Source organism: Camelus dromedarius, chromosome 14 (genome assembly GCF_036321535.1).
Source record: "Camelus dromedarius isolate mCamDro1 chromosome 14, mCamDro1.pat, whole genome shotgun sequence".
Taxonomy (NCBI): domain Eukaryota; kingdom Metazoa; phylum Chordata; class Mammalia; order Artiodactyla; family Camelidae; genus Camelus; species Camelus dromedarius.
Genome location: NC_087449.1, coordinates 8,637,002 through 8,709,090, shown reverse-complemented (window position 1 = coordinate 8,709,090; position 72,089 = coordinate 8,637,002).

Here is a 72,089-nt window from a genome sequence, read left to right as displayed (position 1 = left end):
AAATATGCATTTCTTTCATTTAAAGCATGGTATATCTATCCAATTTCTCAATTATGTTTTAATTCTCTATTTGATACCTTTCTTCAAATATACACTACACATGTTTCACTGAGGTTACCCCTGAGCATTTGTTACTGCAAATGGGAATGAAATTATAGGCCAAGCAGGCAGAAATAGTCTACTTTGATAAATCCCTCAGTATCAACATTGCCAATTCACCACATTGATAGGCCTACAAAAGTTTAAAACCTTATATTTTATTTGATCACATTTTTCCTTTCAAGCTTTGTAGCTAGCATTCTGGCTAGTTACTGATATAAAAGAATTCCTCACAGATGGCACCGGATCAAGAAAAAATTTCCTTCCTAAATCCCAGTAGGGTAGACTGAGAAATGGAAGGAAACTTGAGTTAATTAATGATGTTCATAATTCTATAGAGGAGGTAAAGGAAAAGAGGGAAAGAATTCTGTTACTGGGTCCATGTTCAATCTCTAAGTTTTCCCTTCCTCATCTCATTCTCACCCAGAGCACCAGCTCTCTTATGAATGTAGGTGACATCCAAATATGAATTTCTAGTCCAGGTCTTCTGTTAAACTACTAATCAATCAATCTATTTGTCTGTCTGTCTGTCTGTCTGTCTATCTATCTATCTATCTATCTATCTATCTATCTATCTAGTCTTCACCTAGACAAGCTCGATTTGTCCAAAACTGAACTCAATAATTTTTGCTCAGGTAGACTACTTTTTCTGCATTCCATATCTGACAATGGCACTACCACCAGCTGCTTATACCTAAAGGAGACCATCTTCATCTTGATTTGCCTGTTAATATTGTCTCTTTTTATTTCCCAAAGAATGTGTAGTTTCCATGTCTCCTTGATATCTCTTCAGTGTAAACTCCCTCCCCATCCTTTCTTACACTGCCTTCATTTTGGACCTTATCTTCTCTCTCTGGGCTGCGCAGTAGATTCCTCACATTTCCTCTCCTCTAACCTGGCTCTACTACCATCCACTCTTTACGCTTTAGGCAAAGGAAACTTTCTAAGAAGCAAATCACTGTTGTCATTTTTGTTTGTTTGTTTTTTATTTTTTGTTTTTCCTTTAAATACATCAATAGTTCATCATTAGCCTCAGGATAAAAGGCATTCCATGAACTAGGATTTCTATATAATAATCTGCATATTAATCATTATGATTTTTTTCAGCCTGTTAAGTAATTTACTCTTACTTATGTAAAAGCATTTGCCTTGCTATGGTAGTAAGATGAAAACAGAGTGAAAGAAAATAGTAGAAAATTAGGGACTGAAAATCATCTTGGGAAACCTGAAGGAATCAGAGTTTACACTGCAATTTAGCTTCCATTCCTGGAGAGACAGGGGAAGCATATCACCAAGGCTGAGGACAGTGTGGAAGATGAGAAGAAGTGACCTTCTAGAATTTTGGTAACCTGGGGAAGAGGGAGAGAGCAGTGGCTGAGAACACTGGGAGACAGCCAGCATTGAGAGAACTCAGGGGACACTTCTGGTGCCAGTCCAGCAGCTTTTAGGGGTCATTGGATGGGTCACTTGCCAAAGGTGGAAGCCAAGCCAGTGTCTGATTTGGAGTTTACTACCATACTGCCTGCTCCTTCGCCCTGTCTGCCCCTCCATCAACAACATGCCTCCTGCAATGTATTCAGGAAGATGGCACTCATGTCCCAGAACTGTGCTTATTTTTCATATAGACCACTTGGTATGTTTATTCTCCAGTCATTCTCAATGGTCCAACACATTTAGAAGATGAAGAGACAGAAAGGGGTATATCCTAACTTCTGAAAGAGCCTCACGTACCAGGGAAAGCCAAAACACTCATACTTGGAGGCACAGCACTGTGATTAAATCTCTTCTCTGACATGTGCACATACTTAGCTGTCCAGTGTTACCTATTCCTGTAACCTCCCCCACACGCTTCAACCATGGCAATCCTCTGCAGTTACTCCCAGATATGCTAAATTATGTCAAGCTTCCATGACTTCACCAATGTTTTTCCTTCTACAGAGAAACAACCATCTCTAAACTATGTAATTTCCCAGCGTACATGTGACTCTTGCAAGATCACATCCTTTAAAAAGTACCTTTCTCTTACCTTGTCATACACATGTCAATACAAAAATGCAACAAAATGTTTGGGTATTGTCTCTGCTCTATCCCCATCTCAACCAATCCCTGGCTTTCAGCCTCTAGAGAATTGAAATCAGTTTACCTATCTTTCTATTGCCAACCACTAGCAGGATGCCTAACATTTAGCAAATGCTGAATGAATGAACAAATGAGTGAACAAATCTACTCTCAAAATACTTAATAGCCAACTCAAGACATACATTCAGAGAACTTAAATTGGCCTTGAAATAATCACTGTGTTCTTTACTACCCCAGAAAATTCCCTGTTCCTGTTAACCTTTCTCTAACTAAATGTGTAAATTTTATTTCCAACTAGTGTTTCAGTTATGTGAAGCCACCCCTTTATCTTGCCAGCGAGGCTCATAAACCTCAAAGAAACCTGATACTGCTAAGGATGGAAAGACTGGTAAGCTGGTTAGTGTGGCTGGTGCCAGGTTAAGTAAGTGGGCACAGTGGAGCCAGACATCCACCTACATTCCAATAAGATCAAATTCTCTCTCACACACACATACACACACACACAAGTTAATGTTTTAAGCTTTAGAAATATTTTAGACTTTTGATGAAATTCAGATTCTTCAAAATCTGTAAGAAGGCTGGCTATGACTCCTGTTGTCTGCCAGATATTTCCCCAGCAAAGATGGGTTTGTTTGGAATTAGCAGAGAATTGCAATTGGGGGCTTGCGACCATGGTAAGCCACACACAGCAAGCGACAGAGAACTCTTTCACAGAAGTAGAAAGGAAGTGGAGAAGGCAGTAGCAAACAAAGAATCTTGGGCTTTTCGTTGGCTGAGTCCTTGCCAGGAAAGAAGTCTTTCTTCTTCCTGTTGGGCTCTGCAGTGATCCGAGAGCATAAGAGCTCCCCCTTCTGGTATCCCAGCTCTGTTTAATTGAGGTTTCTGTTTATTAATTTTCTACACTTCTAATAAGCTGGATTAAACACAGCTCCAGTTGGAATGACAATTCTGCTTCCCTTCTTTATGAACCATCCAAACCCAAGTCCCCAGTCCCTGAATGCTTTAAATTATCTGCTGAGAGTCATTGTTCTGTTTCTAGGGCTTCTCATAACTTTACGCCATTTTACATTTGCATTTCTGGTGGACAGCACTCAAAGGCTTTAGCAAATCAGCCTCAGCCCCACTTTTTTTTTTTTTTCATCATGGAGTGGCTCATTACAAAGATAGACATATTTTAAAATCAGATACTTTCCAAATTGCAACTTTCAATAAATGTAAGGAGTGGAAAACATCTGGTTAACAAATACCTAAACGATAACTTCTCATTTCTGTGATTTTCTAGATTTAATTATTTTTATCCCAAATTTGTGTTTTGGGTTAATTATTATGACATTGTTAGTGAAAAGCTTTTAATCATTGAACCCAGAAAATCTCTTAGACCAACTCAGCTTAAGTTTATTGACCTATAAAGCATAATCAACAACAAGTTTTAGTCACCCAAGTCTATATATTTTCATAGATCGAGTCTTTTGGGAAAAAGTAGGTAAATATTCAGAGTGAATCATTTTCCAGTGACTGTAGTTATTGTTCCAAGATAAGCATATATCCCTACCCTTTAAAAAATGACATGAAGAAGTAACATAGTTTGAGTAGATTATGTCTGTAAACCATTAAACTCTACAAACCCAGGGCAACTCTAAGACTCAGTAAAGTAAAATTCATTTTTACACTGGCCATTATAACATAACTTCTTGCACAATAAGAAGTAAATAAATATCATCTTTTAAATTCTTAATGTTCTATTGACTTTGAATTAGGGGAGGGAAACTATAGACATTGATATAATCAAATATCTAGGATAGGTCTGGTCTGTACATCCTGTGTATTTTATTTTATTTTATGTTTTATTCATTTTAGATTTTTAAATTTTGTACTCATTTATTTATTTATGGTGGGGTAGGTAGTTAGTCTTTTTTGGTGTTTTTTTTTAATGGAGGTACTGGGGATTGAACCCAGGACCTTGTGCATACTAAGCGCTCACTCTACCACTGAGCTCTACCCTTCCCCATTTTTTTGATATTTAAAATTTTTTTTTCTATCAGCAGATCGTATCTCATTTTCCTGGGCTGAGCATTAGGACTGTGTTTTGTAATAGGGTCAACCAAAACTACTTCAGTGGCAACTACTTCCAGAGTTTATAGCAGAAAAGAAATTGCTGCCTGCCTCTTGTTACAGCTCTCACTATTTTTAAGATAGCTTATATGGCAGCCTTAGGGAAAGGGCTGAAGATCCAGGAAAAAGTGATGAGACTTCAGGTGATAGAGAAAAAGAGTTACAAGAATGTTCTGAGGAATACAGTCCTAAGGCTACAGAGCAACACAATAATATTTCATCCTGAATTAAAGTGGAATGAATTAGGGGGTTTTATGAGACAGATCTTCAAACGATGCTTTTAGAGATTTTTGTTAGTCTAATTATGTAAAAGAGTGAGAGTTCATGAGAAAGTACAATATTATCTCTTCAGTTATATACTTAACAAAGTTAAGAAGTTGTGAGGTTGAACATTTATCATCCTACTAAAAGCCCTTAGGAAAAGTAAGTCCATGGCATGTATAATCCTACCTTCCATGGGCAAAATACAATAGGAATAAGAAGAATGGATGGACTGTCTCACTTTGCCTAAGAGATTCAGGTGAAGTCTGTGCAGAGACGTGAAAGAAATGTACAATTTCCTGGGGTGGGTGGGAGGCAGGAAGGGCTTGAATCTGAGACAAATTGACATGTGCACAGGTGCCCTGGTGTGAGACAGACAGTATGGTGACTTAAAAAAAAAAGAAACTTTTAAAGCAGTATTCCAGTAGCATTTAGTTTAACTTCAGCTTTTATGTGATTCAGCCAGTTTTCTTACATAAAAACCATATTAAGGCAAAAATTGGCAATAAGTATGAACCATAAAATCTCAAAGGCAATACATACAGGAGATTTGATACGGGTGTTTTGTACATATTTCAGTTATTAGCACATAGTAAGAAGCAACTCATCACTCAGAGCTGATTGTTTTACTTGTACAGCAGCCCAGTATAACTGTGGTTATCTTTTGAGTCAATTCACGTCCACTTGCCTGCCAGTTCTCACTATACATACATTGTACCCTCCATGAAATTTATTCCCCAACTGTTTAGGAAATTCAAATAGAACTCCTAAATATTTCACACATAGCTTTTGGTAGTAAATTACCCAACATATTTCAGGTCAGGCTCCAGAGCTGTACATTTTAAAGACTGTGAACTAACTCTTGACAAGGAAATTCAAAACTATTCAGAGCCAAAGCCTGTGAATAAGACAAAGGATGGAAGGAAAATAGATGAAGTAACGCAGGAGCCAGCTGAGGCTGAGAGGATGCCAAGCAGTGGTGATACAACAGCGTGAAGCAAAGTGGCTTCATTAATACTCTGCAAAGTACCAGGACGCCCACCAGACAGCACTTAGTTTCCAAACCAAACACGACCAGAGTTTGCCTCTGTTGATTTTAAGTAGCAGCTGCCTAATTGCTAGAAAGCAGATACTCGAGCAGTTGTTGAGATTTGCAAATGTAAATGAGCCTCCTCACAAATGTGCCCCTACCTATCACAGCTACTGTGGCTTGTGGTTGAGTTACACAATGATTGTCATATTAGCCATTATAGTAGCTGAACTTTCTAAAATCGGTGGTAGTAGCAAACAAGTGTATAAACAGCAGTTACTTATGTGATAGCCAAATCGCAGTTAAAAAATTGTAAAGAGCTTCATTATTGTGCTTTAGTTTTCCAATTTAAAAATCAGTTTCATCTAGTCCTAGCAATAATTCATTTTAAAATGACATTTTTTGTCACAAAAATATTTATCTTATGAATATTTATCCAGCACCTTGTATTTATGATGCAAAAAAATAAAACAATTCCCATAGCTACTTTGTTGCTGAGACTAAAATAATTCATAGGATAAAGAGCTTAGGGAGAAATGATAAATGCTCAACCTTGTTAAACATAAATCTGAAGAGACAATATCATATTGTTCACCTCCCACAACTGTAACAATCTAAAAATAGCGGTAGATTCTGGTTAGCTAGCCAAAGTTTTATATTTGACACCCTAACTACTGTGGATCATCAGTTTTCAAAGAATTAAAATGCCAAAAACATGGTACTATCAGCATTCATGATAAACCAAACCAAATCTAAATTTTGCCTCTATGAGTTTGAAAGATATTTCAAGTACATGGTCAGCAAAATCGTCAATTTTTTTATTGAACATCCAATCACATGTAATAAATACATAATTTGATCCTATTATGAAACAGGGACTATACTAGGAGAAGATGTTATTGAGATGGAAACTTGGTTTTCTTGTTTTGGAGAGCACAGTCTAACTCTAACAGGGAGAAGGACAAGTTAGAATACAAAATATATTTCAGTAATTGCTGTGATAGGAGTTCGAAGGACGTGTTCAGAAAACATTTCCTAGAGAACTGGGGTTTTCTTAGTTGAATACCCCCAGAAGCAAGCCTTGGGACAAGTATTTGAGTATAATAAGTTTATTCATTTGTGAGACGATCTCAGGAAACAGAAGGAGAGTGAGGAAATAAGACAGAGGAGGGATAGAGTCAATTAAATGTGTGTTATCAAGCAAGTTCCCACCTGGGTAACTGACGCTTAATCCAACTGGGGGCATCTGGGAAATGGTGTAGGGCACATTTCTGATTTGTCTCACCAAAGGGGAAAGGAAGTTAGAGCATTTATACACCATCCACCATCAGTCTTTGAAGTCTGCTCATGGTGGTGTTAACTTGTCCACACTTCCAGCATGCAGAAAGAGTGTGCTTCAAAAAAAAAAATGCACACTTTCATTTGAAGGTGAAGACAAAGAAATGGTAAGAGAAAGAATAAGGTTTAGCACTGACATTATAGATACTGACTGATCTCTTTGGTGAGGTGTATGTCTGTGAAGTTTATTTTGCTTTATTCCAAAAATTCTTTCACTACAGTGGGACCTTCATTTTTTTTGAGGGGAGGATAGGTCTATCATGTCTCATGTCTTATCTCCCACTTTAGTTAGATTGTGAGGCTAATCACTAAAGCTATTAATTTACACATATCCCTATTGTCTCTCCCTTCTTTCCTATCTTCCTGACCATCTGGAAAGTTCCAACCCTAATTAAAACTAAACTCCCCTCCTACTTTCCATCTAAATCCAGCAGTGGACTGTGGCTGGAGAGAAATCCCCAAACCTGCTGACTGCTCTCAGAGAAATTCCTGACCCCAGACTTCAAGGGGACCGTGAGCCCTGCCCAGCCATCCTCCTCCTGTCCCATTCTCCACTCTCAAACTTGACCATTTCATAATGGCTAGATGGTTAAACTTCAAAATTCATGCCTCAACTGATGCTATTACCTCTTATTTCACTGAGAAAATGGAAGCAATCAGAATATAAAAACTTCATCTTATCACTACCCAAATCTACTGAATTGTCTCCATCTATATCAATAAATTTCACCTTTCCACCTGTTGCAACTAACGAACTTTCATATGGCCAAACTCTCCAATTATACACTGGATCACATCCCCTTTTGCCAATCCAAGAACTCTATTCCTGGAACTATCCATCTTTCCTAGAGCACATTTATATTCCTATCTGTAAAGGATTCATTCCAAGAGCATTTGAACATAGTCTAGGGACTGCCATAGTAGTGTAAACTTTAGTAATTAAATAGCAAGTTAAATAGTATTTCTAAAGCTCAGTTACTTCATCCATCAAAAATAATGATAATAATGTCTATCTCTTTGGTTTATTGTTGACATTAAATGAGATGAAGCCTAAAAAGCACTTTACGATGTTTGACATTAATTAATAATTTATTACCAATTCTCAATCATATAGCTAAATATCATAAGGCTAAAATACCTCCTTCTCTCGAGCATCTCTTGATTTGTGCATTCATTTGGGGACAGAGACTCCTCCTCAAAGTTCACTGTAGCAGAATGTGTTTTCCAAAAATGGCCACAAGAATATTTCTAGACCCAAATGTTCTAGAACCTGGCCTCTCCTCCACCAGGAAGTTGAGTCTACATCTTTTTTCCGGAGCCCGGGTGGTTCCTCTGTCTCAACTAATAAGAGTATGGCAGAAGCAAAGCTATGTGACTTCTAAGACTAGGTGATAAATGGTGATGGAGCACCCACCCGGCTCTCTCTCTGTCTCTTGAAATGGTCACCCTTGAAAGTGAGCCGAGGAGGAAGCCCAGGCCGTGTGGACTGGCCGATGGTGAGGGAGCCTGAGGCTGCAGCCCTCAGTCCTGGCTGAGTTCTCTGGCTGATGGTGAGCGTGCTTGGAAGCAGAACCTCCAGCCTTCAAGTAAGTCACCCTTCTGGTGGTGTATATATGTGGGTTTTGTATAATGGTGAAAACTATATTTTTTAGATTTATACATGGTGTAGTACTGTCAGCATGGGCTTTAAGAGCAGGAACATCATGAAATGAAAAGGGATTTTTGCACCCCAAAACTTATTCAGGCAAGAAGGAGGAGGAGAAAACTACTCAGCTGAAAACACAGGGTGCATACTATGGAAGAGGAAGGATCATTCAGAACGTGGAACCAAAGTTCAGAAGGCAGACCCAAGAGCATCTCATGGACAGTCAGTCCAAGGCAGAAGGAACTGGCAGCATCTTCTCAGCTGTGTGTCCCTTGCTTTCCCCCTTTTTGAATGATAGCAATTATCCTCTGCTTGTCTCCCGACTACAGTATTTTGGATTTATCATGGGAGGTGCAGAACATTTATCTCTTTACTTCATAGGGCATCAGACTGAGCAGAATGGGTTTCAAGGAGCTGTATATCCAACAAACTGTGTCACACCAGACCTGATTTAAATGATGAGACCCTGGACTCAAGCTTGAACTCGATGGTGCACAGCATAATGCTTCAGTCATACATGAATATACGTATGTTTGTTTTCACATTCTTTTTCACCATAAGTTACTACAAGATATCTAATATAGTTCCCTGTGCTGTACAGTATGAACTTGTTTTTGAACTATTTGAGGACTGACGCTCTACTTTTCATTTCTGTGGCCACCATGCATATGGTATGCATCTCACAATTAAAATAGCCCTGGCACATGGTAGGTCTTCAGTGAATGACTGATGATTAAATGAATTCCTTAAAGACCACACCATGTTCCCTCAACATGAATCTCTCATAGAACTTCCCATTGGGATCTATTCCATGATGGAAGGGGCAACGTCACTTTTTCTGGCTAGTGCATCTCAACCTGGTGCTCAAGGTCCCTCAAGGAAACAATTCCAGTTTATCTTCCCTTCCTTATTCCCCACTTCTCTCTGTCACTTGCATTACACCTCAACAAATCTGAATCTTAATGCTCTTTCCTCATCATGTTCCAAACTTTTTCAGCTTTTGGCTATAAATACATAAATGGATGAGTAAGCAGAGGCCTGATCTCTCCTAACAACCCAAGATGGTTTTTGCTTCTGGGAAACACTCTTGCACTGCTTTGTAGTTCAGTGCTCATCCTTTTCTGTAATATAGTTTATTCACATATGAGCCTTTTCTGTTCCAGTTCTGAGGGCTTAAACTGCTCTGGGTAGGAAGTGCTTCATGCTCTTGCTACACTCCCTCAAGTCCTCAGGACAATATTTTGCACATAGTAGATCCTCAAGTATATATTACACTGCATTAAATTGAAGACTAACTTAAGTCTTTTGTCCTTATGGATATTAAGTGTATTAATTTCAAGGGTTTTCTTATGGTACAGCTCCTAGGAGTAAATAGATACAGAAGGAAATGTTTACAAGGACTACAATTAAACATAAAAGTTTCTTTTTGACTTTTGCAAATAAACTAATTTGCGTGTATAGAATTTAGGACTGATTTATTGATACCTTAACTTCAAGATATAAAATTATTTATTTGATTATTTTGACTGTTGTGCAATAGTTATTTCTTCAGATATTCTGTCAGCTATTATGATGCACATTAAGCTTTTTCCAACTTGATTTGTAAAACATGCGTTTTCAATTAGTGCGCCTCTCATCTTCTGAAAGGCACCTCTCATACCTGCTCATCATATATGTCTCTTCAAATTCACTCAAGATTTTAATTCTTCTTATCTCTTCCCAGTCTGTGAGTATTACTTTATTACATTGCGAAAATGTGTAAGAACTCTTCTACACCATCAGAATATATTTTGGCAGTATAGTATTCTCAGGAAAAGCACTACATTAACACTTATAGTGTTGATCTGCATAATATTAAAAAGAGCTAGCTGGAGTATGACATAATCACTTAATTGACTAATTAGCATCAAAGCACATTCTTAAAACAATTTGGGGGATTTCTTTGAATAACACGAACATTTCACGTGATTTAGTGAAATATTCGTTGTATAGAAATACTGGCCACGGAAGAGTGGCTTGGAAATTTTTCAGCAAAATTGTTCTGTCTCTGAACTGTTCGTCTCATGGTTTTTATTATTATATAATTATAATATTGTAAATGTCAGTTCTACACAAATAAATCAAAGATGAGTTATTAAAATCTACACACGCTCTTGGCTGTACCCTGCCCCGTATTGAACGGTTGACTCTACAGAGCTAATCATAGAATAACTAGGTAGAATTTCTTACCCTTCTCTTTACAGAGTGATTAAAACACTTTCTTAAGTAACATCTCCTTTATTAGATGTTAGAAAAATTGCTTTAGAAAAGTTTCTTTCAGTTTCATAATTTAAAAAACAGTTACAAATACATCGTTAGCTAAAAGGATTTTAGCGATACTTTTGTTACAAGTATTTAAAAAGTTTTTACCATTGTTATTGAACGTCAGTTAACTCCCAACTCCTGCATCTTCTGAAAAATGTCACTAAAAAAATCACACATTTCCAATCAACCGTAATTACATGCCTGCCAACCCAAGTAGCATTAGATTAATTAACCTTTAAATTCAAGTATCAGCTCAGAGAAAAATGTTCTTTGAAATCAGTTTTTAAACAAAGTTGAAAGTAAGATTTCAAGCCAATTTTTTTTTGTTAAAATTTTTACAGTGAAATTTAAACAGCAGAGCAAACAATGAATAAAATATGCCCCTAGCTAGCTGTATGCCTAGTACACGGAGTGAGAAACACTGCTTAAATGATTGCCATGCTACACGACCAGGAGTCAAATAAAGTACCCATAAACATAGGAGTTGTTTGGTCTGTCTAATTTAGACTTTTTTAAGTCCCAGAAAGTGTAGAATTCACTTAATTGGCACCCTGATAAATGATTTTCCCATCTAATTGGTATAATTACCAAGAGGCAGGCACAGTGTAATGTATTTAAATGACTCAAGCCAATTGGCTCATAGAATATCTTTCCCATTTAAATGGTGTTATTTATATGCCTATTTACAGTAGTCTGCTAGTACACATCAACATCCAATTCCAAATATTTTCTAGTATACTCTGTCTCCAGATCTATGGCCAAGAAAGAGACTATTATAAGTGCTTTGTACGGTTTTCATTCATTTGGAACAAGACTGAAAACTTAGCAAACCAAGGCAGACTCTTTTCAACTAAAATTTATCAGAGATTTGCCTGAAAATACTTTGTGTTTACAAAGAGTTGGGAAGAGTTGGGTGACAAAACTTGAATAAATGATTATTTTCAGAGCATATCAAATTATCTGAAGCTCCTTTCCTCATCTTTTCTATTATAGTCCCTCTACTCTCTGATGCAAAATATCATGAAGAAGTTAAGAATTGTTAAGAAAGTAGTGTCTCTTTTCTTCCCTTTCTTTAGCAAGAAAGATGGATGTTTTACTCATGAAAGTTATGAGGTGGAAAAAAATAGCTATACCATTTTGTTTTCCACTTTTGACATGATATAAATTTCGATGGAAACCTTAGAGATTCATAAGAAAGAAAATGAGAAACCAAATCCTCAAAGAGAGTTTTTCCTTCAGAAAAGCATCATTATTTTCTCACAAACTTGTCTGTCCTGTCTCCAGCATTTTGATCTCCTGGTAATTTTACAGTAATTGAGAATTCTTTCGAACATAGGTGTTAAAATAACGAAAGAGCAGAGGATTTAAACAAAAGTAGAAGTCACAGAATTAACTGTGGTTTTAAAATATTGGCTTCTGAACAGATTTGCCTGACTGTTGTATGGCTCATCTGATCTCTGAAAGATATTTTGTTTGTTTGAACAGCTTTAAGTCCATTTCTGTGGAAATTAAAATTATATATAATATTCTTAAATATCTGGCATTAATTTCAATTTTTAAATTATTGATTCGTATGTTAACACTGTACCCTCTATCATTATATGGACATTTACCTGTTTAATGTTGATAACCTGTGTACAGTCTGACTTCTTTCTCTGATGACTCTCATTACATTTACTTTGAATTTCATCTTTGGCATTCCAGTCTTCTGGAAGCCTAATTCTATGACAGAAATCTAATTGCAAATAGCCCATGGTATTCCTGCCTGAAATTGCCATTATAGGCTTGTTATTGTTTTAGTTCGATTTGGTTACAGAAGGATATTGTTTTCCAGTTTGTACTTACAGGTGTTAGATCTCTGACATTTTTAAAAAGAAGTCTGGCATGATCAGTTTTGGTTGTGATAATCAAAATTCTGAGCAAGTATTTTGTAACTTTGAAAAGTTAAGCTTTTCTCACCTTTTCTCCCTTAGGAGATACATTTTGTTTATATGTCATTGCATTTAAATTAGATCTGTGTACTAAATGGTTCTTCTTCCAGGTTTTGTATGTTACTTAATAAACTGGAATTGTGTGTGTATATGTTTGTGTGATGGAAAATGCTAGATTACTGGAGAAAATCAAGACTGTTTGAATACCATCACAGTACTCACAGGAAATGTGTATTTGTTTCTGTAAAACAGCAAATAGAAAAATCACAATTTCCATAATACTTAGTCACAAACGAGAAATAAAAAATCTTTTTCATTATGCAGAACCCGCAAATGTTCAACATGCATGGTTCTGTAGAAATAAATCTTTAACTGGCAAGAGACTGACAGTTTTAATCTTTGTATTTGCAACTAAACTTGCAAAACCTTAAGGTTTTCCAAAAAAATCACATGAAGAAAGGGAAATAAAGAGCATAAGAGAATTCACTTTGTCATACCTAAGGAAAAATTTTGAAATTTGACAGAAGTTATGTGCAATATAAATACAAATTCAAAACTGCATTTATCTGGAAATCATTCATAGGCTTTCCTAGAAATTTAATTTTTCAAAAATTCATATTTTGATAGTTGACACTGAAACAATCCAAAACATATATTATCTTGAATGACCTTTTTATGCTGCTGCATTTCCAGAGAGAGCAGGCTGATGAGGACAACGAAGGTAATCATGGTGATCACGATAAGAACAGATAATATTTGTTGAATTCTTACTATTCATCAGGCACTATGTTTAACACATTACCTACATTTTCTCATTGCCTTTATGTAGGTAATATGTTCAGCTGCCTTTAACAGATAAGGAAAATGTAAAAGCACCTCTCTTGGACTTTAACTTTTTTAAGTAGATATCATGGATAAAATAATTATAAAATTCTTTTTCTTTAATGCACATTATTCACCCATAAAATATTTCTTAAATGTTATGGATTTAAATTTTATCTTTTAAAGCTCACCATTAGTTTCAATGTATTCATTAGACCCTAGGGGTTTTGTCAATGAATGCAAACACTTTTTTTAATGCATTTTCTTATGCATTGGTAATATTTCATATTGAGATTCAGCAGACAGGAAGCCTATGATAAAAGTCACTCTTATCCAATCAGTCCTAATAAGGAAGTTAATTGTAGACATTCCTTCAAATCAGCTAATAGGATTGCATTTTCAGCAGACACGGTTAACTCAATTAAACAGAAAAGATATAAACTAAATTATTATGTCCTAATTATACAAAAAATAGATAAACTCAAGCAATAAAACTATCTCTATAATTCACTTAGAAATTAAGATGTTCAAATCGCCAACAATTTGGATCAAAGCAAAAGTAATAAGTAAAATGACTAATTGCAACAAGTACCTCCTAAATTTCCATAACTCAACCTCATTTAAATTTAAATTAATACAAAATTAATATTACAACATATAGGAAGCAGAACAACTCTAAGATATAATATTTTGCCAATTGGGCTTCTTGCACAAATTTTTAAACTTTATGAAGTCCCCATATGCATATATGTATATGTATGTAAAATCTCATGTGTGTATGTTGCTTTTAGAGACTATGTCCCTGTGATGGACGTGTTGGTTTAAATTGCCCGTCATATTTAATTCTAACATTCTAACATAATTTATTTTCTTCAAACTCTTAGAAGAGACATCCAGCCTACCAGGTGACCCCACCTTAGTGCTTATACATAATTAGACTGGAGTGAATGCCTGATCCAAGGTGATCCAATTAATAGTCAATAAATTTTCTGCTCAATTATCTGAAATAAGAGGTACAGAAACTATAGTCAGGAGGGAAAGGGCTCTGGATTGAACAAATTATGCAAAAATTTTGGCCACAGACAGCATTATAGCAGATTAAAGCCACCTCCAAAATTATGAATAAACAGAATGGGTGGGTAGGAAAAATTCAACTGCAGACAAAAGACATGGAACAGATGTTAAGAAACAAGAGACCTGCTGGATCAGAAAGATACGAGGCTCTTGTAATTGTTTTAAGATGTGTTAGTTCCCATGAGTCCACATTCCACTTCTTTCAAATCCTTTTAAAAACTTCCCCTGCTTCTTTTTGTTGGAATGTGTTCAAGGGATGTTTATTCTTTACAATCAAAACGATTTGATTAGAATAACACTTTATTTTTTGTTTCATTTTTATTAAATACATTCATGCATCTTGGCAAAAACTTTATGATATCAGTCCCAAGATACATTTATAAAATTATATCCCATTATTTTGTATTAGAAATAACAAATATGTTACCATAAAGCAGGTGGCGGAGTTTCTCTTGGAAAAGGAAGAAAATTCAGTGATGGTGTTTAAGTGTGAAAGGAGAGGCACCCAAGGCATGCTTGCATGGGCGCCAGCAGCTTGAGGGAACAGAGGTCGGGAGAGTAAATAATGTGAACTATTGTAAGGGCTGTAACTCCAGCAAGTGGAGTGTGTGTGTTTGTGTGTGCCCGTGCACACACGCACAGATAAACTTTATCTTCCTGCTGAAGTGGTTAGTTTTTTGAAGTCAGGAAACGTTTTACTTATTCTCCTCGGTGCCTGAACAGCAGCAAGCCCATTTTAAGTGCCAAATGAACAACTGAATCTGAGTTTTTGCCTTACTCTGTGATCTTGGGCAGAACATTTAATCCGGATTCCACTCATTATAAAGGTCTCTGATACCTGTCATAAACCACAGCTCCACTGTGACTGAAACACATGAAAGAAAGAAAGAAGAATGAACACATGAATGAATGCTTTCCCAGACCTGTTAGTATTTCTATCAATTCAGGTAACAAACAGCAATGCAAATCAAAAGCTAGTGACTTGCTCCCTCCACTCACCCCTCAAAAAACATTGATTTTTTTTTCTTGTTTACATCATACGTTAGGTGCATTACACGTTCTTGTTTACATTACACTGTTTGTCCACTCCACCTGTGTTCTTCATTATGGAATGCAGGCTGAAGGAGAAGCTCTTTACTGGGACATCGCTGGTCTGGTTGCAGAAGACAAAAAGCATTTGCAGAACCACGTGATTATACTTCCTAGCAGTAATGTCACTGTTACTTTCACTCGCAAGTGACACCGACGTCATCACATGGCCAGAGCTGCCTCAAAGGAGTAAAGGCGTCCCCTCTCAAGAGCTCCGACTGTAGATCACATGGTGATGGAGGGAAATCGGACATTTCTTGAAGAGGTGTTGTTCCTGGGAGTAGCTCCTCAGTCCCTTATTTGTGATGGCTTTCGGATTTGATTTCTGCAAGGACATTCTTTTCCCATTTTTCTTCCTTGGATATATCGGAAGATATTAAAGATTATGCCTTCCTTGAGTACTCAGGTTTTTTTCATCTGTTTTCTGTGTATTGAAGTTTGGATCCCCAGATGGGGTTACCACACAAAATACAGGACTTTGAAATTTGAATTTTGATAAACCATAAATATTTTAGTAGAAGCATGTCTCAAATACTGTAGGGGACATAGTTTTCCTAAAAAAAAAAAATGGTTTTTATCAGAAATTCAAATTTAACTAGGAATCCAATATTTTTATTTACTAACTCTGGTAATCCTTATACCCAAAGGAAATTTCAAGTCTCAGATAAATTATATTTACTTGAGGGTGTTGGAATAATTCTCTCAAAAAACAAAATACGGTTTTTATCTATTTGATTCCAGTCAAATATCTATAGACACACTTCCCCCATCTCCCTCCCCTTTGTAAGATATCTGTCTCTCTAGATTTAACTGCCAATGTTTTAAACTTGGCAGGATTCCATAGAAAGTCCCACTCTGAATCTTTTTTTCACTAGACATTTTTCCCAATGGAGAGATTTACTGAGTGACACATAATCACATCTAAGTTTAACAGCAAGTTTTGGCTCCCCCAAATTAGGCTTTGCCATGAAGCTGAGTTTTAATTGGCCACTTCTGCAGTTCAAATTTCCTGAAGTTCTATTTTGGTGCAGAAATAGAAAAAAAATTTACATGTTTCAACCCTGGTAGTAAACTGTATGATTATTTTTTGAGTTCATCTTTCTTAAATTACCATATCCAATTCATCCAATAGCCCGAGTAGCTTTCTGTTTTCCAACTTATCTACCTACAAAGCTGATTCATTACACTCCCTGTCTTCTAAGTTACCTGAGGCAACAATTAGATAAAATGTTTCATCTGTGCACATGCATAATGGGTTTCCATCTGTCCACTAAACAATAAATACCCTCTCCACCAACTACCCCGTCCAGACCCAGTGGCACGTCCACTGGTGTTTTTGTCGCAGCACAGCATGACTTACATGTTCACATTTCTTAATTAATTATCTTTGCTAGGTTACACTCTCATATGACAAAATCTTAGTGGCTTACTACAACTAAGATTTATCCCTCATTCTCATACCTGATAAATATAGATTAAATCATTTACAGTTCAATTCCATGAGACATATTCATTTTGGAATAGAGGCTGAAAGAGGAGCCTCTAATTGGGACATGGCTGTTTCCTGCAAGAGGAGAATTTACCAAAGGATGGAGGACTCTTATGAGTGTTTCTCAGTAGGGTCTGTAACTACTTCCACTCACATTTCATTGGCCAAAGTAAGTCATGTAACAAAGGCTACCATCAGTGGTTCAAGAAGTATAATCTTATCACAGAGAGGGACAATTAAATGGGATGTGTAATACTATCTACTATGGTACCAAGTGATTTTTAAAATAAACTTTTCACTTTTAGAATAGTTTTAGTTGTTTATTTATCACAATTAGTGAACCAAAATTAATACATTACTCTTTCTTTTTTAGTCTCCCTTCACATTTCTTCTCCTTTTTTTAAAATTGAAGTATAGTTCAGTTACAGTGTGTCAATTTCTGGGGTACAGCACAATATCCCAGCCATATATATGCATACATATATTCCTCTTCACATTATTTTTCATTATAGGTTACTACAAGATATTTAATATAGTTCCTTGTGCTAAACAGAATAAATTCGTTGTTTATCTATTTTATATATAGCAGTTGGTATTTGTAAATCTCAATTTATCCCTTCCCACCTCCTTTTCCTTTGGTAACCATAAGATTGTTTACTATGTCTGCGAGTCTGTTTCTGTTTTGTAGATAAGTTTTTTAGTGTCTTCTTTTTTCTTTTTTTTAGATTCCACATATCAGAGATATCATATAGTATTTTTCTTTCTCTTTCTGACTTACTTCACTTGGAATAATGATCTCCAGGTCAATCCATGTTGCTGCAAATGGCATTATTTTACTCTTTTTTATGGCTGAGTAATATTCCATGATATAAATATACCACAGCTTCTTTATCCAGTCATCTGTCAGTGGACATTTAGGTTGTTTACATGTCTTGGCTGTTGTAAACAGTGCTGCTATGAACATTGGGATGCATGCATCTTTTTGAATTAAGGTTCCCTCTGGATATATGCCCACAAGTGGGATTGCTGGATCATATAGTAAGTCTATTTTTAGTTTTTTGAGGAATTTCCATACTGTTTTCCATAATAACTGCACCAAACTGCATTCCCACCAACAGTGTAGGAGGGTTCTTTTTCTCCACATTCTCTCCAGCATTTATCATTTGCAGACGTTTTAATGATGACCGTTCTGATTGTTGTGAGGTGATATCTCATTGTAGTTTTGATATGCATTTCTTTGATAATTAGTGATATTGAGCAGTTTTCATGTGCCTACTGACCATTTGTATGTCTTCATTGGAGAACTGATTGTTTAGATCTTCTGTCCATTTTTGGATTGAATTGTTTGGTTTTTTGTTATTAAGTTGTATGAGTTGTTTATATGTTCTAGAAATTAAACCTTTGTCAGTCGCATCATTTGCAAATATTTTCTCCCATTTTGTAGGTTGCCATTTTGTTTTGCTTGTGTTTTCCTTTGTCAGACTTCAGACAATATTACAGAGCTATAGTAATCAAAGCAGTGTGGCATGTATATGTATATACATATTATATTATGTATTTTTTTATCCATTCATATTTTGGGGGCCTCTTAGGTTACTTTCATTCCTTGACTGTTGTAAATAATACTGCTATGAACATATGGGTACATGTGTCTTTTTTAAATTACTGTTTTTATTTTTTTCCAGATACATACCCAAGAGTGACTCCATTGGGTATATAATCATATGATAATTCTATTTTTTTGTTTTTTGAAAAACCTCTATACTGTTTTCCATAGTGGCTACACCAGTGTACCATCCCACCACCAATGTTCTGTGGGTCCCTTTTCTCCACATCCTTACCGAGATTTGTAGACTTTTTTGATGATAGTCATTTTGACTGGCATGAGGTGCTATATCATTGTGGTTTTAATTCATATTTCTCTGATAATTAGCAATACTGAGCATTTTTTAATATATCTACTGGCCATCTACACAGCTTCTTTGGAAAAATGTCTTTTCAGATATTTTGCCCATTTTTAATTGGGTTCTTTAATTTTTTTGAGTTGAATGAGTTATTTATATATTTTGGAATATCAACCCCATATTGGCAATATCATTTGCAAATATTTTATCCCTTTCAGTAGGTTATTTTTCATTTTGTCATTGGTTTCCTTTGCTGTGCAAAAGCTTTTAAGTTGAATTAGGTCTCAGTTGTTTATTTTTGTTTTTATTTCTTTTGCCTTAGGAGATAGTTCCAAATAAAAGGATTTTGCCTATGTTTCTTGTAGGAGTTTTACGGTTTCAGTTCTTACATTTAGGCCTTAACCCATTTAGAGTTTATTTTTGTATATTGTGTGAAGAAATGTTTTAATTTCATTCTTTTCCATGTAGCTGTCCAGTTTTCCCAGAACCACTTACTGAAGAGACTGTTTTTTCTCCATCATATTTTCTTGCCTCCTTTGTCGTAGATTAATTGATCGTAAGTGATTGGGTTTATTTCTAGGCTGTCTATTTTCTTCCATTGATTCATGTGTCCTTTTTTTGTATGTACACAGGAGAGAGAGAGACAGAGAACTGTCTGATGTCATTTATAAGGGCACTAGTTTCATCTGACTTCATTTAATTCTAATTACCTCCCAATGTCCCCATCTCTAAATGCCATTATATAGGGAAGCAGGGCTTCAACATATATATTTTGGGAGAATACAAATATTCAGTCCATGATAGTGCTCATGGATATTTATTGTATGGTTTGATTTATAACATGACACTATTTTGTCTTGGTAATATTTTTCCAGTTTTGATCACTGAGAGCTCTTAGTTGACTGTTATGCCCCTTTAACAAATTCCATCCTGTGTGTGTGTGTGTGTGTGTGTCTTAACACTTTCTTATTTTCATGCACTATAAGATGCTACAGGCTCATCTTGTATGTTTCCTGCCTTAACCTTAAGATAAGCCCTTTCCCCAAGGAGACCTGGTTTCTTTTATTGAGGTTGGTATCTGGGCACTAAGTGTACTTGCTATTAATGATGTGTTGTTACTGCCGGACTCCCTTTCAGCTGATAGTCAGGAAATGTATGTATGCATACTAACTCATATATATACACGTATCTATAAATATTTCCATATGTAACCGCTTATATCTACATCTAGCTTAACAAGTGATTGTACTAATAACATTCAACCCTAGTCTATTTCCACATGGGTCATCCCAGCCTTCTCCCCTCGCTTGTTTGAACCTCCCATTCCAATAGTGAGAAACCTAGCTCCCCCCATCCTCCACCTATTTGCTCGTTAAACTACAGTATACATGTATAGTGATTTCTGAATTGTTTACCTAACCCCCTGTAGGAAACAACTTCATCAAGCAGATTATATTTCCTTTTGACTCTAGTCTTGCAGAATGAACTCATTTGTAAAGTTACTTGGGTCAGCAACTTATTTCCCCAATCCATTCAGTGCTGTTATTTCACACATTTATCATACATTTAGATTTTTTTTTGTCACAGTATGAATTCTGTCTCGGAATCCTTCAACCTCTTTAATATATATATTCTAATTTGCATTAAATTGTAGGCTTTATGCTACAAAGCTCTGTGAATTTTGAAAAATTCTTAATGTTTTGTATTCACCGTTATAGTATTGTACAAAATAGTTTCACCACCATAAAAATCCTCTGCACTTCACCTATTCCACCAGACCTCCTAATGACAAATGACTTTGATCCTTTGATCCTCTTTTTATATGCTCACTTGTCATCTGGATATCTTCTTTGGTGAGCTGTATGTTCAGATCTTTTGCTCATTTATCAGAAATAGAATAAACTAAATTCTACATCACATGTCTGAAAACAAAAATCTAGGTAAAATTTTAGGGTTCTACCTTATCTACTAAATTTTCCTCAACACGAATGTGCCATTGTCTTCAAATGAGTAGGAAAAGGAACTAAGAGTTTTGAAATCTCAAGGTCCCATTGCTTCTCAGAAGCAGAGCACCCAGGCTGGGGTTGTTTATGCCATATCCATTGATATACTACATTTCCTCAAATCTTACATTTTGGATTCTCATTTATAGAAAGACCTCACTTTAAAGGAGTGATGAATCATAGATAGAACTTCAGACTAAGGTACAGGAAACCTGAGCTACTACTTGCCATGTTTGGGACTTTGGGTAAGACTTACAACTTCTCTCTGTCTCACTGTTTCCCTAAGGTGAGTAAGTTGGATTTAGCTCTAAAATCATGGAATAATGATGGAGATCTTGCCACTTTGTTCTTTATACACTGAATTAAATAGAAACGTACTATTACCTAAGGATTTTGGTCTACTTCACACACAAATATAAACTGAGTAACCAAATCTTAGAAGAGTATCAAACACCTTCTGAACATGGCACTTGAAGGAGTTTCTCCGTGTGGCAGAGAAACTTTAATTATACAAGTATCTAAATGTCTTGTGGCCTAGAATCCCACTGTCAAAGCAGTGATTAAATTAAGGATATCCTTGAACATCAGCCACACAACTAGAATAAAACTTGAGCAGTGTGTCTTACATTCAGCTCTAAAATATGCCAAATTTGTGTTTATAAACAATTTTCATTAAGTCTGACAGGCACTGTTGATCCAAGCTAAGTCTCTAATTCTGGGCATCCAAGGCCTATGTCCCCTCTTTCTTCATTTCTTGTTGTTTTCATGATGAGATGAATTAAAATCCTTATTTGGTATGCATTTGGTGTACTACCGCTGCTCCTGCTCATCTGTGCGTCTGAGATTTTACTCTGCTTGCAAGTGTTCATGAGCCCTCGATTCCGAACAGCTGTGAGGAAGGCTGGTTAGCTATTTGTAAACACCACCCAGCGATCCTTGGCAGTGCTGGCAGTCTTGCCGAATACTCAAGTGCTATTTTACTGGGAGTGATAATGAGAGGATCTTGTCCAGGGCTCTGGTGATTACACCAATACTGAACATTATCATTTTGTTGGTATAAAGTAATTCATTAATCACATTTTTTTTTAAGGAGGCTATATCCACAGTGGGAAAAAAATGATGTGGTACAGTGATAGCCTTCCTTGAAATAATTCAAACTTATACAGTTTTTGAGTTTTTTAACTATCTTCCTTGGTTAACTTTGAGAACAAATACCAAATTTTATATTGTGAATTGCTCCTTTTTTTGCCAGAGTAAAATGATATTTAATTATATGAATAACATACTATTCACATAGCATATATTATAAGTTATAGCGTATGATGTATAATATATACATAATTATGTATAAATCCATTATTATGAAGACACAGACATTCTTCCTAAATGGTCATTGAGCTTAGAAATAGCAATTGATTTATTTCATCAATTCCAGGCTTGCTGTAAAGGGCCACTCTTAATAACAGGGCTTGGTTAACAGAAGCAATCACTACTGAAAAAGGGCCTGGCACCTACTAGGACATCAGCAAATAGTTGTTGCGTAAGTGTATGGAAAATTATGAAGACTTCCACTTTTTATCTGAGAGCATATAGTTTACATTGCAAAGATGCAAATAAAATGCATGTTCTCTCATTGCAGTTCAAAGCCTGTGTTGCTCCCATCTTGTGGCTTTACGGACCAATATCTTTCTTTATTTCACTAAAATAACTTTATAGATTTCTACATATACTGTGTGCACATTTTTCATGAAGTATGCCTAATGCTAAAGTATTTATAAGTTGCTGTTTATATAAATACGATATACTTTTAAATTTTATTCACTAACTGGTTATGGCAGCAACGGAAGGAATAAAAATATTTTTATTTACACTAGACTCTAATTATTCCAAAATATTTTTGAAGGCCTCCTACATGTAAAGAACTTCTTTAGGCCTTGGGAAAAGTGATGAGAAATACAGAGAATCTGTCTTCAAAGAGCTTACAGTCTACATGAGCCAACAAACCTGCCTTGCAGAAGAACAGAATGGGAGAATCCTAGTTGAGACGCTTAGGCTACCATTGTCCCCTGTTACTCTTCCACTTCTGGACTTCTTTCTAGCAGAGACACTGACTGCCTTTGTCCTCAAATATCTTATCACTGATGTTTGTACAATGAATAGCCTTCGAAGATAAAGACAATGTTTCATTCCTGAGCAAAGGACAGATTTTCTTATCATCTTGGACTATATGGTGTCTCCTTTAGCCAAAAAGAAGACAGACACACTTACTTACCATTATAAAAGTCGGCTTCACTAAGCTAGATTTGCTCTTCTGTTAGGTGACCGACTGCATGTCCAGGTGTCCCTTGCGGGCCTTTGCATCACCCTGTGGGAGCTGGGCTCAGGGAACCCAACAAAAACTGAAGCTGAAACTCTACAACTGCTGTTACCATGAGCAATAATGTTCTTTATCCCTAACTTAAGAATCTCATGCCTTCTGTCAGCAACCATGAAATGTGGCAGGCTAACTTGCTAACTTACAAGTACAAATTCAGCCCCTTCATAATTCTTCACAGGGACCTGAAGGAGGACACAGCCAAGCCACAGCAGGACAGGAGAGGGGATGTCAGAGCAACATTGCAAGGAAAGGGCCATCACCTTCCTAGGCCTGGTTTGTTTAGTAATGCAGAAGCAAACCTAGGCTAGGGAATATGAATTTGAAAGACTCAAGTGGATCAGGTCATCCCAGCCTAATTTATTGAGTGCTCACTATCAAGCAAGCACTTTTCTCTGCACTTTATGTAAATTACCTTATTTAATTTTTAAGCTGTTACATAGTTATAATCACTATTCCAGTTTTACAGATGAAGAAACAAAGGCAGAGAAGGGATAAGTAAATGTCCGAGTTCACACAATTAGTTGGAGGTGGGATCAAGATTTGAATGGCTTCAGGTGTCTCCAGAGCTCATGGTTCTTACCACTGTACAGTATACCTACTTGAGAGGGTCTTGGACTGAGCCATGTGATGAAGGGCTTTGTAAAGCCCAGTACGGAGGCTGGACTTGATGACAAGTAAAGTGAGTTAGCACCAATAGACAGGGAGATAATTTGGTGAGTAGTAAAGTGTATGTTCTTGGAAAGAACAAAATCAGAGCAAATTAAATAGTGGTTGCAGTAGTCTAGGCTAAAGAACATGATGGAAAGAAGATAAAAAGGTAAATTGTGATCTCTTTCTTAAGCTTTTTTTTTTTTTTTTTAAGATCTGTAGTACCAAGTACAATGTCTGGTGAACAAAAATATATTTCAAATGTATTGATTAATTTGGTCGCCATCATGAAAACTCTTTCTAATTCTAATAATTTTATAATTAATTTTTTTGTCTAATTTCAAATGATTATAATATCTCCTCATAGTTTAATCTTGCTCTGCATTGTTCCCAGCCTTTATTTTAACGTGTTTCTGGTATTATTGTACTAGCCAGAAATTACAAAATAGTATTCAATAAAAATACTCATTTATATACATGTTTATTAATGTAAATTGCTAGATTATGCCTCTAGGAAATGGGTTAGCAAACTTTTTCAGTAAAGGGCCCAATTAGACTTTGCAGGTTGTATTGTCTTTGATGCAACAGCTCTAATATGCTATCGTAGGGAGAAAGCTATCATAGACAATATATCAATAAATGGGTAAATTTGTGTGCCAATGAGAGTTTATGTGAGTGCTGCTCTAGAATATATTTGTGAATTGTTATGTTGAGCATTTTTGATATTATTTATCATATACATATTCAATTCATTAATTTAACAAACATCTGCTGAATATATGCAGTGCCCCCAAAACTGTGTTTGATGTCAGAATGCAGCAATGCACAAATGTGTCCTCATGGAGCTTACAGTACAATAAGAAGATGTAGTTTAAACAAATCTGTGTGTGAGTGTGTGTGTGTGTGTGTGTGTGTGTGTGTAAATGAATATACTTATATATGTACAGTGAGGGGAAATTTTATTTAACTGTTAGCTATTAGGGGCATCTTGTCATGTTGGAGTATATTTTATTTGTTTTGGCTGTCATCAGGATGGAAACTTAATGACAAACAAGTCATTCTGACTCAACCCATAATAGCATTTCATGTCTGTGTCTGGTGGTTCCTCTTTTCTATTTACTCACACGTAAATATGTTGGGTATGTATTATATGCAGCACAAAAGTTGTCTGGGGAAGTCTGGGCAAAAGTGCTTAATGAATCCAGGTCATTCTAGAACCAAAGCTTCTGAAATCCAGATTCCTACCCTCAGAGAGAAACATTACTAAAACATGTCTAATGTAATGAAATAGCCCTTACTGAGGCCAGCTGGCAGACAAAGTTAAAAATACACACACACACACACACACACACACACCCCTAGGAAGACTTACCATGGGACAGAGAAATACCTGGATGGGGATCAGACATCAGCGCTAGTGCACAAGTGACTATGAAGCTGGCACCAAACCTGACCCAGTTCTCACACATTTGGTAAAGTATGCATGGATGTGTGTGTGCATGTGTGTACATGTATATCTGTAAAATTTGTAAGAGATATATCATGACAAAATTATCACAGTCCAATTTTCTTTTATGTTAGCTTTGTAGTTGAGTGTAACATAAAAATCCACTAAACTTGAGATACGATGAACTATTACTTTAAAAGTAATGCTATTGGTCTTTGTCTATGACGTGTCCTACTACAACCTAGATCTTGCACCAGACAGTTGCGCTGCTTGAGTTGGGTAATTTTTGTTGTACCTTGGTTAACGTGGGACATTTTTAAGCAACTGGATCTCACATCGAAAACCTAGATTTCCTATTTTTAGCAGCCGAATGTGCAGCCACGAGAAAAGCAATAGAACAAAATAACAGGACTCTGACTATACTTTTGGCTTTTCCTTCTATGAAAAAGCAATTGTAAAAGGAGTCTCTGGTGGAGTTAGGATTGTGGTTCTGCTTTAACTCAAGATCAAGCGTTAGGATGTTTCACTTTATACTGATCATTTGAAAGAGGTGAAAGAAAAAATATGTATTTAATTAATCAATTAAAATTTAAATTAATTTTAATATAATTAGATAATTTTATTTAATAGAGGCCTTCAATCAATATTTAGCCTGATTAATATTTTATCTAATTAAAGTTGAGTAATTTAAAAATATGTGACTTAATTTTGTATCACTGGCTTTTTAGAAACATATTGCAAAAGAGAAGTTCAGTATTGTTCTCAGTATTACTAATGCAATTATTTGTTATCAGGATGAGGTATTAATATTGAGATAATCATCATTGCAAAGACCACTTGACTCCTTATTTAATTTTATTTAAACTCAAAACATTGAATTATCATTGGATTTCTAACATGATTCCCTGTCTAGTGGGAAACTATATCTGGAGTAAAAATAAAATTTTCCAATCATTAACTATTATCACTACATTATGCAATTTTATTGATTATTTCAATAATCTTGACAAAATATTTCAAGTTAGACATTCTTTCCTCAGTATTTTTTTAAGGTGAGACTCAGATAAGTTAAGAAAGTTGCCTAAGAGTTGACAACTAGTAAGTGAAAAAATTCAGCTTCAACAGTAAATCCATGTGATTTCATCGGGCCAAATTGCTCATCCTGTGCCGAATTATTATATCATCAATTGTTAAGTTGCATTTGCTTATGTGCTTAATATTACAGACACACTTCAGTTAATTGCACTTTGCTCTATTGTGTTTCACATCTACTGCATCTTTTACAAGTTGAAGATTTGTGGCAACCCTGCTTCTGTTGTCTATCAGTTCGTGCTTAGCACAAAAAGAATGCAGAGCATTCTGCAATGTTTTTATTGTATTACTGCTTGAAATACAGACTTCATATTCCACTAGAAAAAATTGAACGAGTCCAGGAATGTAAAGTGCTATTTAAGCATCTCTCCATGTTCCCTTCACTTTTTATGTCTTTCCCACTGTATAACCTTTCTACCTTTCCTACGATTCCACTCCTTTTATGTTACACATAAAGCTGAAAATGGGCAGGACTCAAAGGCCTAGAACATCTTCCACTCAATCAAGAATGCAAGAGACTCAATGATGACATAACATTTTGGATATTTTTCACATTTAAAAAAAAATAAGGTAACAAATCCAAATCAGAATTTAGAGTTCAAGGTAACAAGGAAATCGGCATCTATAGATATCAAGACACCATCAAAATTGGGTCAAGTATCTTTTTTCTTTAATTATTCATTTTTAATCACTTTCTTTAAATCATCCACATATATTTTTGCTGTATTGTGATACCTATGTCCCCTTGAGAAAGGACATTGATGAAAATCATTAAATATTGTTTCATAGATAATTATGTGGTTTCCATACCTGGTGATGGAGATAGCAGAAAGACCATTTTCATCATTAGATCCTTTTCTAAATCATTCTGTATGATTTAAAAATTATAAATAATTGTCACTGTTTTGCTATAATCCTAAGGAGCCTTATGAAAAATACACAGATGCATACACAAATATATGCACACATACATTTTTACATATCACATGTTAGTAAGGGAAGGCTGTGGTAGCAGTCTCTGAGGCACCTACCACACTTGATTTCCCGTAGCAACATAGTTTTTGGATCAGTCAAAACCCCCGTAGAGATATATGTCAGAGTCCCCATCTTTTATTCTGGACCTCCTCCGGATACACTAATTTGCTACAGCTGCGCCCATGCCCATTCACTCCTAGGTTCCTGGCAAGCCTGACCTTGATGGTTGACAGGTGTGGAAGCTACCGGCTCAGGGGAAAGAAAATTAACCCTATTTCTGCCAGAGTTTTTTATGTCTGAGTGGGATAATCTTTACTTCTCAGCGTGAACAACCAGTATACATTTTTTAATCAGTCAGAAAGCATCCTGGTCCTCAAAGCGGCAGGACATAGGATTATAACTAGAGACATTACCTTGAGTTGCAAAGATAAAGATAGGCAACTGCTGGTTCCACAACCACACTAGCAGACGCTTTAATGTTCTTAGAAAAGAAAATTTTTAGAAGGCCCTGCCTCATTTTGAGAAGAGAAGAAAGCCATTGCTCCCTTTCTCCTTCACACTTTGCCCTCTTCAGAAAAACAAGCTCTTATAAATGTTTTAAAGGAACGAGCCATTTTGAAATGGTGGGTTTTGACCATTTTAATTATTTGATTTGTTTTTCTTCTGCTTGGTGCACGGTCAGAGGTAAACTAAAGTGGCTTGTGCTGGTAGTGGGCCGTCGTAAAAAAGCTCGGATGACAGTGGGAAATTGCTTTTGTGATGAAGGGAAGCATTCATAAAAGCTTCTCTCATGTCTACCCTTTTAAACTGGCCCTCGAGGAGTTGTTTAAACTACCCCATCGGCAGTGGGTGATTGATACATAGGTTGTGAAATGTTCCATGTCCGTAGGTGGTGGTTGAGTTTAGAGGTATCTACATTTCTCTCATCTGGTGTGGAATGTCATTGAAATTTCATTTAAACTCTTTGTCCCCCTGTGATCTGGTGAAATCTTTACCCATGAAAAAAACATTGTTGTGTGTTTAAGAAAATGTCACATTTTGTTTCCCACAAAGCTGAGTAATTTTGGCTCTCAAGACACTAAATCATTCTACCTGTGGCTTCACGTCTTCAAGAGATACAGGCAGCTAGGGACTTTTTTTGTTGTTTAGAAGAAAAGTAACCAAAGCCAAATCAAAGAAGAATTTTTTTAAAACATACATTTCCTGAACTGCCCCAAATTCAACTATACATTTGAGATACCCAAGGAAGTGCGCTGAATAACTTTTATAGTTCACTTGGGAACCTCTGTGTTGAGTCAGAGAGAATGAAAAGATTCACGTGTTCCGCTGTCCAAGGGTCCTCAGCGCGGGAAACCAGCGCGCAGGGAAGGCTCCCTTAGGACGGCGCGTCTCCCCCGCACTCCTGTGCCTCCTCTTCTGCTGCCCTCAACAGTGCGACGCGTGCTGTGTCAAAGCACCTGCCAAGGCAGTTAGTAGAAGATGGGATCTTTTATGGAAACTCTGTTGTCCTCCCGGGAGGATTCAGTTGATAAGGATGCTTATTTGATGCCTGGAATAATTCTATTTAACGCTATTTTCAGTTTTTAATCTTGAAATTTTCTCTGATGAAAGTAGAGGGGAATTTACAGCTGTTCAGCTGCTAGTGAGGGTCAAGATTTTCATAAATTTTTGAATCATTTCTTTTTTCACAACCGCTCTATAAAGTATAGGTTTTTATCTTACAGAAATTGTTTAACTATGAGAGGTTAAATTCTAGCTCAGCCAACTAATGACTGTGAGAATCTCAATATTTATCTTTGTTTGTCTTGATCTGAGACCATCTACTGTCTTCTGTAACAAGCTTCCTCCTCTGGGGGGAAAAATGGAAGAAATTTAAGATTTTCCTTAGAAATGCACAATGTGATGAGTCAAAGATTTTCTGATTAACTCTTCTTTGTTTAACATAGACAAAAATGAAGACCTGTAAATAAGGGACTAGCCCCAAATCACACAGGTCCTTTTTCCTTTGTATGAGTTTAAATATTACATTCTTGTTTAAGTCATTTTTTTGGCGGGAGGTATAATTTTTGTATAATTTACTTAGACTAACAGATAAGCTTTGACTAGACCAGTAATCAATATCAAAAATCAAAAGATAGAACATTTTTATGATCTCAAAATGTCCTTTGTACTATTTTTCTGTCGATTGATCTCCTACTGGTTTTTCCATAGTTCTTTTTATATTTATTTTTGTAGTTAAGGTACCATAGTCCCCTTTTAAAGGTGCTGAACATTATCCCATTTTATTGACATACTATACTTTGTTTATCCAGTCACTTGAATTAGATTTTCTGACTATTGAGAATAAATTTTCTATAAGGGTTCATGTGCAAGGCATTTCATACCTCTTGGTGAAGACTTAGGACACTTGCTTAGCTGTATACTAAGAAATTGCCAAAATGATTATTCAATTTATATTCCTACCAATAATGTATAAGTTGCTCCACATCCTTGTTAACGCCTAGTATTTTCAGTATTTTTAATTTTAGTCTTTCTTGCAGGTATATAGCAATATCTCTTAGTTTTATTTTTCATTTCCTGAGGCTTAGAAGCATTTAGCAGCCTTTTTTTTTTTTTTTTTTCCAATTTGATGGTCATTCATGTCTTTTCTTTGGTGAAATATTTGTTCAAACCTTTTACCCATTTTTTAAAAATTGGGCTTCTAATTTTCTTCTTGGGTTGTAAGAATGAGTTTTACATTCTGAATATAAGTCCTTTATCAGATATGTGTAATGCAAATATGTTCAACTTTTCTATGGGTTGCCTTTTCATTTTAAAATTTTTATTTATTTATTTATTTAAATTGAAATACAGTCAATTACAATGTGTCCATTTTTGGTGTACAGCACAATGTCCCAGTCCCAAATATACACACATGTAACTGTTTTCACATTTTTTCCATTAAAGCTTATTACAAAATATTGATCATAGTTCTCTGTGCTATAACAAAGAAACTTTTTAAAATTTATTTTTATATATAGTGGCTACTATCTGCAGATATCAAATTCCCAAATTATCCCCTCCCACCCCCTTTCCCAGTAACCATAAAATTGTTTACTAAGTCTGATTGTGTGTTTCTGTTTTGTAGATGAGTTCATAGTGTCCTTTTTTTTTTTTTTTTTTTCGAGATTCCACAGATGAGTGATGTCATATGGTATTTTTCTTTCTCTTTCTGGCTTACTTCACTTAGAATGATGATCTCTAGGTCCATCAATGTTGCTGCAAATGACATTATTCTTTTTTATGGCAGAGTAGTATTCCATTATATAAATATACCACAATTTCTTTATCCAGTCATGTGTTGATGGGCATTTAGGTTGCTTCCATGTCTCGGCTATTGTATACAGTGCTGCTATGAACATTAGGGTGCATGTATCTTGTCGCATTAGAGTTCCCTCCAGATATATGCCCAGAAGTGGGATTACTGGAACATATAGTAAGTCTATTTTTAGTTTTTTGAGGAATCTCCATACTGTTTTCCATAACGGCTGCACCAAACTGCATTCCCACCAGCAGTGTAGGAGGGTTCCCTTTTCTCCACAGCCTCTCCAGCATTTATTGTTTGTGGACTTTTGATTAATGGCTATTCTGACTGGTGTGAGGCAATACCTCATTGTAGTTTTGATTTGCATTTCTCTGATAATTAGTGATATTGAATGTTTTTTCATGTGTCTATTGGCCATTCGTATGTCTTCGTTGGAGAAATGCTTGTTTAGGTCTTCTGTCCATTTTTGGATTAGGTTGTTTGTTTTCTTGTTATTGAGCTGTATGAGCTATTTATATATTCTGGAAATTAAGCCTTTGCCAATTGCATCATTTGCAAGACCAAGGTAAATAATACTACAATGAACATGAGAATGCATATATAAGTTAAGTTAGTGTTTTTGCTTTCTTGAGATAAAATACCTAGATGTAGAATTGCTGGATCACATGCTAGTTCTAGTTTTTTTCTAATTTTTGAGAAACCTACATACCATTTTCCATAACGATTGCACCATTTTATGTTCTTACCAACAGAACACAAAGATTCCTTTCCTTTCAAATCCTCACCAACACTCGCTATGTCTTGTCTTTTTGAGACTAGCTAACAGGCATGAGGTGATATCTCATTGTGGTTTTGATTTACTTTTCCCTGGTGATCACTGATATTGAGCACATTTTCATGTATCTGTTGGCCATCTATATATTTTCTTTGGAAAAAGGTCTATTCAGATTTTCTGCCCATTTTTAAATCAGGTTTTTGTTTGTTTTTTGTTTTATTAGGTTTTTTTGTTTGTTTGTCTTGCTTTTGAGTTATATGAGGTTAGCTCCTTCTTAGCCAGCTTTTGGTTTCACTTACTTCTCTATTTTCTGCTTTCTATTTGATTAATTTCTGCTTTGATCTTCAAGTTGTCATTTTTTAAAAACTTCCTTATAGTTTACTATACTATCTTTTTCCAGATTCTCAAGATGAAAATGTACATCATTAATTCTAGGTATTTCTTCATTTTAGAGTAATTATTTTAAGCAACAGAGTTCCTGCTAAGAAAATATTGAGCTTTACCTGCATTCCACACATTTTGATAAATTGTTTTCACTTTCATTTAGTTCTAGTTAATTTTATGAAATTAAAATTTACAAAGATGTTACTTAATTTCAAAATATTTGTGGATTTTCTACATGTATTTCTGTTTTTGATTTATAATGTAATTCTTTTTTATTCAGAGAATATGTTTTATATTACCAGTCTATTTGTTTCTTGACACTTTTTTATAGTCTATGATCTAACTTGAAGAATGACTCATGTACATTAAAAAGAATGTTTTTCTCTTGTTCTTGGATGGACTATTTTATATGGACCTATCAGTTGCAATGGGTTAAGTTGTCTGGCAGTCTTTCCAAGTTATTTTTATCTTTGATGATTTTTCTTTTTTATTTGTGCTATCAATTACTGAGATAAAGTGGTTGAAATCTGTAAATCTATATGTGGATTTATCTATTTCTTCTTTCAGATCTGTCATTATTTGCTTTATGTACTTTGAGGCTCTGTTATTAGATGCACACAAATTTAGGTACCTAATAAAGATTTTTATTCTTCTTTGATTACTTAAATATGTATCATTATGAAATCTATCTCTTATCTCTGATAATTTTTCTTGTGTTGTAGTCCTTTTGAAAGTTAACTATGCTAACTGTCATTCCAACAGTCTTATTCTTAGTGTCTGCCCAATATATATTTTCCCATTTGTTGTAGTAAACTATCATTTTTTTCTATTTAAAGTAGATCTCTTGTATGAGCATATAGGTACGTCTTACTTTTTAATCTAGTTTGAAAATAGCTGCCTTTTATGTTGAGTGTATGGACCATTTACTTTTAACATAATTATTAATGTGTTTGAATAGATAAACTTTCTATGCATACAATTTTTTCTTTGCTCTTTTTCCTTCTTTTCCTGCTTTCTCTTAATTCAGTAATTTTTTTTTGATTCCAGTTTATCTCCACTTGTGACGTATAAGTTAGTCTTGTGTGTGTGTGTGTGTGTGTGTGTGTGTGGTTGCTCTACAGTTTAAAAATACATATATATGTATAAATGTACATTTAAAATACATATGTGTATTTAAAACTATATATATATATATATTTTTTTTTTTTAATCGGCCAATTCTATCTCCAGGCAGTACCATACAACTTAATGTATATGTAAAACTTACAATCATTTACTTCCTTTCCCCATCTCCTTGTGCTATTGTTCTCAGGCAATCTAGTGCCTCCAGGTAGAAAACTATTGTAGTCATAGAGTTCACTCATTAATTTGCCTTCTATTAAGAATTTCAGTTCTATTTTACCTGCTTTCCAATGTTTGAAAATATTTTTTCATATCTTTGTTTAGTGTCCTAGTCATTTAAAATGGGGGTGTTAAGTCACACCTTTAGGAGTTTTCCCTTCATGATCAAAAGAAGCCCCTTGAATGTGATATATTCTTAAGCTATAAAATCTTTTATTAACAAAAAATAAATTGGCCCTTTGTCAGTAATTCTTGCTTTGAGTAAATATCTTGGGTATATTAAAAGCCTTACAGTAAATTTTCCAAATTTGTTCTAACCATACTACGGGAACATTTTAAGTATTTTGTAACATATGATATGTGATTTATATAAATCATGTATTTCAGGGAATTCACATTAAGAAGTTTTGAGTCACAGAAAAAAAAATCTCATATTTCCACCTCTTTTTCCTTAATTCATGTCCTCATCATTTCACCTAGATTAGATAGCCATAGCTTACTAACTAGCTTTTTGTTTGTTTTACATTACCATCACTCCTCTCCTACCTATTCTCATTTTGGCCAGAGACCCTGGATTATATTTTATTATCCCATTGCTTAAACTTCCTCAATGAATTCTCACCAAAATTAAATAAATTCCCAACTTCTTACTGTAAAACACAGGATAATTATCTAGCTCCAATTTAATCTCTTCTCATTTATCGAGAGACGTTCTAATCCTTAGCCCTTCTGAACGGTTCTGAAGGCAGCACACATTCTCTTACTTCTCTGGCTTTAAAGGTGCTGTTTTCCCTCTTTAAAATACTCTTTTCCCAATCCCATTGCCAACTCTCTTTCTCATTTTCTCCCTTACACACATGCTTGTCTGCTTTAAGATGTAGCTCAGGTGCCATCTCTTTTTTGTTTCCTTTAGGCTGGATTAGGTGTCCTCCCTTCTTGCTCCCATAGCAACCAGCATATTATGGCTCTATGATAAAGTATCATGCCATGATCTAATAATTTCTTTGTCTCTACCATTAAATTGTAAGTTGAGAGCAGATATTATATCTTCCATTTTTTAATCTCTAAGGTATATAGACCATTTGGCATATATTAACTACTCAATATATATTTGTTGAATAAAATAATTAAAATCATTATTCATGTGATAACCACACTGGCATTTTTGGTTTCTATATTAGACTTCTAAGCTCTTTAGCTATAAACTTTTCCTACCAGCCCATATCCATGATGAGAAGTATCTACTAGTGACCTTATATAATTCTAATTAAAAAGAACATGAAAAAATTTGGAACTCCTTTTCTTTTAAGTGTAACATCTATTAAAATATGTGTTCAAAAAATAATAAAAGTATTTATTCAATAATAAATGTTAAGAAGTTGATGTCTACAGATGTGTTTCCAACATATTATAAATGTTCTTGTTTCTTTTACAACTTCCAAATTAGAGTTGTTCTTGCTTTTGAGTTCAACTCATGGTATTCAATTTAGTCTTCATACCTTTTGAGAGTTGAGTCCTAATTATCTTAGTGATCATCTCACAGCTTATGCATCCTCAATTTACCAACTGAACACAGAATAAGCATGACATAGCATTTGGACATAAACTTTATTTTATATTCTGCCTGTCATCTGTTCACTAATTAGGCATATATTCATATTGATGTTAGAGAAACTACTATAATCATTTTTACCTCTAAACTCTAAAATGTTAGTATCCTTTAGCAAAAATAATTTGTAGTGGATGAAAATAAATTTGGTATAAATTAAGACTCTTCATATTTCAAATAAAAACAGAAAAAAAAAAAACCCATCAAATACCAAAACCACACAAAGACATTACAAGAAAAAATAAACAAACAAGCAAAAAAAACACAGACCAGCAACTCTCGTGAGCATAGATGCAAAAATCCTCAACAAAATATTTGCAGATCAAACCCAACAAGAATGACACATGATAACCAAGTGAGATTTATCTTAGGCATGCAGGCCTGGTTCAATATTTGAAAATCAAATAATGTAATCTATAATATAAAAATACTGAAAAAGGAAACATCATGTGACCATATTAATAGATACAGAAAAAACATTTGACAAAATCCAAGACCCATTCATGGTAAAAACTGTCAGTAACCAGGAATAAATGAGGATTTTCTCAACTAGATAAAGACTATTTACAAAAACAAAACAAAACAGAACAAAATCTACAGCTAGTAACATACTTAATGTTGAGACACTCAAATCTTTTCCACTTAATGTTGAGACACTCAAATCTTCTCCACTAAGATCAGGTTCAAGGCAAGGATGTCCCCTATCACCACTCCATTTCAGCAACATACTGGAAGTTCTAGGTAATGCAATAAGACCAGAAAACAAATTAAAAGGTGAACAGATCGAAAAGAAAGACACACATCTGTCACTGTTCACAGGGGAAATGACCATCTATTTAGAAAATCTAAAAGAACTGATAAAAAATGTAACTAATAAATGATTATAGCAAGTTTGTAGGGAACAAGAGTAATATACAAAAGTCAAAGCCTTTGTATATAACAGCAATGAACAAGTGGCATTTGAAATTTAAAAAGATAATAATACTTACATTAGCACCCCAGAAATGAAATATTTTAGTTACAAATCTATCAAATATGTGCAAGATCTACATAAAGGAAATTTATAAAACTCTAATGAATGAAATCAAAGAATAACTAAATAAATGGAGAGATATCCTACGAATGGATAAGAAGGAGATATTATCAATACATCAGTACTTGTCAGCTTGACCTATACGTTTAATGCTATCTCAATCAAAATCCCATCAAGTTATTTATGGGTATCAAGAAGCTTATTCTAAAGTTTATATGGTGAGGCAAAAGACTTAGAATAGCCAACACAATACTGATGGAAAAGAACAAAGTTGGAGGACTGATGCTACCTAACTTTAAGATTTACTCTAAATCTACTGTAATCAAGACAGTGAATAATGGTGAAAGAATAGACAAATAGATAAATGGAATAAAATAGAGATCCCAGAAAGAGACCACATAAATAAAGTCAACTAACCATTGACAAAAGAGTAAAGGCAATAAAATGGAGCAAACACACTGTTTTCAATAAATGGTACTGGAACAACTGGACATCCACATTCACAAAAAAATGAATTTAGATGCAAGTTTTACACTCAACAAAAATTCATTGAAAATGGATTGCAGACATAAGTGTAAAACACAAAAATATAACTCTCAGAAGATAACATAGGAGAGTTCCTATATGACCTTGGGTATGGCAATACCCTTTTAGATACAATACTAAAGGCATAATCCATGAATTAAATAATTGGTAAGTTGGACTTCATCAAAATTAAAAATTTTTGCTCTACAAAAGATGGTATCAAGAGAATGAGAAGATAAGCTACAGAATAGGAGAAAATATTTGCAAAAAACACCCTATAGGATGCATTCATAATATATTAAGAGCTCTGAAAACTTGACCACAAGAAAACAAACAATCTGATTAAAAAAATAAGCCAAAGAACTTAACAGCTTCACCAAAGAAAATATATAAATAGCAGATAAGCATATGAAAAGATGCTTCTCCCTGAATTACATCAGGGAAATGCAAATTAAAACAACAATGTGATACCATCAGCACCTATTAGAATGGCCAAGTTCTGGAGCACTGGCAGCACCAATGACTGACAAGCATGTGAAGCAAAAGAATTTTAATTCATTGTTGGTGGGAATGTAAAATGATACAGCTACTTTGGAAGATAGTTTAGCAGTTTCTTATGAAAGTAAACATACTCTTACCATCTGATTCAGGGATTTTGCTCAGAAATTACACAAAGGAGTTGAAAACTTATGTCCCCACAAAAATCTGCAAACAGCTGTTTATAGCAGCTTTATTCATAAATGCCCAAACCTGAAAGCAACCAAGATGTCCTTCAGTAATTGAATGGATGAATAAACTGTGGTACATTTAGACAATTGCATATTACTAAATGAAAGAAGGCAATCTGAAAAGGCTACAAACTGTGTGATTCCATCTATATGACATTCTGGAAAAGCCATAACTATAGAGACAGTAAAAGGTCAGTGGTGCCAGGAGTTGGGGTGAGGGGAGTGATGAATAGGCAGAGCAGAGGATTTTTTAGGGCAATGAAAATACTCTATGACAGTATAATGATGGATACATATCTTTATACACTTGCTCTGTTAAAAAGGAGACAACAGGCCCAAAATGGATTCACATGTGCTAAGCCCATGTCACCAAACAGAAACTTAATACCCAACCTAATTGCAGTTCCAGCCTCTCCCAGGGATATAATCCTCATCAGTCAGTCTGGAACTTCCTGCTCAGCACTAGTGAGGTAATCCACCTGACAGGGCCTTGCCGTCTCCCAAAGGAAGGTGACTTTGCGTGAAACAATCAGCTCTCTGCTGGAATAACTTCTCTGTTCTGTCTCTTTCTGCCTATAAAATCTTCCATTTTGTACAGCTCTTCAGAGCTTCTCTCCCTTTGCTAGATTGGATGCTTGCGTGATTCATGAATTGTTGAACAAAGCCAATACGATTCTTACATGTTGCTCAGTTGAATTTTATTTTTAATAGTTCAAACCCTTAGTATGTTCAACACCAAGAGTGAACTTTAAGGTAAAGTGTGGACTTCAGGTGATTACGATGTGTCACTGTAGGCTAGTCAATGATAAAAAATGTACCATCCTGGTGAGTGATGGTAATAAGGGCGGAAGCTATGCATGCATGGGGGCAAGAGGTATATGGGAAATCTCTCTACGTTTCTCTCACTTTTGCTGTGAACTGCTCTAAAAAGTTTTTTAAAATAATAATAACAACAAAAGCAAAGTCTGAATAAAGGGTAAAGAAAAATAGGTGAATGGTTCATGAACATAACTGCAAGTTCCAAAGGAAGGGTAGATTTCTCCTGGCTTGGTTTAGATGCTCATCCTCACCATCAAAGATCCAATTTTCATCCTCATCATCAAAGATCCAATTTTATTTTGGTTCCCTGGGTCTCACAGTATTAGAGTTATGCCAACATTGATTTCCTTTATGATATCAAAATGACTGGCAGTTCCAGGCTTTATATCTTTAGACTACATATTTCAGAAAGACATAAAAGCTGGCTACAAGTAGGTCTCTGAGAAATCTAAAAAGAAAAAAAAAAATCATCTTTTTTAGATGTCCATAACATAATTTTTCTTGCCTCTTGAATCAACTTGACATCTGAAATTGATATTTCCAGCTCAGAAAATGTCCCTATGGACAAAGAAATGTTGTATGCTGATTGGAGTAGATTTTAGGCACCTGAATTGAGTGTTAATTGCCAAGGGGTTATCTCAACAAAGTTAGACTTCTCAGAAATTATCTCTGGAGTCTGAGGTAAGGAAATTACCCCTAACTGCCAAATCCATGACCTTTAAACACTTTGGAAGAAGAGTAAATCTTGAGGATAAAACATGTGAACATTTATAATTATAGCTAGAAATGATGAATTCTAATATTTTTCAAAAACTTCATGATATCAGAGTTGCCAAATTTACCAAGTAAAAATATTTGACATCCAGTTAAATTTGAATTTCAGATTAATTATGAGTAATTTTTAACCTAATATGTCCTCTGAAACACTGTACTTGAAATTCCATGTGAACTTCAATACTTGGATGGTTTACTCAAAATTTTTAAAAAAAGGAGGACAGCAACTTTATGAGAAGCAGAATAATGATGACAGGGCTAAGATGGACTTAGTTTTCAGAGGATTAGTCCAGCCAGTGACCATGTACACATTCACAACGGGGTGAAAGTGTTAGGGAGGAACATCAGTTTAACACTCTTGGTTTCAAAGAGAAGGACATTTCCCTAAGGCCTCCATGTCTCGCTCTGCCCTCTTTACTGATTGCTGAATTTGGCAAGAGTTTGCTCAGCTCTATACTGTCTCCCTTTTAGGAGGAAGCCGCTTCTCATATCTCAAAGGGCAGGCTCTACTACTACAGGCAGGAGATCTCCTGGTCCAAGCTGCTTGACTAGATAAAGCTCTTTAACTCAGTTTCAGATTAGAAGTCCACTTGACTCTCATTCTACAGATTTCCCTTTGTCTTAGCTTTTATTAATAATAAAGGTGATATTCCAGCCCTGTCTACCATTCCCTTTCTCCTTCTTGATTTGCAGACTTGAGAGGGAAGAGATGCTGTTTATATACCCTCTTTAGAAACCTCTGCCCAATCATATCTGTTCATTTACACGTGCTGATACCAAGAGTTTAACAGTATATGCTACACGTTTATATGAACGCCATGAATTTTGAAGTTTTAAATTTGTATTTTTTAAATAAAGCTCAAACTTTGTGGAATATTAAATATATATTCCCCATTTGAAATGACTATAATAAAACTGTACATAATGATGAAATATAAAAATGGAAAGATCTATTTCTAAAGATATGGAAAAATGACTGCATCTTGGGAATTGTTCTGAGAAATCAAAAAAGAAATGGCACTAAACATTAGACAATAGAAATCTAGAGGCAATATAGTATGATTATCTGAAAGTATTGATTCTGGAGATATTCAGCTGAATTTTTATCCGCATTCATATGTCTAAGCTCTGTCCACAAGGTCTCAAAACAGCCATCCCCAAAGAAGGCAAACCATGTTTCTGTAAAGGCAGGGATTCCAGATGGGAAGGTGAACACGGAAAATTTTGTGACAAGCTTTATATAACTAGGGACATGCTGCAATTTGATATATCACCTTTAGTGGGTTTTGCCTTCCTTATCACTATAGTGTTAGGTGCCACATGAAAAACTGTGTTTCAAAATTAATGAAACAAGTACCAAGACAGATTGATCCAGAAGCTTTCAAGGATATTACATTCTAAACTTGGACTTCATGAGACAGAAACCTCTCTCAGAAGTGGGAACCTTTAAAATAAAGCTACTACTGTCTCAGTACTTGGTAAGAAGTTCACAAAACAAGCTGTCCTGTGCATCTCTGGGTCTAACAAAGATCACATATCAAAGCTTCATGACCAAATTAATGTGTAGTTTATCCCCCTCCCCAAGGTCTTTCCTTTGGTTTTATTCTTACTGACAATATTGTAAGAGCAGTGTGAAATGGCCAATTCACACATGTGCCACGTTTTGCACACTGCCTGAACCTGCTGGAACATGATTTTCCTAAGAATGATGACAGTAATAAACATCTTCTGGCAGAGGCTCGCGAAATCTGCACCCATTTTAGTCACGCAGTAATGGCCCATAAAATTCTTTTGAGAACTGCAGGAGGAAAACACTGTACATACTCATGCATAAATTAAAACTGGAAGTGCCAGCTCAATGCAACACGACTTCTCATGCTCTGGAACAACTGTGGAGCAATTAAAAAATAAATAGGCCCATAACATGTGGGTGCAGCCAACGGTCATCCGAGAAGGTGTTCTCTGCTGGAGATCAAATGGTTACCCAGCACTTTTGTTGAGTAGATTTTCTCTTTGGTCTGTGAAAATATCCAGAGTAATTTCCATAATCCTGCCTGATGAGCTCTTTACAAAACCAGGGCCAGTCTGAACGAACGAAATGGAGAATGTTCATCTTGATTTCCCTTTACATTGAGAACTTTTCTGCAGGAATTGTGATACATGCAAGATTATTCCTGATTTTTTTTTTTTTGTTTACATCAAGGTTTCAAGTTTAAGATCTGTCATATTCATGAGTGAATGATTCAGAAAAGCCTTTTATTTTATCAAGCTGCAGAGGAATAAAAAATAATCTGACATCCCTAAAAATTTCTTCATGGAACTCAAAAACTTTTTCATAGAGGATTTCCAACAATATTTCGGAATCATTTTCTCAGTCCTACTTACTGTGAGTAGAACTCTTCAGCATATTTGGAATTGAAAAACTAATCAGGTTTATAGTCAGGTTTCATCTTTGTCTTCGCAATTGAAATTCTGTCCTGTAGTTATTTCAAAATTTATTAGGCAGAAAGCAATGGGTACTAGAGTTTTTTCTGTGATCTAGTATTATATCCAGTAGTCGATACAATGTGGCTGCATTAATATCGTCCCCAAGAAGCAAGACTGTAATTGGGGAATTGACCCCAAATCCAGAAGTGGGTTTAATTGGTCCTAGTGTAACCTCAACTCACTTGCCAGAGGTTGCTTTACTAATGGACGTGTGACCAGTTCTACAGAAAGACTTGTGAGACACCCTTGGGAAAATTCTTTCTTACTCTTCAGAATGAATAGAAGAGTTTTTCTCTCTCCACCACGGTTGGAAATGAGGAAACATGTAACCCCTATTACTTGCAGCATCCATCTTAATCTTTGAAGAAATGAGAGTCAGGATAAAGCCAAAATAAAAAGGTTGCTGACTTCCTAGGTTAACAAACACTAAATCTCACCCACCTAACTTCCTCTTACATGAGCTAGTAAGTGACCTGGTTTTTTTTTAATTATTGTTTTTGGCTTTCTTATTTACAGTGAGAATCCAACAGATTCAAGAGATTTGCCAATTTTTCTTTCTAGTAAGGCTAGTTCCTTGTGGAGTGGAGGGTTACAGATGCTACGTGAGTATATGGGCTGAAGAACTAGGCCCTTTAGACAGTCAGAGAATTATGAAGCAGAAAAGATACAATATTCTCCACAGAGAGCTGGCTCCACTTGGTAAGAATCCCAGGTTTACCACCTGGGAGAGGCCTCCACCCCGACCACGTTTCTGCACCTTTCTAGTTTCCTTTCTCAACCGTTTTTCTCTATGCCTTTCTTCTTGATTCTTCACTTGCTATTTTCCATCACAGCCCATCCATTTCACTGTGCATGCGCGCACGCGTGCAAACACACACACACGTACCATCAGAGACCATTCTGTAAAACTGATTTTCTAGGTGTTTTGAGGAGTCACAGAAAGGGAACGTCAATCCCTCCCTGTATAAATAGCTCCATTTCTTCTCTAAATCTCCTCTTACTTATTTGTTCTCAAAGACACACCAAAGAATTTCCCCAACAAAGGCAGATCCTCTCCCAGGAGGCCTCCTCTCCCAGCTGCAAAAAATAGGATGTTTTCTCATTAAAAAGTTACCCTTCTCTTTTCCAGTTTGTCAGGAATATGGCTTAGCTATCAAGGAGATGCTCTTAGAATTCTGCACCTACAAAATAATATTCTCAAATATGACTAGAAGCTTCCTTCTCGATCAGTACAGCTCTCGACTTCGAATGGCATTTAGTTCTGTCCAGCCTCTTCCCCAGCAGGGGCTGCTTGACGGGCAGCAGGGACTTTCACTTGGGTAAGGCCGTGATCCGGGACTGGAGAGTGGTACAAGCCAGTGAGTTTAGTAGTAGAACATCTTTGGATCAGAAGTAAAAGAGAGGGCTCATACAGCACTATGTTCCAAATCTCAGGAGAGGATGTGGTCCTGGTGTTAAGCATTCTCTTGATACAGACCGATTTCTGGTGAATAGCAGGATTTCAGACTCGGGGCTTGGCCCAGAGAAGAAGGACCCGTGGAAAAATCTCACAATATTCATAGATACTGGCTAATAGATACTTTCTGCTGAAAAGAAAAAAAAAAAGTTTCAGTTTCTCTTCCCATGTAATTCACTTCTTTTCTAGATATCAAAGCACTCAAAAGAGCAGGTAAGACTATCACCTGTAATTCAGCACTTAAAGATCTTACCCTTCAATTCTTGTTCATGGAAAAAAAATCAGATTCAAAATATCAGCTCAGAAAAAACAATCTCATAATTTTAGTCTGGTTCTGTAATCATGATAAAGCACTGAACTATATTTATCACAATAATACAAGAGAGTACTGCTATTTAATAACATATTTTGGCAAATATGGAGTCAGCACAATTATAGATTATTAATTCTCAAAAAATGAATGTAATTTAAGACCTGGAATGATAGAAAGAACACACAGTTAGACACTAAGAAACCTATGGTCTTGTTTCATTTCTGTAGCTTTTAAACTTGACCTCTCTTAGGAAGGTATAATTGTCTCATTAATAAAAGGAGGCAACTGAGTAATATTTCAGTAACACAACTCACAGTTTTAAATTATTGGATCTAATTTTAAGGAGTTTGAAAATACAAGTCAAGATTCCTAATTTCTCTTGAGCTCAGGTTCCTCATCAGTAAGAGAATTGTAAAATACCAGATGTGTGCATAGCAGCCCTGGAAGACTTATTTTTGAGAACCGTATCTGCTCCCACTCCAACTTCTGCCCCACCCATCATTGTCTGTTGCACAGTAAACTCACTAGTTCAGGTGGCTTGAGAAAAGTTGATCTGACTCTATCAAGACAGACACTTGACATGGCCTAGCCAATCAGGGATTAGCAACAGCAATTGGTACAGAAATATAAATAATTAGAAGCAGGCTAGGCAAATTAATGTCCTCCTAGGGCTTTTGCTGGAACTAATCAGAAAGAAAACACTCTTCTTCTGAGATTGTGAACAAAACGTAAAATTTGACATCTGTTTGCCAATGGCCATTTTGCTACTGCTTGCATAGAGTATAACTGAGAATGAAGATAAGTGGAAGGGAACAGAATTAAGAGAGAGAGGATTTCGTTTTGAATCCTTGCAGTCAAGTGTTTGAGGATGGTTTTTGTTTGTTTCATGAGCTAATAAATTCTATTTTTTTAATGATAGTAATTTTCCTTGGCTTTCAATCACTAAATACTCAAAACATCAACTGACATAATACCTTAAAAGTTTATTGGAAAATTTTAATGAGATAAACCATGCAAAAGAGCTTTTTAAGATGCAAATAGCTATGCAAATGTTACCCAAACTAGTATTTTTAATTAACTTTTCTATAATGAAATATAGAAAGATTCTTTTATTTAAGGATAAAATACTGTGTTGTCATTATCGTTCAAATAGACACTGACATAATCTTAAATAAAGCACCTAATCTTTGTACCCTTATCCTTGCTGCTGTAGGAGAACTTACTCGATTTATCTCATGGTCAGGAAGCTTGCTAACTATTTATGGGGGTTTCTATGTATAATATATGATTACTGAATAAAGAAGCAGGACCAAATTCTCTTTACAGTTTTCACTCTGTTTTACTGGAGTTCTTATAACACTTTGAGCTTTTAGAACAAAGATGCTAAATGCCAAGAATTAGTATTCCGGGGGTTTAATCAGAATAAAAATAGAGACTTTGTGATGGACGCTAAGTCTACAAGATTTTAAATAGGGTCTGAAATCATTAATCCACAAATTCTGGACTAACCCACTTCAGTAAAGAGGAGTTCCAGAACCCAGTTTGCAAAATGATTATATGGTTGATGCAGGATTAAATTTTCTTCCAGTTTTAAGACTGAGTCTGGAAAATGCTCTAAAAAGAATGAAGAAAAAAAATCCTAGAAGAGGAACATTTGCTCTAAAGTGCTTTTGAATATGCTTCTTAATTGCTGGCGGCTGGTTTGCTTCTCATCTAATTATTGTCTGAATTACTGAAGCTCAACTCATCTGATAAAATAGGTGAGCTTAGTGGTCATGAAGTCAGCTAATGTTTTATCTGAGTGTCAGGCTAGGCGTCAAACGGGCAGCGTGTTTAACCATTAGCAAGGGGTCTGCAGACTGAAATATTTTCATCCAAGTTACATGTCTCAAGCCAATTCACTGGCATAAGAAGAGGTTTAGAAATGGGAAATCATTTGAGAAGCTGGGCTTTTATTGAATAAAATTGCTTGCTATTTAAATAAAGGTAATTAAAAGTGTAATGCCCTGGAACTGCTAGGCATCTACTCAAAACGAGGATTTTTGTTTCCTGAAAGAGCCAATACCTTGAAGAAGGCAGAAGCTTCACAATGAGGATCCCATAGATTCGTTTAAAGAGCTGGACATTAACTCATTTAAATAAACAGTCGTTTTATGGCTTTTTCACCAGGGAAGCCAGCATTTCCTTGGGGTTCTTGAATTCGGGAGTTCCACACCAAGGTTCCATAAACTAGCTATGTGGGTATCCATGTGATCAAGATCTTCACCTCTGCAGGAGACCCCATGTGGGCCGAAATCAAAGAAAGGTGGTCATCTTGTGACTTTAGTGATCCGCCTAGAGTGCTTTTGGTTTTGCCTTGCACCTGTGTTTTCAAAAAACAAAAAACAAACAAGCAAAAGAATTCTTAAACCATTATTTGTTTCACTCTAATAAGTAACATGTATCTGAAGGCCAGGGTGATCTGCCCTGTATTTCAGGTGTTCATTCCCATAGAGAAATTTTTATACACATTGGTTTTGTATCATAAAATGTGAAAATTTATACGACTGCTCAGTACCAGTTTCAGGACAGGTTTATGTAAAACAAAAAGATATTTTAAATGAAATGTACAAATGTACTGTCTCTTCCATGTTTTTTACATGTATTTAAGCAAAACTATATTCACATATGAAAAACATTAAATTTCATTTCGTCCCTTCCCCCCCACAACATATGGTAAGTATTTCCTTGGTTTCTAAATCTGATGGATTTTCAAATACACTTGGGGAAGAAGTGTAAGTTACCATACTTCCATCTAACTTTTCTCAGGGAAATTTGTACAACATAAGTTTTACAGAATGGATGAGTTTTATTAAAAAGAAGAATCTTTGTCCTTGCAATGCTTAAAAACCTGTGAAATTGCAGGCTATTGAAATGAAACCATGATATTATTTGCTGGCTTTCTGTCAACAGCAAACTGTCCCATCCTTATTATGTATGTTTCTGCGGTCAAACGTACATTTTCACCAGCAATGGACCAAGAGAAAAACACTGGCTACCCTGAATGTCTGGCCCACCAGGCTGGTTAATTACAGTTGAGTCATGCATTCTACTTTATCATGTTTGTTTTCATTTTGTTGTTTATTTTCTATTGAAGAAACAAACCAAACAAAGCAACTGTTTACAATGCATTCTAAAATTATCACTAACATGTCTCTAGAAATTTCTTCTTCCTGGGCCAATTCAGCAATCTGATCTGCTTGAATTTTTCTAAATACATCAGTTTTATTTTGTGCTAAAAAAAATAATGCCTTCATGCTACCTACCACTTTTAGCTATAGGGTTGAGCTCCTCTGGGCCTGACAGGTCATAAAGCCTTAGGAGATGACTGGTTTTTCCTTTTGGAACTCAGCTAATACCTAGAGTATTTAAATAAGGAAATCACCATTGACTTTGTAATCCCATATGCGACACTGTTCTGTGAACAGATAAGGGGGAAGTAAGTCAAGCATTTGTCAGGAAGTCTCCACTGTCTCTTTATCCACAAAGGCAGGAACTGTCAGCATTTGTGACTTCAAGCTAGCCTGTGTTCTGATATTATTGTGCACATTCCCAGAGGGGATTCTTTGGAAGGACTTTGCATGCATGTGAAAGGAAATATTTCAGCTGCTTTTCACAAGCCCTGATTGCCCAGGACAAAATGACTGACTGCTACGTGTGCTGAAGTTGAAGGACATAAACATACTATAATATGTTTTGTCATAAACAATCACAGATTACGGCTCTTTTCACAGGTGATTGAACAAAATGAATAACAGAATGGGAACTTACAGTCCGATGCCTGTTGCTCATGTAAGCTCATGTTCTGTATTTCAGAATTTGTTGAAGGCCTAGCTTCTGCTTTGGGAATAGGCCCCATTAATCAGGTCATTCCTCTAGGTGTATTCTGAAGTAGCTACTTTTGGTGATTAAACTTCACATATTTTATTAGGTAATAGAGCATGCTGTTAACAGCATGCTATCACTAAAGGCAAGAGAAAGCATTCATTTTAGATACAGCAGGTTAATGCATGTCAGCTCTAACGCTGCTCTCTGAAATTGAGGTAAGAGTAAGCTATAGAACACCATTAACGGTAGTAAACATTTGTTGAGTGCCTATTCTGTGCTGGGTACTATGTCTAAGAAGAAATCTATGCTATTCTACCCCATTATATTTCACAGGTGCTATGAAATAGCAAGCAATTCAAACAGCAAATTAATAATCTGCTGTATGTCTTGAAATATATTAGGACATACGACTCCCATTTGAGTCAAAACAACTGAGGTCCTTGCCAGTTACGAGGCTTGATCAAGGATCCTAAGTCTGCAACTTAAAATGAGTCTGTTTAGTCCATCTTCTGTGTAATGAAAAGCTAGGAAGAGAATCCAGGAGTTTTAAGTTCGTTCATTCAGCAGAAATCTTAGATTTGGGCACCAGAATTTTCAGTTTTATTTTTCTGAGACTGGTATTATTTATGTTAACGATCTTTAAGAAACCTTTTAGCTGATAACTCCAAATATGAATTTTAAGCTGGCGTAAAGTATCCATTTTTAAGCATAGGCATCATGAGACTGTCCTTTGCCTTTCCTCTGATGGCGTCATCAAGCACGAACACAAGTCTAGCGATTCTGTTTTTGCTATAAGAAATTCAGGAGGATGAGACCTCAGTGGCTTTCCAGTCCAGTGATTTCTTTAAAATATGTGTTTTTTTTTTTCTGAACAAAAGCAGGCCTGTCATGAATTAAATGCAACTCCACACTTAGTTAATATTCCATCCTATTTTCTCAGTAAATAACTGGATGCAAAATCATTTAACGAGAGAAGACCTTCGCTTTAAGGAAACAGTTCCAGGTCACTTTTATGAGATTTCTCCAGCAGACCAATTTAAAACTGTGGAGGAAATAATGCAAACCATGATGATGCAGTGAAGGGCGGTCTCTAGGGAAGCTCAGCCTCTTAGTTCTGTCTTTATACCGTTTGTGGTGGGTATGGAGGAGAAGAAAATTGTGGTTTCAACAGAATTCAAACATTATTGTATAAGATCTGAAAACATTTATTCATTAAGACTAAAATAAAGGAAAACGTTTTGGAAAATCACAGCCAGTAATTTAAGTCTGGCTGGGCCAGATCTCAAGTTGAGTTCTGGCCATTTTCAAGTATGTTACCGTATTTACCATGACAACATCTGCATAGCATTACCTACTCACTTCTGAGTAGTTAATGTAGGTACTCTGAAGAAACATGTTCCTTGTGGTCTGTTACATATATTTTTAAGACCACATTAAAAGAATCAGAAGTGGAAAAGATGTTTCCAAAAACTCAAACATGGACAATTCTCATACGGAGTTTTGAAAACGTGTTGTATTTGCTTTAATAACCAGAGAACATATTATAAAATAGGTATAGAAAACTTAAAGTGGGTGAACAAGTCATTCACTTTAATGGCTTCAGAAAAGTGTCACATTTGGGAAAACAATGAAATGAACTCTTATAAATATAAGAGTAAGGAGGATGGGGAAAACGCGTTATCTACTCATCATTCGATGGAGTCCTGGCGTTGTCTTGTAAAGAAACCGTAAAAGAAGCCCTCATGTGAACGCACAAGTCAAAAAAGAAAGCATAGCATCGATCTCTCATATAGGTTTTTTTTAAATGTTAAAGCCAAAGCAAACAAACAAAAACCTGAAGGGCTAATACTGAAATCGGCATACTGGTGTTTGATTTATAAACAATGTGATGCAAGGTAAATAATCAAGAAATCAAAGCTTCCAGGTTACCTTGCCCTCAAAGTAAAACAGATGGGACAGTAAACAAATGGAGTCATCAGATTAAAACAACATTTGAATATCGGCGCTGAAAAGACAGAAATAATTGTGTCTTCTTTTACTTTGAAGCTTCCTTATTGGAATGCAGTCCTTAGGGGGATCTGCTTCATTTATAGAATTGCAATTCAAACCATTCTTTTCCACTGGTAATATGTCACAGGAAGATTTTCCCATAGTGAAAGCATTTGGTTAATAAACCTTTTTTTTTTAAATGCTGAAGGTCCCTTACATGTAACTAACTGGAACCATGCTTTCGCCAAGGTTTTAGGCAAACCCGGCCTTTGAATTGCACAGGCTTGACATGTCACTGCAGAGACATGTCACTTTTCATTATACTGTCACTTTGCATCCCTTGGCATTTCATTGACACATTGCAGGCTCTTGTTCCACTTTTTTGTGCTTCTTTCCACTGTCCTGATTAAAAGCTCTAAGACCCAACAACTTCTGCAAGAATTGATAGCATTTATTTTTCAGTGAACAATCACTTTCTTATTTGAATGACTAAAAAGTAGACTGGTTCTTAGTCTACGGAAAAGAATTTACTTGGGGTGCTCTCAACCTATCCCAATTACCAACAGCCCTTCTGTTTCCAGATGTCAAATGGGAATTCCGAATCTATAGAAATGAGCTACATAAACATGTTAAAATAAAAAAAATTAAATGTCCATTTAGGAGTAGGATATAAATACTAGGTTGAAAGAGAAAACATGCTCTCATTATTAAAGGTGCAGTGTTTTTATGATTATGAAAGTTACTCATTTTCGTAGTAGGAAGCTTTGGCAGGGGAAGGGAGTAAACAGGATGAAGAAAAACCACGGATATTTCCATCATTCAAAAATCGACCCTGATAATTTGGTTCATTTCAAGCTGTTAAGAGTGATACTGACATAGAATGCATAAACACAAATGTATCACATATAGTGAGGTACCATATTTTAAACATGGAGCTAAATCATAAACATTTCTCCATTCGCTAGATACTCCTGTGCAATATGTTTTTAAGCATTCTTATTGTTTTACTGTGTGGTTATGATGCTGTTTATCTCCTTAAGATAAATTCATTAAGGAAGAATAGAATATACCTAGATAGATATTGTCACATTCCACATCACTCCATCCAGATTTTGATGCTTGTTCCCTCGGTTCCCATGCATAGTCTCAGCAGCAGTGTTCAAACGTGCTTATTATATTCCCTGTTCTTCGTCGACATTAGGTATTATCATTGTTATCATTTGCTATAATTTTTGTCATCTTGGTATGCAAATAAGCAGTTAAATACCATTTTAATTGGTATTTCTTAATAAAATGAAATCTTTTATTATATGTTTTTGATCATTTGTAATTGCTTTTGCCTTAAAAAAATTAAGCAATTAAAAAAAAACATTTTCCTTCAATGGACTGTTTTAATGGAAAAAAGTCAGATTGAATCATTTCTGTATCCAAATTACTTCTAATTAAAGCCTGTCACACCTAGAGCCCACTTGGGAAGGTCTGAAGTCTATACCTCAGCTAATAAGCCATTCCTCTGTCACCCAGATGGTTCTTAGCTATTTGAACAACAAAAGTCATGCATTATTCCTTTAGGACAAACTGTCTGTAGCCTTGGGACAAAAACAAAACCGGAATTATTCAATGTGCTTCAATGATAAATTCTGTCTCTTTCCCCCACTCCGACTTCCATGGTCTGTCACTACCGTTCTTTCTCTGTAGCTTTCTGTTTCTCACTGTTTTCAAGCTTCCTTGTTTATCTCCACTTCCATTTCAGATCTCTGGGGTCCCATGAGGTAACTTTGAAGTCTTGCTTTCTTACATATGGGAGACTTTGGAGTTGTTTTTCCTTAAATTTTATTTCTTGCTCCCAGTGAGAATAACAAAGATGACCGAGAATGAGAGACCTCATTTAGTCTTGGTACACAGGAAAGCCCCACTTAATGAGAAGATTGAACATTTAAAAATATTTAATTTTTTTCTGCGGTAACATAACAAAATATTTGCTGCTGCCCTTATCATGTGATAGGCATGTTTATGTATTATTTCCTTTTAATACACACAGATGTATCTTGACATTGACGCTGCTTCTCTCATTTTGGAGAAGAGACAAATGAGGTCTGGAGACTTAGGCAAATAGAAATAATAATACATATCCCAAAGTTTAGCTACCTAAGAATAAAATAAAACAATATATGTGAAAGTGTGTGTGTGTGAAATATACTTGTAAACAAGTGTTCAGTTAAAGTCTCTGCCAGGAAAACAAAACAAGAGTTTTCCACATCTTTGAACGCTATTCTTCCATTGTGTCTGTTTTCCTCCCAAACCTTTATTCACTTTATTAAAGATGTCTCATTGAAATGTCAAAAATTATCTTCCTTTCAAGGTTGATCCTAACTCACTTACCTGCTCTCCCAAGAACAGATTCCCTGGGTAAAAATCGTTATACATTTAAGGTGTATTATAGGAATCAAGACAAAAGATGTTGGGTTAGACAAAGACACTGCCTTTTGTCTTAAATAATCTTAAATGATCATCTTAAATAATCATTCAAATAAAAATTGATTTTATTGAGTCTTAATAAAAGAAGTAATGTATTATAAATGCACCCAAGTTCTTAAAGTTTATAAACTTTCTGCAGAATCAGTGTCAATTAAGTTAATTAGAATTAAATGATTCTAACAATCCGGGGAGAAAGAAAATACAGAGAAACTGAATGCAAGGAAATACAATGAGGGGACTTAGCAAAGGCCTCAGGCAGCTAGAAATTTGCAAATCTCAGGCTTAAAATTAGGTCTTTGGGACTGAAATTAAAACTGATCGCTTCACTTGTCCCGTGTCTCACCAGTAGTATTCATAGATCCATTTATTTGTTTGTTCAGATAATTATTTGCGGGGCACACATGTGTCAAGGTTACAGGAAACTCTGAGAATCAGAGATATGTAAAACTCGGTCTCCACTCCCCTGAACTTAGATGTAGCTAATGATTCATGTGTTTAAATCAAACTAGATTAAAACACAGTGTGTGTTCTAGAAGTGTCCCAGATATGGCAGAAAGGAGGGAGAAGGAAGCTTGCTTGTCTGAGGCAAGGAAGTCATCCAAAAACAGTCAGATTTGAAAGGATCTGAGTGGTTTCTCTTGTTGAAAGGTTAGGGAAGACAGTTTCTAGTAGAACCAATAGCACCTACAAAGTCATCATAAAAAAGTTCGATGGAGATCGGTGGTAGAACAAAGCTGGAACATTGGCTAAACAGAAGGGAGGGAGAAGAACGATACAACACGAGTTCACAGACATAGTAGAACCAGATCATCTGGTCGCCACATGACAACATGAGTCGATGAGTGCTCTAAATTATCTAATGCAGTGTGTGTGTGTGTGTGTGTGTGTGCGCGCGCGCGCGCGCACTCACGTGCGTGCTGGGGGAAGGAAAGAGTGTAATAGTTCTTGAACACCTATATCCATCATCTTTGAGTAAAGAACCAAGTTTACTCTTCACGCCAAGCTTTTTCATCAACGCTATTATCCCCATTTGCAGTTGAGGGACTTGAGGCTTAGAGAGGTTACAAAGCATGTCAAGGTTACCTTGCTTACAAATCACAGAACTGACATTAAAACTGAAGTACATTTAAGCCCATGGCTCATGCTCTTTGTACTGCACTATTAAAGGCTTCTTAAGAATAAAAGTGACACAATTAGATATGTGCAACATAAGGTCAAATCCAGGAGGGAAGAGGAAGTCTGCTTCCCTAATAACTCCAACAAAAGTTATGAATTAAGTCTCCTCGGCTTTCATTTATCCGACTCAGAACATGTATGAATAGTTCATACATGCACATTTATAATAGTTGATATTCTTATTGAGATTATTATTTTTACAGTGTTCCTTGTGGGGAAGTATTGGCAGAAGTATATCTGAGTTGGACGAGGAAGCATTCCCAGTAACATTGTGTTCCCTCCTCCTTCTCTTCTTTGGCTAAATTTACTCTTTCTAAAAGTTGACTGAATATTATTGATTTTTAGCACTTACATTATAATGGGCAAAAGTGTGGTTTTCCTTGGATTTATCTTGTCTGAGATTTGCTGGATTTTTGTGTATATGGTTTGAAATTTTAATAAATTTTAGAAAATGTTCAGAGACTATTTTTCTGAACATATATTTTTCTGCCCACTCACCCCTCCCTTCTTTACTCTGCAACTCAAGTTGCACACATTAAATGGCTTGACATGGCCTCATCAGATCACTGAGGCTCTGTTCATTAAGTTTTTACCCTTCTTCTCTTGATATATCAGTTGAATGTCTACAGATGCATCTTCAATTTCTTTAATCTCTTTTTCTACAGTATTCAATCTGCTTGTAATCTCTTTGAATAAATTATATTTATTTCAGATACTGTACTTTTCATTTCCAGAATTTCCATTTTTTTCATATTGCTTCAGAATTCCCTATCTCTTCACCTATCATATATCTCTTTCCCTACAGTTTATTTAATGTCATTTTAGTAGTCATTTTAAAGTCCTTCTCTGCTAATCATTAACACCTATAATTGTTTTTGTCTCTTTGTCTATAACATCTTTCTACCCAAGTACACCATAAACCCTAGGATCATAACTGGCTGATTCTGTTCTTTATCCCGAGAGAAAAATACCTATTATGCATTTGCTGAGTTGGGGAATGAAAGATAAGACCACCTAAGTACCACGATTTTTGCAAAAGCAATGACATAAAAAACACTTTTAAATTCACTTGTCACAGTTTTGAACTAAGGACAAAAATAGAAAGATGGTTCCAGTGGCATGGGCATCTTTCACTACAAGATCTAAGTGATGTTGGAAGTCATTTTACTCAAACTATTTTTAATTTTTCATAATTGATTCTGGTATGGAAGGGGTTTGGGGCTGAAAATGCCATCGATGGTGCAAAGTGAAGCAAGACAAAGGCTCCTGATTATTTGATTCTTATCATTTCCTTAAGCTTGGAAGACAGTAGTTATTGTTTTTCTGATCACCTCTTTCATGACCTTCCACAGTATTGTCCAGTGGTGATAAACCCCATGAGATTTATCTATAACTGATTATTAAGGTCAAGACGATGCCATGGCAATTGGGCAATTATTCTCATTCTCTCTCTTGTTTTCACTCTAAACATCAGACATAACTGATAAAGCAATTCAAAGCAATACAAATCTGAGGGAAAAGTCATTTAGTGTACCAGATCCTGGAAACTAGTTATTTTCTTTAAATCTATTAAGGATTTAACCTGACTGACAGAATTCAGAATCTGAAATCAAATACCAAGTGAAAGTCAACTCGTTAGAGGTGTTCTTTTAAACCTACCAAAGACTACATAGTAAAAGATATGTTAAACAAATAAAAGTAGGCCAAGCAGGGTCAGATGACAAATCACTGGTATCGTTTTTCAAATATGTTACTACAATTTGGGAACATTTGAACAAAAGTTATGGTGCTGGGAAATCCCTGTAATGAAAATGACTTCATCCGTATTCACACATAGTAACAACTCACGGCAGATAATGCCTCCAACAACCTTTATTTTATGTCACAGACTTCCTTTCTTTCTAAGAACCTTAAAAAATAAGAGACAGCATTGTGCTCTTGCTTCATTAGAGTCGGGTGTAGTTAATGTTTACAGAATATCAATAATGCAGTTTGTAGCTCTGCATAATTAAAAGCACCCTTTGTGTTAATAAAATAACATGAAAAGAGCCTGCACAACAAGAGGCATAAATAAGTTGATGCATTTGTTCTTCTTTCAGGCAAGCTTAATTACAAAGACATGGCTGCCTGTTATACCTATAAAAATATTTTCCTGTCACTTAGAGCTACCAAATCCTACACCCATTTATGATATTAGTGAGAAAGAACAAACAGCATCATAATGGGCCACCAGGGAATACTTGCAGCTGTGGCCATCTAGGCTATGAATCTGCAAATAGAAGCACATGTAAATGGAGGAAGACATTACACACACACACACTCATACACACACACACACACACACACACACACACACACACACAAGGAGACAATAGATTATTCTCTGACTCCGTCCTAAAATGCCAACCAACAGAGAAAGTTGAGGAAATTTATTTCTGACATTCATCATCAGGGTCTGAGGCAGAAATTGTGATATTGCAAAATCTATAGGACTTGGAGTCAGAAGATTCAGGCTGAGTTCTAGTTTCAGTTCTTCTTGGCTGTATCCTATTGAGGAAGTCACTTACCCTCTCTGAGCCTTACATTCCTAATTTCTAAAGTCTCGATCAATAATTTGGAGGTCACACGTTTGCTGTGGAGACTGTATGAGAGTTACAGGGTTATTTATATTAGATCTATATTTTTTACTATCTGGTTTCTGGTGAAGACATGGAAACACTACAAAAGAAAAAAATAGAAATTCTAGACACGAAAAATGTAGAAACAGAAATGCACATTAGATAAATTTAGCAGCATGTTGCACAGCAGAAGAAAAGACGGATAAAGTTGACCCATAAAGAGAAAAAAAGGATTGAAACAAATGGGTAAAATTTCAATGACTTGCGGAACAAAATTGAGCCATCTAATGTACATATGATTGGAATTTCAGGAAGAGAAGAGAGACAAAGTGAGGCAGAAAAACTAATAATATTCACTGGTAAGAGACTTAAGTGTGTGCATTGCAATACCTATAGAGTTATCCATTAACAAAATAATGCAAAGAAGAAAAGCTAAAAATCAAATGGGACAATAAAAGGAACACTAAAACTTACTAGGTTAATTCAAAAGAAGGTAGAAAAAAAAAGGACAAGAACAGAGGGCACAAGTAGAAACAACAGAACAGGACAGTGGATATAAACTCAAAATCAATAATTATATTAAATATTTTAAATGAAATCCTAATTAAATTTACATACAGAGACAAAAAACTCAATTTAAAAAATTCAGTGTGCCTAGATAGCAAAGATGGATTGAATATAGACTTTGAACTTCTGCTCACCCCTTGCCCTACCTAAGCCCACTAAAGCAAGAGCAAAGATTTTTTTCTTTCTTGCCCAAAATAGTGTTTTGGGTGTTAATTTTAAATAGAGAATGTAAGGCATGGCAAGGGTGTTGAACATATATTCTAAAAAATGAGAAAAAGAGAAAATAGAGGGGAGGAAATAATCAATGAAGTGAGTCCAGAAATTTTCACAAAAATAAAGAGCATAAGCTCCCAGGTTTAAAGAGCCCAGCAAGCAACCAGAAGACATAGATGAATCAACCTATATCGTTATGAAATTTCAAAGCACTGAAGACAAATAGAAGATACCACTAGCTAGCAGAGAGTGGTAAAACAAAAAAATCTCATTTTCATATAAGATATGGACCTCTTAAACAGTGCTATTTTTAACCTAAAAGACAGTGGAACAAAGCTTCAAAATTCTGAGAAAAAAATAATTTACAATCAAAATTTAATACCAATGTCATGCAACTCTACTTCTGATGCATTATTTTTCAAGCATCTACTGAAGAACCAAACCTAGGAATTTAAACAACAAAAATAACAAGAAAAAGGAAGCTAAAGAATTCAAGAAATATAGGATCCAACATAGGATGGTTGTTAAAGTAATTCTCAGCCTAATAGTAAAGGAAAATCCAATTCAATTGCTGTGTAGCAGGTCAGAAATCTTCAGCAGAGATTTTTTTAAAGGAAATTTATGATAAATTCTACTAAAAATATATTTAAAGTCCTATTAAAAATTCTATTACAACCCAATAGGATTTAATCTAGTAAGAGTCAATGTACACAACTTTAGGAAAGTTTGCACTTGAAATACTGACAGTACATAAAATGCTAATGCAACAATAACAGCAAAAATAAGTGAAAATATGAAAAGTGAAAATACGAAAATATGTACATATACACACACATATATAATTGAATCACTATGCTGTACACCAGAATTTAACACAACATTGTAAATTGACTATACTTCAATAAGAAAAAAAAATAATGCACCAACAAAAGCAGATGATCATACAGAATACACATCATATCTGCTAAAATAGCAATAAGCCAGTCTTATAGCGATGCTAGTTAATGAAGGGGAAAATCATGAAAATCATGGAGAAGCAGTAGTAGAAGCTCAGACTCCTCAGTGTTCACTGCCTTTTTGAACAGCTCACGAGGATCTAATGGACATGGAAATCAAACTAGGAGAGGGCCTTCTAAGTTGCATGATTAGGGAAGCACCAACACCTATTAGTATTGTCAGTGGCTGGGATCTAACAGTAATATGACATGGAAATTAACACTATTCTGTATGCACACTGTTAATGGATAGTGATCACCTACTGAAGTGTTGTAGGCAACTTCCGAGAGGGGTACCAATGATCCACACTGCTTAGTGTTAAGACCATTGTTTAATCTCCCCTCTGAGTGTAGGTTGGACTTATTGACTCATTTGTAAAGAATAGAATACAGCAGAATGTCACTTCTTAAGTTATAAAAAGACCTTGGCTTCCATCTTTGGTTCTCCCTTTCATTCTCTTTTGGGTTCCTCACTCTAGGGCAAGCCAGCTAGGGACAGGCCTGTGGAGAAGCCCACGTGCCTGAATTTGGAAACATATCTTATGAATCTTGCCACAGGCCACATGAGTGAGCTTGGAAATGAATTGTCCCTCAGTTAAGTCTTGAAATTTTCAGCCTAGTACCACTCCTTGATTATATCCCCATAAGATACTGAGCCATAAGCACCCAGCTTAACCACTCCTGAATTTATGGCTCATGGTGACTATGAGATAATAAATGTTTGTTTGTTTTAATTGCTAAGTTCTGGAGTAGTTTGTTACACAACTACAGATAGCTAATACACCTAGTGTGATCAGAGAGCTGGCATCCAAACCTTGTTGTAGACTACATGGTGAGATAAATGGGTGATCTGATTTACTCCCTCAGCTCTCAATCCAAATGGGTTAGCTTAAGCACTGAACTGTGGTCACTTTTCACAGAATTTTGTAGGAATTCAATTTGCAAAGAATTCTTAGACAAACTAACACTTGATTCTCAGTTTATATTTTATTTCCAAACATAAAAGGAAGACTTTATAAATTACACACTAATATGTTAACTTGCACAATTTCAATCGATAACAGTTAGAATGTTAGTCACAGATATGGCTATATAGACTCAAGAGAATGGATAGACAGCAGTAAATAGAAAAAGAAACAATTCAAAGAATAATACCTGAATCCTTCTATCAGACTGTGGGAGCCCTGACCTGAACAAGAGAAAAGGTCCCAGGATTATTATTGGGGTGCCTTAGACAACCATCTTGCTAGTCACTATATGCAGAACAAATATTGTTTTAATTTTCTACTTGGTAAAAATCCATATAGAACATGATATGAGTCAGAGTATAGTACCCACTTTAGGGAGCCAACAATCAAATTCCACTGTATAAAACTACTCTGGCCAAAAAGTCTAAAGTAATCGACAGTACCTCCAAATCCCAGGTTATCTAACTGGGCATTTGATTTAACATGACTGACACATTTCATATTGTAGTCAGAGCAATCATCCCTATACAGAAATAAAATGTTTCTGAAGTTGTGAAGCATTCTGATTTCAACTATTACTACTCCCCTTCAGGAAGATAGTTTATCTGAGACCAGGAAGCAAGTCCTGGGAACTTCAGAGTGACTGGATAATCAGTTCTGGACAGCATGTCAGAGTCTGCTAAAACAGATGAGGGGAACATTGATTATTTATGTAAGAAGAATAACCCAGGAGGGCATGTTATCCCATACAGAGAGTTCAATTTATAGTCATGAAGTTCCAGTCACTAGCTGCTTTCATAGATCTTATATTCTAGTGGTTGAGATAAACAACAGGGGAGTTTATAAATAATCAAGACCATTTCAAAGAGTTGTGGATGATATAAATAAAAAAATGAGTTATGGATAGAATGACTGAAAAGGATGTGAGGGAGATATTAATTAGGATTGCTAATGCAAGCTTCTCTAAAGGAGAATATTTGACCTCACTGCTAAATTACAAAGACTTAGCCATAAAATGATTTGGGAGAAGAATTCCCAGAAGGCAAGAAAGTAAGTCTACAGTCAAAAATAAACTTGGTATGTTCCTGAAAAAGAAATCTACTATGCCTGGAAAGTAAGAGAGAGAGTGCTAGAAAAAAAAAAAAAAACATAAAAAAGTGTTCCAAGAGGCAAAAGGCCACATAAGACCTTCTGTGTTTTGATAAGCATTTTAAATTTTATTTGGAGTATGAGCTGGAACCACTGGAAAATTTTGAGCATAAAGTTATATGCTGTGATTCAAGACTTTTTAAAAGATACCTTTCCAGATTGGTGGTTGAAAAAGAATCATAGAGGTTTGGAGCAGGAAGCCCAATTAGTAGATTACTGAAGTAGTTCAGGTAACAAAAGATGGTGGTTTAGAATAGATGGAGCAATGGAGTGAGAATGTGTAGACAGGGACAGGAAATAATCTAGAGGTAAAGCCTTTAGAACCTGCTGCTGGATTGGAAATGAAGGGGGAGGTAAAGAGAATCAAAGATGACTCTCAAAAGATTTGTTTCAAGGAAGAGCATATTGGTATAAGAGGAGGTGAAATAAATTCTACTTTTTTAGTTTACATAATAATAAGATACTTATTAGTCATCCTGATAAAGATATTGGTGCAGAGGGTGGGTTCAGCAGAGATATTTAGATAAACAAGACAAGACTAATGATTTTTTTAAATGGATGCTATTAACACACCCATGATGTTTAAAATCAGGGAGCTAGATAAGATCAATACAGGGAAGAGTTCAATTATCATTATCAGTATCATTGGATTTTTCAGTTAGGGTAGAAAAACTCCTGGGTTTTCATATCTGAATTATTGAGGTATCAAAAAAAAGTAGCTTCTTCAGCTATGGAAAAGAGGAAACCATAGCTGGAAATGTGATAACTACAATAAGCTGCAAGAGAATAAACATGAAGATGTAAAAGAGGACACCAAAACATAAAAAGTGGGAGAGGGGAGAAAGAAAATGTAGATTTTCTTTTCGTTCTTCTTAGGATATTTTTGAGCCTATATGACTACCAGCCTAAAGCAAAGAGATATAGTAATGGGTTAACATACTTGAAAAACAGGGTAACCACAAATCAAAAGCATACAATAGAGTTACAAAAACCAAAAAGAAAACCAAGCTATTACAAAAGAAAAGTATCAAACCACAAAAAGTAAAACAAAGAGAAAAAGAAAGGAACAAAGAAGAAATGCCAAATCAACTGGAAAACAAAGTTTAAAATGGCAAGAAACACATATCTATCAGTAATTACTGTAAATGTCAATGGACTAAATGTTCCAATCAAAAACCATAGAGTGGCAAATTGGATAATAAAATAAGAGCCTACAATATGCTGCATACAAGAGACCCTCTTTAGGGAGAAGGACACACATACATTGAAACTGAGAGGATGGAAAAAGATTTTTCATGCAAATGGAAATGACAAAGCAGGGGTAGCAATACCCATTTCAGACAAAATAGACTTTAAAATAAAGGCCATAAGAAAGATAAAGAAGGACATTATATAATGATAAAAGGAGCTTTACAAGAAGAGACTATTACACTCATTAACATATATGCACTCAATACAGGAGCACCTAAATATATACAACAAATACTAACCTACATAAAGGGAGAAATTGATAGGAACACAATAATAGGAGAATTTTTAACACTCCACTAACATCATTGGACAGATCTAGACAGAAAATCAATAAGGCAATGGAGATACTAAATGGATAATAAAACAGTTGGACTTGGTTGAAATTTTTAGGACATTACATTCCCCCAAAAGCAGAATATACATTCTTTTCAAGTGCTCATGGAACATTCTCTAGGATAGACCACATACTCAGGCACAAAAGAAGCTTCAACAAATTTAAGAGGATAGAAATTATTTCAAGCATCTTTTCTGACCACAATGGCATGAAACTAGAAATCAACCACAGGAAAACAAAAATAAACAAAGAAACAAAAAAACCCAAAACAAAAGACTACATGGAAAATAAAAAACATGCTACTAAAAACCAGTGAGTTAACAATGAAATCAAAGAAGAAATTAAAAAATCCCCGAGACAAATGACAATGAAAACAGAACTGCACAAAATCTGTGGGATGCAGCAAAAGCAGTCCTAAGAGGGAAGTTCATAGTGATAAAGCCTTCCTCAAAAAAAAAAAAAAAAAAAAAAAAAAGTCTCAAACAACCTAACTTATCCCTTAAAAGAATTAAAAAAGAACAAACAAAACCTAAAGTCAGCAGAAGGAAAGAAATAATAAAGATCAGGGAGGAAATAAATAAAATAGAAATTTAAAACAACAATAGAAAAGAATCAATGAATCCAAGAGTAAACAAAATTGACAAACCTGTGGCAAGGCTCACCAAGAAGAAAAGAGAGAGGGCACAAATAAACAAAATAAGAAATGAAAATGAAGAAATTAGAGCCAACACCACAGACATATAAAAAAATCATAAAAGAGTACTATGGACAACTATGTGTCGACAAATAGGACAATCTAGAAGAAATAGACAAGTTTCTAGAAATACACAGTCCACCAAAACTGAATCAAGAAGAAATAGATCATTTGAACAGAGCACTCACTAGAAATGAAATGGAACCAGCAATTAAGAACAAAAACAAAAACAAAAACAAAAACAAAAACAAAAAACCTCTGCAAACAAGTGTGGGACCAGATGGATTCACTGAGGAATTCTACCAAACAAACAAAGAAGAACTCATACCAATCCTTCTCAAACTCTTCCAAAAGATTGAAGAGGAAGGAATGCTCCCAAACACGTTCCATGAAGCCACCATCACCCTGATACTGAAACCAAACAAAGACACTACCAAAACAGAAAATTATAGGCAAATATTGTTGATGAACATAGATGCAAAAATCCTCAACAAAATATTAGCAAACAAAATTCAAAAACACATAAAAAGGATCATACACTATGATCAAGTTGGATTCATCCCAGGGACACAAGGATGGCTCAACATATGCAAATTAATCAATGTGATACAGCACATCAACAAAAGAAAGGACAAAAATCACATGATTATCTCAATAGATGCAGAAAAGGCATTTGATAAAGTTCAACACCCATTTATGATGAAAACTCTTACCAAAGTGGATATAGAGGGAACATATCTCAACATGATAAAAGCTACATATGACAAACACACAGCTAGTGTAATACTCAGTGGTGAAAAGTTTAAAGTCTTCCTGCTAAAATCTGGAACAAGACAAAGGTGCCCACTCTCACCACTTCTATTCAACACAGCCTTGGAGGTCCTAGTCATAGCAATCAGAAAAGAAAAAGAAATAAAAGGGATCCAAATTGGAAGAGAAGAAATAAAATTGTCACTATATGCGAATGACATGATACTATATATAGAAAACCCTAAAGGCTCCATACAAAAACTACTAGAGCTGATAAAAGAATTCAGCAAGGTAGCAGCATACAAATATTAACATACAGAAATCAGTTGCATTTCTTTACACTAGCAATGAAATATCAGAAAAAGAAAGTAAAGAAACAATCTCTTTTAAAATTGAATCCAAAAACATAAAACACAGGAATGAATCTGACTGAAGATGAGAAAGACTTAAACATGGAGCACTACAAAATGTTGATTAAGGAAATTAAAGATGACTTAAGGAAATGGAAAGATATCCCATGCTCTTGGATTGGAAGAATTAATATTTTTAAAATGGTCATACTACCCAAAGCAATCTACAGATTTAACATGATCCCTATCACATAGCCTAGGACATTTTTGACAGAACTAGAACAAATAATCCTAAGACTGATATGGAATCACAAAAGACCCAGAATTACCAAAGCAGTACTGAAGAAAAGGAAGTTGGAAGAATTACCCTCTCAGACTTCAGAAAATATTACAGAGCTACAGTAACCAAAGCAGCATGGTATTGGCACAAAAACAGACACATGGATCAATGAAACAGAATAGAGAGCCCAGATGTAAACCCACAGACTTAATGGTCAGTTAATCTTAAACAAAGGAGGCAAGACTATACAATGGAGAAAAGACAGTTTGTTCAGCAAGTGGTGTTGGGAAAACTGGACAGCCACATGTAAAGCAATGAAATTAGGACACTCCCTCACACCATGCACAAAAATAAACTCAAAATAGCTTAAAGATTTAAACATAAGACAAAACATGATAAACCTCTTAGAAGAAAACATAGGCATGTATTATCTGACATAAATCTTAGCAATGTTCTCCTAGGGCAGTCTACCTAGGCAATAGAAATAAAAGCAAAAATAAACAAAAGACATCTAATTAAACTTACAAGATTTTGCACAGCAAAGGAAACCAAAAGCAAAACAAAAAGACAGCCTATGGAATGGGAGAAAATATTTGCAAATGTGACTGACAAGGGCTTAATTTCCAGAATATATAAACAGCTCATACAGCTTAATAACAAGAAAACAAACAACCTAATCCAAAAATGGACAGAGGACCTAAACAAGCAATTCTCCAGTGAAGACAAACAAATTGCCAACAGGCACATGAAAAAATGGTCAGTGTCACTAATTATCAGAGAAATGCAATCACCACACATCAGTCATAATGGCCATCACTAAAAAGTCTACAAATGATAAATGCTAGAGAGGGTGTGAAGAAAAGGGACCTCTATTACACTGCTGGTAGGAATGTAGTTTGGTGCAGCTATTATGGAAAACAGTATGGAAATTCCTCAAAAAACTAAAAAGAGACTTGCCATGTGATTCAGCAATCCCACTCCTGGGCCTGTATCTGGAGGGGACTCTAATTTGAAAAGATACATGCACCCCAATATTTATAGCATCACTATTTAGAGTAGCCATGGAAACAACCTAAATGTCCATCAATGGATGCCTGGATAAAGAAGTTGTGGTGTATTTATACAATGGAATACTATTCACCCCTTAAAAAGAATGAAATAATATCATTTGCAGCAACATGGGTGGACCTGGAGATAGTCATTCTAAGTGAAGTAAGCCAGAAAGAGAAAGAAAAATAGCATATGCTGTCACTTATATGAGGAATCTAAAAAAATGACACAAATGAATTTATTTATAAAACAGAAACATACAGACATAGAAAACAAACTTATGGTTACCAGGTAGAGGAAGAGAAGGATGAAGGGATAAATTGGGAGTTCGAGATTTGCAGATACTAACTACTATATATAAAACAGATAAACAACAAGTTTTTTCTACATAGTGCAGGTAACTCTATTCAATATCTTGTAGTAACCTATTTTGAAAAGAATATGAAAAGGGATATATGTATGTGTATGTATGACTGAAACATTATGCTGTACACCAGAAATTGACACGACATTGTAAACTGACTAAACTTCAACAACAAAACAAAATTGCAAAAAGTAGCCTCTTCAATTAACAATACATTTATGTCACTTTGTCTTTGAGAACGTAAATTATCCAAACTCTTCATGTAAGTAAACTCAATCAGTGATACCCAGTGAATACAGTTAATTTATGTAAGTGGCTAGCATTTTCTTCAATGCTATAATTTTCAGAAGAGAGGGAAAAAATTACTGTGCTAAATCTTTATTTAGAGCCATAAAACGGTGCATCCAGTTGTATGGAGGATTTACATAATGGCATTTTAACAGAATGGCTTAGTCTTTTGATTCATTTTAGAAAATAGATATCACATAAAATATGTAATAATTTGGAGAATTTCTGTAATGACTGCTTTAAATATTTTCTAAATAAGTATTTACATGACTCTTTCCCTTGAAGCAGTTAGTGCCTGTTAATTAGTACCTGCCTAAGTGCTCTAACAGAAGCAGCTGCACACCCAATGCTAAGTGCAATAAAAATATGACACATTCCATTTCAGAGGAGACTTGAGTCCTTTTCACATATTTGTTGAAGATTGAAGATTTTTCTGATTTTCTGCCCATTATACCTGAAGAGTTATATTTCTTTTTGCAGAGGAACCTCCAATCATTTTGAGCAAGGAAAAATGACAGTGAAGATGATGATAATGGTGATGATGATGATTATATGACTGTTACTGAGAGTTGTGGTGATGGGAGTCCTGAGACGATGTTGGCAATCGTAGCTAATCTGCATTGACACACTACTATAGTCCAAGCATTAGTCTAGGAGTTTGAACTCTTTTATCACAACTCTATAAAATACATATAATTTACCCCCATTTTGCCAATAAAGAAAATGAAGATGAAATACATTAAATTACTTGCTCAAATTCACTTGGCTGATATGGCTAGGATCCGAATCTTGGTCTATCTAACTCCAAAGCATTTATTCTTTCTACTTTATCATCTTGTGCATCACTCTGCTGGAGTTCTCTAACTTTATGCCAGTCACACTTCTATGTTTAAAATCAAATGAAGATAATTCTCAAGTCAAATGTGTGTGTGTGTGAATTTTAAGCATATAGCACCAATTGCTATAAAATCCAGAGGAAATCTGGCTTCACAAATTATAAAAGATACCCCAACTCTAACCCCTGAGTCCTCACCATTTTAAGGCTCTAGGAAAACATCCAATTGTGTGAGGGTTCCAACAACACATCAGATCAATAGTGCTAAAATGTAATCTCCCCTCCCCAACCAATGATAGATTCAGCCTGCAACTACCCCAGCTCCTTGGATCCATGGCTGAACTAACTCTGAGGCATCTGTCCTATAGTTCCCTAGACTTCCTATTTAGAATTAGCTTCCAGCTTGCCCCAGTGCTAAAGCACCTTTTATTTTTTGTCCTTCCTTCCCTGCCTCCTTCCTCTACTCTTCTAACATTGCTTTCTGAGGTCACTCGCTGAATAACCTACGACTACTCAAACTCTAGCCTCAGGGTCTACTTCTGAGGGAACTCAAATTAATCATAGATTTCTTCTTTCTAACTAGAAGTCTTACTTCTCACATATGCCTATGCTTTTATCCTGGATTCAAAATTTGGGATCACCTATTGAGAATGTATAGCAAAGAGAATATTTAAGCAATTTGCAGGCAATATTTTATCTGCCATGGTAATCACCCTTCACCTTTAATAAAATAGGGTTTCCAGCATGGTCACTGATGTCAGCTCTCAATCCCTATCTGTTAGGTCTGGGACAGCTTTGCTCTCCAACTAAAGGTTGTTTGCTTTTTGGCCACTGATGGTGCAATGCCTGGAACACTCTTTATTTATCTAGTGCAAAGTCCTTTATGTGCAGTAAACGAAAGTTTAGGGCACAATGGAATCACACATTTCATCATGGTTGCTACAGCACTCTTGACCACAGCCCAGAATTTTGAGAGTGCAAGGCTGCTCCCAAACAAGCGTGGTTGAATTATTTCATTTACTTGACACTTTTGACAGAAGAGAGAGTGATTCATCCAAGAGGACTCATTCCTGTAGGCATTTGATATACACAGTGTATCATGGAGACAATTCTGAATGCTACAGGTTTACCTTCACCCATGTTTCTTTGCTCTACACAATTTTAAAACATCTCATCATTTGGTTTTTAAATTAGCTAATGTGATGTTCATTACATTCTGTCGGGTAGTGGACAATGGTTTGTTTACACTAAACTAATTTCTTGCTGCTGTATAATTGAAGAGTTTTCTTGTCTGAATGTAAGTTTCCCTGAAGGCATTGTTGAAGAAAATGCATCTGCAGTATTTGCTTTTTGTTACTCCCTTTCTAATTTACTAACACAGGGAAATTTTATTCTCTTAACACGTCTTGGGTTTGGTGCCTTCCTTTGTCTCTGAATCAAATAGAGATCATAACTAGGACATATAACACCCTTTATGAATTTCTTATGTGTCTTGCTGGCTGAGAATTCATAGGCATGCTTTAACCCCAGGAAGAAATAAAGATTTCCTTGGACTTGTAAGAAGTAAAATATCCCAACCTCAACGAAGGAAACCTTCATGTTTAAGGAGAAAATGTAAGCCAGACCATCCACTCATGCATGAAAAGAGATGGTCATTTCTCTCAACTTAGGGTTGGAGATCACTTTCCAATTGACATTCCCAGAATCTAAAATATGGCTGCTATCACATTAAGCAAATATACTGCACTCTGTGCTGAAATCATAAATTGTACACATCTGTCTCTTCGGTAGCTGTGAAAAGGAAACAGAAGTGTAGGGTCAATGAGAACCTCTCCGGTGGAAGAAGTTTACTTAATGACAGGTGATCAAGAGATCTTGGCATTGCAAGGGCAGTCCTGTTTTGTGTCAAGCTATGTCACTAGACCTAGAGACTCAGAAAACCATGAGGAAAACTTTGTTCTGAATGAAGAAAACTACTTTGCGTGGCTTTTGACATGCTTTAAAGAGAACGATGGAATAAGGGAGAACTAGTATCAAATTCAACTCCTGGCTTTATCACTTACCAGCTGTGCAACTTTTTAAACACTTGAGTAACCATTTCAACACTTGACCCTTGTTTTTTTTAGCTATACAGTGGCAGATAATCGTAACTTCCACAGAGATTTTAGGAGGAATAAATAAAGCGGTATGTGTGAAGGTACGTTGTATGTTGTTAAACTACATACTGTAATTACAGTGATGTGCCTTTGTTGACACTGTAGTATGTGCTAGACATTCTTCCCAGTGTTTCACATATAGTATCTCATTAGATCCTCACAGCAGACTATGAAGATGGTACTAATATCATTTTCATTTTACAGTTAAGTAACTTGAAGAAGGTCATGAGGCAAGTGAAATACAGCAGAAATGGAATTTGATCCCAGGCAATTGAATAACAAAGACTATGCACTCAAAAAGTGATTTATCAACTGGTGAATGCCTACAATGATGTAAGTGCAAAAACTGAGCTTAAGTATTTGAAAACTTTTATAGCTATTTGATCTTATCTCAACATTCAAGTACAGTGATCATTTTTATAGCAATTTGTGTTTATTGTGGATTGCAAAATATTGGTTTGTAATGGATTGGAAAGAACAACAAATTGTCTTTCATCATAGATAGCTGAAGAAACTCTGCTCTAAGTCACTACACCATTTGGTTGTAACTAATTATTTTGTTGGAATATTATGAACAATTTGTAACAGAGTCTTGCTACGATAATTAACAAGATAGGTTTTATAAATTACTATACCTAATTTAAGCTAAGGAATGTTCTTATAAATATTATGAAAATAAACAATAATTCACGAAAATAAAAACCAGGTCCTTGATATTAATCTTCCTAGTCTAGGCAGATTTCTCCTCCTTTTCCCCTTCTTATTCCACTCTGGACATTAGATAGGTTACCTCCCAAACACTAGTTCTTCTACAAAATAGATATTCTTTATCACACAGACAGTATATAGAGGTACCTGGGAGTCTCACCTCTAAGTGAAAATGACTTGTATTTGCCAAACATCTCCCAAATAAGAAAAGGAAGGAAAGGTAAACACCTGTTGTTCGAAATCCTGCATTTATTCAATTCTATGACAAATGGAAAATATATTTATCATGCTGGAAGATTTTACAGCCGTGCTTGGAATTACACTAAAGTCATCTTTTTCTCCACAAGATACTTCCTTGTTTTGACTCGTTAAGGATAAGTGCTTGGTGTTACTCTTTCACTGAAATATTTTATATCAATCAAGTTCATTTCATTTCCTTAAATATTTTCCATTTTCTCTTTTTCTTTGATTTTTGTTCCAAACCTCTGTCATTTAAATCCCATCGCAAAGAAAGAACTTCTGATAAAGCAAGAGATTTCAAGAGATTAGCTATTTTCTCTGGGTTACATATGAAACCCATTGTTCAAGTCTTGTGGGACACTTACATGAAAACCATGCCTATGTTTGGAAACTGAACTTAAACACATGTTTGATAAGGAACATAAAATCTGATTTTGTTAGAACAACAAAGGGACATGTAAGCTTCTTGGATTAAAACTGAATATTAAAACTTAAGGAATAAGTTACATTTGGACATTTTGATCTAAGTATAAATGTCTCTTTGCAGGATATGGAAACTTAATGGAGACTAATTCTTTGAAATAGCAAGATTTCTTTTCCTTTCTCTTCTAAAGACATATAATTTTGTTCAGCACAACAGTCAGCACAGCAGCTTGGAATCTCAGAGATGGTAAATTTTACTTCCAAGTGCTTCATTAACTTAATATATGACTTTGAAGTTTTCTCTAAGATCATTGGTGCCTCAGTTTCCTTTCTTATCAGATGCAGATGTGTGAAGTAACTAGTTCACTTCATACTTCCTTTAAGGAAAATTAGAAAAGGAAAGGAGAGGAATATAGAATATCTGAGATCAATGGAAATCTATATGCAACTTCCATGTATTAATTGATTTCTAAGATGTATTAAATTTAAATGGGAAAAAATAATACTAACTGATAGAGAATTAATGTAAAGTACTTACTACAGAATTTGGAATATCGTAAGCTTTAATAAAATCTTAGCATATTCTACTGTTTTTTTTTTATTGTCATTATTACTTCTATTATACAAATTAGAGACCAGAAGAGCAGAGTCACTGTGAGTACTGTGGAGAAAGTGATTTATTCTAGGAAGTAAATTTTACACAATTGTCGAGGTTGAAGGAGTTAACATTTGGAAGAGGCTCCAGAGGATTGGAGAAGCAGTCACCGATCAGTCAGTCTAAGGACTAAGTATATCAATCCACCAAAGTTAGAATAGTCATATCCAGCAAATGAATACTAGAGGAGTCAAAGTTAAATTAGAATTTCAGATAAACAACAAGCGATTTTTTTAAGATGAATATGTGCCTGTAGTGGTGGACTATGTGTTTAAGCATAAAATGTTAAGATTAATCCTCCAACTCATTTAGGACTGTCCTTCATTATGGCATATTAGATTGCTACCAATATTCCACTACTATAATTAACTTCCACAGTATTTAAGAATGTAATTAAACAAAAAACTATTTGTTGTTTATCTGAAATTCAAATTTAAATAAGGTTTCTGTCTTTCAACCAGCAACTCTAGAGTATTACAGGGAAGTTCTTAGGAAGGTCTGTGGAAAGCCATTTTCTCCCTGTGGGTCTCACAGGCCACAGTCTAGTATTCAGTGGTAAGACTGGATGTGATCTTGGTCACCAGGGCCAGCAGTTCGGAAAAAGAGCTGGATGTGGAGCAGAGGAGAATGAGAAGAAATAGGAAACCCCTCCCCACATCTGTCCATCACTACAACTGACTAAACTAAAACAACCTTCAGCAGATAATGACTGCTGCTTTATTTCCACTCTCCAAATCTCATGTAAGTATCCCTCTTGGCCAACTATGACCCAGAATTATATGGAGAAGGGGGTTCTGGGAACTGTAGATCACAGTTCAACCAAATCAACACCATGCAAATCATCCTGATGATGACAATAATGATGATGATGATGATGGCAATGATGATGAAGATGATGGCGATGATGGTGATGATGAGGACGAAGGTGATGGCAATGATGACGATGATGATGAGGACGAAGATGATGATGATGATGACGGTGGTGATGACGATGATGATGAGGACAAAGATGATGAAGATGTTGATGATGATGATGATGATGATGAGTGTTTTCTCAAGGGAAGCTACTTCTTCATGACATATCTAAGAGACATAAAAACAGGTTTTAATTTATCCAACAAATTGTAAACTAAATTCGTATATGCAGAGTTCAAATTATGTAGTATAATAGAATCACATTATGTCAAAAGTCATAGCATTCCCAGATATAGTCTAGGAATCCATCTTGAGTGTTTATATAGATAGGGCTCTGAATGTTCCACTATTTACGCTCTCAGTTCAATGCTTGACTTGGCAGTGTGGAGACCCGACTTCTAAAAGTAACCTTGAACCCTGTAATGAAGTTTTATATATTTGAGGGTAAAGTAACAAAATTAATTTTCCAACTCACCATGACAATCCTTTCATACAGAATATTTAGAGTGTTATCAGTGTTTCACAGTTATAATTAACTCAAGAAAATTCCTTTAGAGTAACTTTCTTAGTGAGAAATGATGGGGTAAAAAGTAACAATATATGTAGGACAAACTGACAATTTTTAAGGCAAAGTGTCTATTACAAAATTGTTCTCCAAAAAGATTTTACTAATTATACACCCACCAGCTCAGCATTGTAAGAATATCAAATTTCTCACACACATACCCACCCTAGGAATTATCGTTAAAAATAGATTTATTAATATGAGAGAGAGAATGTTTCAATTTTTATTTATATGGTGATTTCATATGTTCTTGAGATACATATATGTATTCTGTGAAATATTTATGTTATTTTTGATTCTTCTATTGTGGCTGGCATTCATTTGTTATTTCTGTTAACCTTTAATAACTCTCTCTCTGGTTTATGCATGTCTTTTCATTTGTTCATAATACTTGGTGGCATATGTTTTCTTAAATACGTGACCATAGTCAAATATTCTAGATTTTTCTTTGTTTTCAGGTCATGTGTAGAAATACCTCTTCCTCACAGAAAGTATTTTAAAAGGCATTTATTATTTTCTACTTATTAAGGATGTATTTTATACCAAAGTCTTTGGTTCATTTGACATAAGCTATGTAGGAAAAAATCTAACAATATCTTAATTTTCCTCAAATAATACTCTACTTATCCTAATATTCTTTGACCAACACCTCCTTATTCTGATTTAAAATGCCACTTTTATCTTAAGTGTTATATACATCATCATAGTGCACAGAGGTTGAGAGTGTGAGCCCTGAACTCAGGCTACAAGGTAATTGCAGTCTTTTACAAGCCATGTGACCTTAAGCAATTTATTTAATTACCTTATCACTAAGTTTCCTAATCTGTAAAACTGGGATAATGTCAGGATAAAATTGTCATGAGAACTACAAAATTGAATTAACATGTGCAAAACTCATAGAAGAGTGCTTGGTATGTAGTAAAAAATTAATAAATGTTGGTCAT